Source organism: Malaclemys terrapin, chromosome 7 (assembly GCF_027887155.1).
Source record: "Malaclemys terrapin pileata isolate rMalTer1 chromosome 7, rMalTer1.hap1, whole genome shotgun sequence".
Taxonomy (NCBI): domain Eukaryota; kingdom Metazoa; phylum Chordata; order Testudines; family Emydidae; genus Malaclemys; species Malaclemys terrapin.
In genome coordinates, this window is record NC_071511.1 from 113,957,764 (window position 1) to 114,029,852 (window position 72,089).

At 42.1% G+C, this 72,089-nt stretch overlaps 1 pseudogene; it reads right to left on the minus strand.

The window, feature by feature from the left end:
• Positions 1–6,175: 6,175 nt before the first annotated feature.
• Positions 6,176–59,490, minus strand: LOC128841001 (coiled-coil domain-containing protein 172-like; annotated as a pseudogene).
• Between the last annotated feature and the right edge of the window lie 12,599 nt (positions 59,491–72,089).

Sequence of the window (72,089 nt, forward strand, 5' to 3'; positions counted from 1 at the left end):
AGAAGACTGGAAAAAAACCCTTATGTTTTGCCAATATTTAAAAAGAGAAAACAGGAAGACTTAGGTAATTATAGGTCTGACAGTCTTGATCCTGGTCAAGATAATGGAGCAGCTGATACAGGCACAATTGATGAAGACTTAAAGGAGTTTAATATAATTCATGCCAATCAACGTGGTTTTATGGAAAACAGATCCTGTCAAACTAACTTGATATCTCTTTTTGATGAGATTACATGTTTGGTTGGTAAAGGTAATAATGTAATATACTGGGACATCTGTAAGGTACCACATGACATTTTGATTAAAAAACCAAAAACCTAGAATGATACAAAATTTACGTGGCATGCACTAAATGGATTAAAAACTAGATAGCTGATAGGTTTCAAAATGAAATTGTAAATGGAGAATCCTCATTGAGAGGGAGTGTGTCTGCTGGGGTTCTGCAGGGATATGTTTTTTGGCCCTACGGTATTTAATATTTATCAATGACCAAGAAAAAAACATAATATCACTGATAAAGTTTGCAGACAACACACAAGTTGGTAAATAATGAAGAGGACAGGTCCCTGATTCAGAGGGATCTGGATCTTTTGATAAGCTGGGCACAAGCAAACAATATGCATTTAATATGGCTAAATGTAAATGTATACCTCTAGAAACAAAGAATATTGGCCATACTTACAGGATTGGGGAGTCTCCTGAGAAGCAGTGTGTCTAAAAAAGATTTTGGGGTTGTGGTGGATAATCAGCTGAAAATGAACTCCCAGACATGACAGTGTGGCCAAAAGGCTAATGTGATCTTTGGATGCACAAACGGGAATCTTGAATAGGAGTAGAGGTTATTTAATGAGACACCAGCAAACCTTTCATGGGTTGTCTATACAACCAACGTATCCCTTGCCTAATGCTACTATAAACTGTACAAGTCTCCAGATGGAGACATTATACTACACCTATTACAGGATAAGTCTATGAGTCAATAGTTCATGGGAAAGCCATAATTGCTTATGAATGTGACAGGTGTCACTGATTTAGTACCCAATAGTTTAGGGATAATATTGTGTATGGCAGCATTTTAGTTATGTACTCTGATTGCTTGTGGGGTCATGTTCAGGACTCTATTCACCTATACTTTTGTTCTCTTGCAATGTCTGGCATGAGGTCCACAGTCTCTTTTATTATTGTATTAATTTGTCTTTGCATCTGTTTGTCTTGATTATACCCTGCGTGCTGCAAGTAGAAGTAATGTATATGCACCCCAATGGCCACAGTAGACATGTGAATTGATGGTTGATGTCAACAATGGAGAAATATCATTGTACTCCACCTCCCACCTAACTCATTGTGAGCTCACCAAACTGCATGGAAACTTTTTAAAAACACCATAACAGAGGCTCAAATTAAATGTATACCCCAAATAATAACAATAACAACAACAATAATAATAATAAAAACAAAGTAAGAGGACCAAAAAGTGCCACCATGGCTAAAGAGAGTAAAAGGGGGCAGCTAGAGGTAAAATGGCATCCCTTAAAAATTGGAATTCAAATCCTAATGAGGAAAATAGAGAGGAGAATAAACTCTGGCACATGAAGTGTAAAAGTACAGGTCAAAAAAGAATTAGAAAAGCAATTAACAAAAAACTCAAACTAATAGCAAAAATAAAATTAAATTAAATTAAGAACAGCAGAAGCAGGAAGCCTGCCAAACAATCAGTGGGGCCACTGGACAATTGAAGGTCTAAAGGAGCACTCAGTGAAAACAAGGCCATTGCAAAGCAGATACATGAATTCTTTGCATCAGTCTTCACTGCAGATGATGTGAGGTAGATTCCCATACCTGAGCCATTCTTTTTAGGTGACAAATCTGTCCCAGATTGAGGTAACAGTAGAGGAGATTTAGGTTCAAATTGATAAATTAAATAGTAATAAGTCAGCAGGACCAGATGGTGTTCACCCAAGAGTTCAAATTCTGAAGGAACTCAAATATGAAATTGCAGAACTACTAACTGTGTGGTATATAACCTATCCTTTAAACCAGCTTCTGTACCAAGTGGATGTCTAAGGGACATCTAAGTGACACCAATTTTTTAAAAAAGGCTCCAGAAATGATCCTGGCTGTTACAGGTTGGTAAGCCTAACTTCAGTACCAGCAAATTATTTGAAACTATGGTAAAGAACAGAATTATCAGATGCATAGATGAACATGATTTGTTGAGGAAGAGTCAACACGGCTTTTGTAAAGGGAAATCATGCCTCACCAATCTATTAGAATTCTTTGAGAGGGTCAACAAACATGGACAAGGGTGAGCAAGCTGATATGATGTACTTGGGCTTTCAGCAGGCCTTTGACAAAGAATCCCTCACAAAAGGCTCTTCAGCAAACTAAGCAGTAATGGGATAAGAGAGATGGTTCTCTCGTAAATCAGAAACTGGTTAAAAGATAGGAAACAAAAAGTAGGAATAAATAGTAAGTTTTCAGAATGTAGAGGGTAAGTAACAGTATCCCCCAGGAATCTGTACTGGGACCAATTTTGTTCAACATATTCATAAATTATCTGGAAAAAGGAGTAAACAGTGAGGAGTTTGCAGATGATACAAAATTACTTAAAACAGTTAAGTCCAAAGCAGGTTGCGAAGAGTTACAAAGGGATCTCACAAAACCAAGTGACTGGGCCAAGAACATGGTGGATAAAATTCAGTGTTGATAAATGCAAACTAATGTACATTGAAAAACATAATCCCAACTATACAAACAAAATGATGGGGGTCTAAATTAACTGTTACCACTCAAGAAAGAGATCCTGGTGTCATTGTGGATAGTTATCTGAAAAATCCTCTCAATGTGCAGCAGCAGTCAAAAAACCTAACAGAATATTAGGAACCATTAGGAAAGGGATAGATAATAAGACAGTAAATATCATAATGCCACTATATAAATCCATAGTATGTGAACACCTTGAATACTGTGTGTAGTCCTGGTTGCTCTATCTCAAAAATGATATATTAGAAATGGAAAAGGCACAGAGAAGGGTAACAAAAATGATTAAGGATATGAAACAGCTTCCATATGAAGAGAGATTAAAAAGACTGGGGCTGTTCTGCTCGGAAAGGAGACAATCAAGTGGGGATATGATAAAGGTCAATAAAATCTTGAATGGTGGGGAGAAGGTGAATAAGAAAGTGTTATTTACCCCTTCACATAACACAAGAAGCAAGGGTCACCCAATGAAATTGATAGGCAGGAGGTTTAAAAACAAGCAAAAGAAAGTGCTTCTTCACACAATACACAGTCCACCTGTGGAAGTTGTTGCTGGGGATGTTGTTAAGGCCAAAAGCATAACTGGATTCAAAAAAGAATGAGAAATTCATGGAGGATAGGTCTATCAGTGGCTATTAGCCAAGATGGTCAGGAATGTAACCCCATGCTCTGGGTGTCCCTAAACCTCTAACTGCCAGATGCTGGGACTGGACACTTGATAATTGTGGATTACTTGATAATTGCCAACTTCTGTTCATTCTCTTTGAAGCATCTGGCATTGGCCACTGTTGGAAGAGAGGATAATGGGCTAGATGGACCATTGGTCCTACCTAGTATGGCCATTCTTATCTTCCAGGGACGGGGTGGTGTTTTCTTCTGCTGTTCTCATCTCAATGAATCCCCATGAAATACAATGCCACAGATATCAACTGTACTCTCTGCTCTCCTACCTCCTGCTTGTCTTCTCTGCACCTTCTCACCAGAGCATCTTAGGGAGAGCTCAGTCTTAGCAGTGCACTTTAGGAAGAGTTCAACAGTCCCCCAGATCTAGCCCTTCCTATATACCCCTCAATTAGAACCACCCGACCTGTGGAGACAGAGAAGATGATCCAGCCCATAGACCTTTAACAGGGGAAGTAGGAGAAAGATGAGCTGTCTTTTCCAATGCTACTTGAGAAGAATGCTAAGATAGTAAAACCTGTAAATATTCATGGTTTGGAACACAGGGTATGTAGGGCCAAGTCCACTACTGATGTGCAACCTGTGTGATTCCATGAATTTCAGTGAGCTTGCAGAGAGTTAACATACAAACTGTACAGTTACCTGCTTGTTGTAACCACCAGGCAAGGTATTAACAAACTTCAATAGAACTTTATTTACAGTGGAAATCTCTTTACCAAGCTGTAGCTGCACACTCTGTAACTCTCACCCTGTCTCTTCAACTCCTCCCCCCTCCTTCCTGTTTCCTGTTCTTTCAGACTCCCAACAGCCAGTGCTCCCAGTTCTAATAATCACATGCCGCATCTAAACACCACACTGCTATGATACCGTGAACTCTTATTATCAACAAACATCAGTAGCAAATTCCTGGAAATTTCCATCAGGGTTCCACTAGGTTCTGAGCAATGCATCGCCATGCACGTTTCAAATGCAGCCTCCTATTAGGTGAACTGACTATGGAGGACTAGAGCTGAGGTGCACTTAACATCTGCATATTGTGATGAATTTATCCTTTAAACTGGAAATTACAGTAACAGCATTGTGCTGTAATTTATCTTGAAATATGTGACGTGCCCTAACTGATTAAATGGTGATGACAGTACGGTGTATTTCAAATACGTGAATGTAGCAGTCTGCAGATGGTCAGCGAAAAGTTATGTCTTAGCTGATATTTATTGTATTATCAGTTTAATTTCAGAAAGACATTACTCCATATACAGTACAGACATAGTGAAGGACAGATCCTGCAGCTCTAACTCACTCAATACCCTCATTACAGTCTATGAAAGTTATGCCTAAGAAAGGAATATAGGATCAGGCCATTAATGAAGTTTTTCAACATGTAAATGTCATGTAGCAGTAAATGGAAAAAACTGCAAATAGTTTATGTAATCTCTCTCATCACATACAGAATCAAAACCATCTCAAATTGGCTTAATCATGGGAAGAATCTTTACAGAAAAATGAATATTTCAAGAAAAATCTACTTTTTTTTCTTTTACAAGAGCAACATTTTAGTGATCTGATTTTTAAAGATTTATTTGAAATACTACTTCCTGTGCATAAAGACGGGCTTTTTTCACTAATGGAAACATCAAACTGTGCTGATAAATCAGAAGAGCTCAGTCTGTCTTTCTGACCATCACAAGCCATGAAGGCCAGGCTTCGCAGTAAGATTTTTCAGGAGGAAAGCCAGCCTTCTGCAGGTCACAAAAAAGAAACGTAACTCTTTGCACCAGAGAGCTTCAAAGCTACTTGAAGAGAGGAGGAAAGTTTTTACAACTGAATTGCTCACATTCCTAGTCATGACTAGTCTTCATTCACTGCCAGGGATCTTATTATGGATCAAAGACTGGAATCTTTCCCATTTCCAGTTGAATACAGAGGAATGGACAAGTCTGAACCGGCTTAAAAAATTATCTTCAGTTACGCAGGACCCACTGCGATTTAGGTGAGGGAGGCTCTCTGTTTAGTTTTGGGGGAAGACATGGAGGGTGATTTCTTTTTTTCTTTTTTTTGTCCTGATGAGTCCCCTTCATTGCCCTGTCGGGTCTCTGGAATGAAACCGTTAGCTCAAGAGATGTCATTAGGCTGCCCACACCCTATTTAACATGTCCCTTGGCTTTGTTTCATTGTACAGTGCAAAATCATGAATGCAGTGTGATATATTTTGGAATATGGTTGATATGAACTTAATCTTCATATAGGCTGTGTTCATTTTCTTATAAAATACTAAAGCCCATTCTTCATAAGGACAGAGTGTTGCTAGAACACACCTACTATATACTGTTTTACATTATTCCAGGAAATACATATAATATCAATGCCTGTAAAATTTAGAAAAGGAAATTAAAGATGTACAAGTTTTAATATGAGGTATCTGATTAAAACTGATGAAATGAAAATGAATGTACAAGAAATAGAAAACATTTTATATTAAATGAAAAAATGTAATAAAAAATTAAACCTATTTGATATCCTGTTTAAAGTTGTGTTGTAGGGTACAGCCCAGCAGATGGCAATAAAGTATTCCTTTTACAAAACCTCCTATTGTGAATGATAGCCAGGATTGCCCACATTTTCTACTCTAGACTAACAAGTATTTATGAACCATAGAAGAATTTAGTGGCTATAAAATCCTGATCTCAAACAAGAACAAGCCTCATTTTCAGTGTGTCTGTTTACTGTATTTACTTTATGATTTATCTGAAACATCTTTATACATTCCATCCTGTTTGGAAGCTTTGGGCCTGTTTACACAAACATTTAGTATTCAGCAAACTGGGGTGTAAATCTATCCTGTACCACCCTGCTACCCACTGACTGTCTGTGTGGACACTGCTGAAGTGCACTACCGATTGTAACAACATTTTAAAATATCATCTTCTAGAATTTTTTCTATTATTTTTTTACATAGATAAAGACTTAGAGGGTTAGGGTTATAACACCCTTTTCCAAGTAAAGTTACTTAGGACTTTAAACACTTCAGACAATGAATTGGAAGAAATGAAGCAGCTCCCATGTAAGTTTTTAAAGGTTTTTAAATAAAATTTGAACGACCCAGCCTACTTTTGAAGCATGAGTGAGTGACAGGTTTGCCCTATAGGTGAAGTTATTGCAACAGTGGAGACTGCTGGTAACTGGTAATCAATTTACAGGAATGGATGAAAAATCGTAACTGAGTGTGGGTTGTAAATATTCCCCTGAACCTGTTTGATATTTTAAAAAAATGAAAATTAATGAAATGTGATGCATTTAATACCTTTTAACAAGAACATAAGTGAAATTTTATTGTTTTTGACAATGTCCACTTTATCGATGAAAATAGCATTGCTAGCTCACGTGTAAAAGTAGGACCCATCATTCCAGTTGAAATCAATGGATGCAAATGTGGTGGTTCAGCATCTCTGAGAATCAGACCCAAGGCATCTCAAGTTAGCAATTCCAAAACTGGGGCACCAAGAATCAGTGGCTACTTTTGACTATTTGGGCCTCAGAACTTTTATTTCTGGGCCAGGTGACCAGTTACCTTTTGATAGCAGAAGATGGTGTTAATCGTAATTGTTTTTCTGTGTATGATATATTGCACATATTGCCACAGAGAAGGCTATTTGCCTTGGCCTTACATCTAAAATAAAAAAGGAATTAGCAATTTAGAAAAAAACAAACAAAAATGCAATGTATAATATCCCATTAACAAGAGGCTGACAAATCCCCAGCTAATGCGATGAGATTTATAGGAATTTGGTTAGCTGACCAGCTGCCATTTGTATTTTAACTGAGAATATGCTAGAGCAGGGGTAGACAACCTTTCAGAAGTGGTGTGCCGAGTTTTCATTTATTCACTGTAATTTAACGTTTCGCGTGCCAGTAATACATTTTAACCTTTCTAGAAGGTCTCTTTCTATAAGTCTATAATATATAACTAAACTATTGTTGTATGTAAATTAAATAAAGTTTCAGAATGTTTAAGAAGCTTCATTGAAAATTAAATTAAAATGCAGAGCCCCCCGGACCAGTGGCCAGGACCTGGGTAGTGTGAATGCCACTGAAAATCAGCTCGCGTGCTGCCTTCGGGGCACTCCACACAGGCCCTGAAAGGGTTAATGTGGACTTGAGATGTCAATTATTTTGTCTGGCTGCACGTGGAGGGAGAACCAGACTTAACTGAACATGAAGCCCACCTGGGTAGGAGCAGGCTCGTTAGTAAAAAGCCAGGAAATTTAGAGCAGAAGGAGGCTTCAGGGGGAGTCTGTGGTCATTCCCTGGGAGCAGAGAGGTAGGGAGGAGAAAATCTACAAGGGAGAATAAGACTTGGAAGAAGGATCAATCCCAGAAGAATTGTGGGGGAAAGAGAGCCTGAGAGCGCTGAGTAGGAAGAAGCCCAGGGAAACAGCAGCAAGGAGCAGGACTGAGCAGAACTTAGCTGCTTGTTATAGGGTCCCTGGGCTAGAACCCAGTGTAGAAGATGGGCTGGATTCCCTTACCAGCCACTGGGAAGTGGCACAGGATTGTTGGAAACACCAGCTGGTCCAGAGGGACTTTGTTACCCTCAATAGTTCTCCCCTTCCAGTGTATGTCTACACTGCAGTTAGACACCTGCAGCTGGCCTGTGCCAGCTGGCTCAGGCTCATGGGGGTTGGGCTGTGGGGTTGTTTAATTTAGTGTAGGTGTTTGGGCACAGGCTGCAGCCGTAGCTCTGGGGCCCTACCATCTCGCAGGGTTCTAGAGCCTGGGCTCCAACCCAAGCCTGAAGGTCTACAGGGCCAGCCGTGGGTTTGTAATTACTGTGTAGACATACCCATAGTGGCCTGGCCAGAGGCCTGAATCAGGAAGAGGGAGCATTCCGAGTTGGTGGGGGGGAGTCACAACGTGAATAATTGACAGAAGGGGGAGGCCAGAGTGGATAAAAGCTGATCTCCAAATGTAGCCATAAGGAGGTGCTACGTGTGGTGAGTGTACCCCTTCACACTTGCCATCAATGATTAGACCTTCTACCTGATCCTGCACTCAATGTAGTCAATTATAAAACTGTATCACCATCCACTTCAATGGGCACAAGATATTGTTGTTGTTGACTCTCTTTTTTGGCTGTGATTTGTTTTGTTTTGTTTAGTCCATTGTCATCTGATGGAAATGGGGATAGTAAATGTCTTTTAAGTGCGTAATCCTACAGTCATTTCTAAGGGAAAACACCCTGAAGTGTTTTGTCTGACTAAAGGCTGTAGAATAGTTGTCTGTATCTCTAATTGTCTTTAGCTGAACTAACAGCAAAATTATTTCTCATGTTAGACCTCGCTGTCAAACTAGGAAATCCTCACTCCAGCTTTTCTTTAGTTAGCCTTGGCACGAAATGCCTGACATGTTCTCCTCAGGTTCATGTAGACAAAAAATCCAACTTTTGCTAATATTTTTAAATGGATAATATTGTTCATATCACTCATTTGAATTTTATACATACACTATTAAAATACTGTTTATATTTAACATCTATTACATGTATACTTTATATGTTTGGGTGGAATAGCTACCCATAAATAATACCATTGGAAAAGAAACACAAAGAAGACTTGTAAATGAACAATTTAAACACATGTATAATGCAGATTGAATATTAATAACAGGTTTTCACCAGATTAGGAGTCAAATCCTAGTCAGTTGATTCTCATGGCTAGGACAAACAATGTCAATGACATTATCTGAATAAACAAGGCAGGAAAATCCTAATCCCAGTATAGAGAAGGCCCAGATTTATGTAATTTTCACTCTCTTCCAATCCCATAGCATGTAAATTACACCAGTTTAGCCATCTTGAGGTTCTCTCACATAACTTGTATCTCCTTATACACCACCTCGGAATTTGACTCAGTTCAGCAAAGATATGAGCACTTGTGTAACTTTAAGTAGGCAACTAGTATTATGGAAGTCACTGGGACTACTTAGTTAAGCTTATGCTTAAGTGCTGTGCTGAATCAAGGCCTAAAAGAACTCCCATGAAAAAAACACTTTAATATTAATTATGAAGTCAACTCTCATCATCAACTTTAACAGCAATAGTTATTGGTAATGGTAATAATTCCTACTTTATATGACTAGTTGGTTTTAGAGTACGCTTTGGGACCAACTTTTCAATCCATACATGGACAAAAATGCTATTAAAGTCAATGAGAATTTGCTGGATTTTTGAACTGCAGAATTAGCTCCTTACAGGGATAAACTCTCTCCCTCCATCTCAGATACAAGGGGGTGGTCAGTTTCCAAAAACTGTAAGAAAATATGCGTTGTGGAGCTTGGATACAGTATTTCACTGGGAACAAATAGATCCACACCCCCCATCTTCCTCCACACCTGTGGAGTACCCTGGGCAATGGACCTGCAGCCTTGAGGCTGAAGTGGCAATCATGGATCATACAGAATTGAGCGGGAGAGGATTCCTTAAATCTAAACCCCAAGGAAATCTTCATCAAATAGCCCAGTTACTTGTACTATGCACTGAGAATAGGATTTAGTCTGTAATGTTAACTGATGAGAATTAAGATAGTGTTGTGTTTTTTTTGTGAGCGGGGGTATAATTAGAAATCATGCTCTAACTAGCAGAGTGGCTTTGTAGTTGCTGCCACTCCATAGAAGTTATTCTGGACTTTGACTTCTGTACTTCTGGGTTATGGTCTGCTTTATGAAGCTTGCACAATTGACCTTTTAAGGTATAAATAACCATATGGCATGGAAATATCTCCTGCTGGCAGCATAGGTGTCTGTCTCAGAGGAGACCCATGCTATTACCTTTCCTGGTAAGAGGAGGAATATGATGAAAGTGGATACACAGGGAAAATGGTACACTCCGAATGGAGTTAGTTGTTATAGACTCTACTGCATCTTGTGTGCCATATTCAGAGATGGTAAAGGAACAGCCTAGGCAGGGATTCCTATTGAATATGGGAATGGGATCACTGCCAAAACAGCAAAAAATATTATTTTTGAAGTAACCAAATGCCCACATTAATAAACAGCAAAAGGAGAAGTTACAAAATCTACTGAGAAACAGAATCTTTGTTTTCCCAACAAGAAATATGAAGGATGATAGCTTAACAACAAAGGCTTACTAAAATGTGTGTAGTTAAAGTACTGCAAAGACTGATTTCTGTGACATTTAAATCAGTCTTCTGTATATTATTTATTTGCCTGAAGACTTTTGTGATAATTTCTGCAAAAAAGAAAGCTACATGCATGTTAATTTGAAATACATGAAACATATCCTCATTGTGAGACTATTCTTTATACAGAACTTAAAAGGGCAATGACATGGTCACAATCTCCACCATATGTCAGCTGACTTGGGCTAGTATGTGGCCAGGAGTATTCACCACTCTCTTTATAGAGGTATGTTAGATATTGTTGCTGTATGTACTCCTTCACAGGAGTCAAAAACAATGTGCCTGTCTTGGGTACAATACCTTTGGGAACTGTTGTCTTTGCACAGCTCCTGCTCCCTTTTCCCCAACACTGCAATTAAACACTTACATATGTAATCTGCAATGTCTGTTTTCCCCAAGGAGGAAAATTCTGATTTCATCACACAATTCAAAACCACCTGCCTTTGCTATGAAACAAAACTTGAATGTGATCAGTGCCCATTTGTTCACATAACATAGTAAAAGAGTGTATGATCACCAAGGATCCTAGTTTTCTGTGATTTTAAAAAAATTCTCCTTTAAGAAACATAAAAATCCACGTTTTTTCTGTGATTAAAATTAAATGTTGAATTTCAGTTTTCCTAGCCACAATATAGGTATCAGTTGAACACAATGTTATTGATACAGTAGAACCCTGTTTGTCTGAGCCTCCATTATCTGGCTCTCCATATTAACCAAACTCGGGCTAACAGCGGAGCCCCGGGATGGCAGGGCTCCCGCCATCAGCCCCAGGGTGTTTAATATGGAGAGCCGGATATTGGAGACTCGGCTAAATGGGGTACTACTGTATATGTTTTTATTTTTTCACAAAATGTAAAAACTAAAGTTTCCCTGTAAAAATGCAAATTCCATGTTTTTCCATGGTAGATGGATGTCTAGGATCCCTGGTGATCACTGCCCAGGATTTTATAAAATTAACACTTTTAATAACAATGTTAAGAGCCTTATATACTTCAGGTTGCAAATTCTTCAATGCCAAAGCTTGGTGATGAATCATACAGAGTGTCCAAATTGATGCTGGTGTCACTTTCTTTAATCGTTCTGCAACGTCCCTGTTCTTTCCAGTCATGGCTGCAGCCCCCTCCCCACACAGCCCAGTTAAGACCTTCATCCACTATGAATTTATCAAGGATCTTGAGTATTTTCTCAGTTGTTGTTCGAGTTGGGCTTTTTTTGCAAAATAAAAATCCAACTATTCTATCTGCTATGACAAATTTCATATAACGCAGAAGCTTAACTATGGTGGCTATGTCTGTGGATTCATCAAGCTTCGGTGTAAAACATTTATGCTTCTTAACTTGTACTTACAACTGGTCCTGGCTGTTTTCTGCAAGATCATCAGTGTGCCAAGGGATAAAATTATTTGACATCGGAATGGTTTTCAATGCCATCGCTGTTCGTTCTCCAATCATAATTCTACATATCTCTGGCTGCTGGAAGAAAAAGGCTCTTGCCAACAGTGTGTGCTTGTTTGCATTTTGCAATTCACATCTAAGGCTTTTTGAGGAAGCTTCTTTAGGCACAATTCTTTTTTTTTTAAACGCTTTCATTCTTCTTGTTTCTGAAAAAGAAAAAATTGTGGCTCTTGTGTACAAATTCCAGGTATTTATTTTCTAAATGTCTCTGTATTTTCTCTGGCCTCAGATTTTCATTTATTAACACTTGAAAACAAATGACACATTGTGACTGTGGACTCTCCACAGTAATATCAAGACACAAAAATCCAAACATAATGTAACTGTCATCGTATTATCTACTTTTCTTCCTTTTTCAGTTTAAATTTATTAAAGTCATCATCATCTTCAGCCAAATATTTGCTACATGTAGGCTTAACACTAGATAAAAATCATTCCATTATAAAGATAAGATGCACTTGAATTATAGAACCATAGGGTTAGAAAGGACCGCAAAGGTCATCTAGTCTAACCGCCTCCCAAAATGCAGGATTTGGTGTGTCTAAACCATCCAAGACAGATGGCTATCCAGCCTCCTTTGAAAATCTCCAGTGAATAAACTTCCACAACCTCCTGAGGAAGTCTGTTCCTTTGTCCTACTGCTCTTACAGTTAGGAAGTTTTTCCTGAGATTTAATCTAAATTTGCTATGCTGTAGATTGAACCCATTGCCTCTTGTCCTGCCCTTTATGGCAAGAGACAACTTTTCTCAATCTATTTTATGGGAGTTTTTCAAGTATCTGAAGACCACTATCTTATCCCACCAAGTCTCCTCTTTTCCACACTAAACATACCCAGTTCCTTCAGCCTTTGCTAATATGGCTTGCATTCCATCTCTTTGATCATCTTTGCTGCTCGCCTCTGGATCCTTTCCAGTTTTTCTTCATCCTTTCTACATATATTGGTGACCAGAGCTGAGGCCTAACCAGCAGCGAGTAGAGTGATACTATCACCTCCGGTGACTTGCATACTATGCCTCTGTTAATGCAACTTAAACTTGCATTTGCTTTTTTTGCAACAGCATCCCACTACTGACTCATGTGAGGTTGTGATCCACCACAACTCCCAGATCCTTCTCAGCAGTGCTGCTACCAAGCTGGTTATCCACCATTCTGGTTTTGTGCCTTTGTTTTAACTTCCCTATGTGTAGCACTTTACATTTGTCTTTGTTGAATTTCATTTTGTTGTCTATAGCACAGTTTGTCAAGATCCCTCTGAATTTTAGCTCTATTCTCCAAAGTATTAGCAACCCCCTCTAGTTTTATGTCATCTGCAAACTTGATCAGTATGCTCTCTCTACCTGCCAGGTCACTAATAAAGATGTTAAACAACACTGGACCCAGAACAGATCCCTGTGGAACCCCATTTGAGACCTTCCTCCAATCTGACATAATTCCAGTAATAGTTACTCTTTGTTTGCGGTTGTTTAACCAATTATGTATTCATTTAATGGTAGTTCCACCGAGCCTGCATTTCTCCAGCTTACTTATCAGAATGTCATATGGGACTCTGTCAAAAGCCTTGCTGAAGTCCACTGCATTTCCCCCTATCCACCAAATCAGTTAGCCTGTCACAGAAGGAAATCAACCTGGTTTGGCATGATTTGTTCTTGGTAAATTCATGCTGGCTGCTAGTGATCCATGCTGGCTGCTGCTTCATCTTCCACGTATTCGCACATTGCATGTTTTATACATTGCTCAGTAACTTCCCAGATATTGAAGTCAGACTGATTGGTCTATAGTTCCCCAGCTCCTCTTTTATCCCTCTTTTAAAGATGGGGCATTACATTAGCCCTTCTCCAGTTTTCTAGGACCTCTGCTATCATCCATGAGTTTGTAAATATTATTGCCAATGGCTCTGAGATTTCTTCAGCTAATTCCTTCAGTACCCTCGGTGAATAGCATCCTGCCCCACTGATTTGAATTCATTCAGATTGGTCAGAAGATCTCTTTACTTATCTCAATCTGCATCCCTTCCTCTTTGTCTATGGTAACTTCACTTGTCGTCCGGTCACGTGTTATTTTTTGTGAGAAGACTGAAGCAAAGTAGGCCTTGAGCAGCTATGCCTTCCTATCATCTTCCGTTAACAGCTCACCTTCTTCATTGAGTAGTGGACCCACACTGTGCTTGGTCTTTCTTTTTTGCCTGGCATATTTTAAGAACCCTTTCTTGTTGTCTCTAACATTTCTTGCCAGCTGTGACTCATTCTTTGCCTTGGCTTTCCTGATTTTGTCCCTATGTACTCATGCTATTCCCATGTATACTTCCTTGGTGACTTGCCCCTCCTTCCTTCCATTTCCTGTATGTATCCCTTTTGGTACTATGTTCCCCATACTTCTTGTATTTATATATAGGCATTGAAGATATTTTGCAGACTGCCTTCTTGCTTTTCTTTTTGTCTTTTTAATGCAGTTGTGATTTCTAGTCCCTTGTCCAGAAATTAGCCCCTTCCCCTGTTCTTTGCCTAGATCCACATCAGACAGATTTTTGTCACCATCCCCCATAGGACCTAGTTTAAAGCTCTCCTTATCAGGTTAGCCAGACAATATCCAAAGATGCTTTTCCCAGTATTTGATAGATGGAGCCCATCCCAGCATGATAATCCTCTTTCCTGGAACATCAGCTTGTTGTCAAAGAAGCTAAAGCCCTCTTGCCGACACCACCTGCATAGCCAAGCATTTACTTCCACGATTCGACTATCCCTGCCCAGGCCCCTCCCTTTAATAGGGAGGAGGAACGAGAACACAACTTGCACTCCAAATTCTTTTATCCTTCTTCCCAGAGCCCACATAGTCTGCAGTGATCTGCTCCAGGTCATTCTTGGCAGTATTGTTGGTGCCCATTTACATAAGCAGGAAGGGGTAGAGGTCCCAGTGCTTGATGAGTCTTGGCAGACTTTCAGTCACATCCTGAATTCTAGCTTCAGGCAAGCAGCACACTTCTCAGGATTCCCAGTCTGGATGGCAGATGGACAGGGCCGGCTCTAGGCACCAGCGTCCCATATGCTTGGGGTGGCACTTTTAAAGGGACGGCATTCCGGCCCTTTGGGGCAGCACTTTTCAAGGGGCAGCACTCCGCCCCCCCCCCTTTTCAAGGCGGCGCCACTCCGGCTCTTTTTTTTGCTTGGGGCGGCAAAAAACCTGGAGCTGGCCCTGCAGATGGATGACTCTGTCCTCCTTAGGAAGAAGTTCCTGGCCGCTACCACCCTTCTCCTCCTCTTGGGAGTTGGTTGGGTTCTCCCTCAGCCCTCTTCCACTATCTGGTAGTGCTGGTGCTGCTGCTGGCACTGGAAGTCTCTTTGCCTACCACTCCAGCAAGAGGCCTTCAGCAGAGACTTCCTGCTGAACGCTTCCCTCAGGAGGAAGTCTCTCTGCTGAAGGCCTCCTGAAGGAGCGGAGGGCACAGAAGCTCCCAGCCTCAGTGGGAGCAGCAGCATAAGCTGCAGAACCATAGATAAGGTACAGGAAATTTTTAAACTCAGTTTAATAGTCTCTTAATTAGAAAATAAAATGGGCATATCTCCTATTCCTCCCCTCCCCTCATAAACACTCATGGCTCCCCCGTGAATCCTTCAAAGCTCCTTTCAAGAGCCAAGGCTCATAGTTTGGGAGGCACTGCTCTAAGAGGTAATATGCACTGCACTGTAATAAAGTGAATGTATAGCTCACAGATCCTTTAGAAGGGAGAAGTGGTACACGTAAAGATCTACGCCTCAGATTCTGATCTTGATTACATTGATTTAAATCAGAGTATCTTCATTGTCTTTGCTCCTAATGTATTACTTTCTGTATTTTCCTCTGTTAGCTTCATATTAAAAGCCTAATTTGTTTAAGAAAAACAAAATCATAGTTTATTTAATATGGGACTAGGCAGACACTGATTGCTTTCAAAGTGAACACTGCTGTTCTTGTCTTCTGGAGTCAGGTGAAATTGATGTGTCTGATAGTCTGGTTGCGGGTCATGAGCTACAAATGATACCATGGCCGTGATTCATGTGAGGAGTCCCAACTCACTTTGTGGCACCAGTACTGAGGGTAAAATAACTGAGACTCAAGCAATAATCTCACTCATATTTGCTTATCTGCCTCTCGGAGCTATTCTGAGAATTAACTAATTGCTATCTGTGAAGTGCTTTGAAACTGTCAAGTGCTAATTAAATAATTATTTATGCTTTTTATTTTAAAAGTTTTAGAAAAACTTTGAAATAGTCAGGTGGAGACATTTACATTTCTCAGCGTTTGGGGGACAGTGGTAAGTCATTCTCATTCAAACGGAGAGGTTAATTTTACATTAATCAATTGATTCTACTTTCAAGTCTTCCTTCTTTCTTCTTTAGAAACTAAGTAATTACAGTATGTGCCAGGAATATTATACTCACAAAACAGGAGATGTCTGTTAGGTTATAGGCTACACAATCAATGCTGTGGAGACGCCTGAGTTAGTGAATAAATGATGAAGTTTCACCAGAAAGAATGCAGAGACAATGGAAATATTCAAAATAATGCTTAACCTGGAAGTAGATTTAGCTTTCTCATTTTAGTAATCAGATCAGAAGGACCTTCATACCAATCTTTTCACTGTCAAATTAGATGGGCAAATCTATGGAAATATATTATCCTGACATAATTCTCAGTCACTTTTAGAAATGGAATAAGGCGTACTTCTCACCAGAACAAGGCATAATAGGACATTTCCCCCTCCCCCAGCATAATGACAACAGTTCTTTAAAAACAAAGAAAAGAAAATACAAAGTTGGGCCACAAGATTCTTGCTCCAATAATGTGGATGAGTATTCAGAGAATTATTAGGTTAACCACTTACTTTCCAAATAAGCCAATATTTATATAAAGCTCTATTATCCCTCTTCACTTATGGCTTCTTCACTCACCTGAATTTGTGTAAGCGCAACACAAAACAATTCAGTTGTTTTATTTTATGCTGACAATCATCAAAAAGCCATCACCAACTCAGTCCCACTGAGCGCCTGATTCTGCAGTCTTTTACTCACATTGAGTGATACCTTACTGAGGATCCAATCTACTGCCCCACTGGAGTAAATGTGAGTTGGATCAGGCCCTAAGAGTATGTCTACACACTACTGCCAGGAGTGAGCCTCCCAGCCCTGGTAGACAAATCAATGCTAGTGGGGCTTGCGCTAGCAAACTAAAAATAGCAGTGTGGACACTGCAGGTTGGGCTGCAGCTTGGGCTCTCATGTTCACCTGTCCCCCTAGGCTTCAGAGCCCAAGCTACAATGTTTACACTGCTAGCTCAAGGCTGTCTACCCGAGCTTGGAGGCTCGCACCCCGCTGCAGTGTAGAGATACCCTAAGTGACTAGCCTCACTGATTTCAGCAAGGCTACTCAAGATGAGTAAGGCTGGCAGAATTGAGTCCTAAGTCAGTAATACTTAACATTGCTGTAGCAGGCATACCAGCACTCTGTTGATTCCTAGCTTTGCTCACGTTTTTTAAATATTAGGTTTACTTAGTATGTTCTAGCACTGCCAATGATGCCTTTTCCGTTAGTCTTGAGTGCTAGAAATGGCAAAGAGATGAAGGCTGAAATTAGTTGGGGTTTGTTTTTTTTTTTTGCATGGTTGATACGCTTTCTTCTTGCAATTCAGTTGTATATGCAGCAGACAATTGGAAAAATAGGTGTCAATTCAATAGAAACTGGTGGTATTGAACTGAAATGCAAAGAAAATGAAGTTACCCGTAAATAGAATTCTCTGAATACTCATCCACATTATTGGAGCAAGGATCTTGTGGCCAAAGCTTGCAGTCTAAGGGCTTGTCTTCACTACCCGCCTGGATTGCCAGGTAGAAATCGATCTCTCGGGGATCAAATTATCGCGTCTCGTTGGGACGCGACAATTGATCCCCGAATCGACGCGTGTATTCCACCAGCCCAGGTAGGAGTAAGCGCCGTCGACGGGGGAGCCGCAGCAGTCGATTTGCCACCGTCCTCACAGCGGGGTAAGTCAGCTCGGATACGTCGAATTCAGCTACGCTATTCGCGTAGCTGAATTTGTGTATCTTAAATTGATCCCCCCCCCCAGTGTAGACCTAGCCTAAGAGTGAGTATTTGTGGACTGTAGCAAAAAACTTTTTGTTCAGAAGTCAGAATGATTATCTGTTTTATTTCTTTTTTTCTAATAAATGGGAGGAAAGAAGGAAATCACTCAGCTACTGTTAAATTTATTGCAATTGCTGCCATTTGCTCTTTTACATTGTTGGAAAAAGTTGAGGCTTCGTTGATGCTAGTAGAATGTTTTCCCCTTCTTTCCTCCTCCCACCCATTGCCTTTTGTTTGCTTTTGACATTCTTTTTATGTCTAATTTACACCAGAAAATTGTTAGCCATTTTATTCCTTATAATGGATTCTATCAGCTTGGAAGATAACAGAGATGCAGTGAATACAGACCATAGGTTTACAAAAAATTTAACTTATGAGACCAGCCTTGACAGTTCTCTAAAAGAGTACCCCAAAATCTGAGAGGAAAATAGCTGAGGAGATCTACCTGGATTTTCTCACTTATTAAACTGTCACACAGGTGACTAATCAGAAAGCAGTAGTATTAATGAAGGATTTAAGATTGGGTTGAAAACTGTCTGAAGGAAAGAGTAAGACAGGGTTCTGGTTCATGGTTTCAAGCCAAAATGGAGATAATGTGGGGAGTCCTACAAGGTTCAATGCTGGAACCAAATTTATTTAGATGATCCTAAAGCTACGGTAATAAGGTGCTTGCTGTTCACAATTTGCTGATGACGCCAAGATAGAGAATGCTGTTGATACAGTTGAAGTCAATAAATTGCAGGATATTATAATTTGACTGGGGTTGAAGGCGAATGAGTCCTAAATGAAATTCAGGATCACAAAATGTAAAGCCATGTCCATAGGTTGAACAAATAAATTAAAAAACACGTGTGATGGAATAGAACTAGAGCAAACAAATTTAAAAAGTGATCTGGGAGTGATAGTAAATCATATGAAGATGAAACACAGGGTTCTATCAACAGTAACAACAGTAAATATAACACTAGGATGCCTAACTATGGGAATTAGATGTAAATCAAAAGAGATAGAAATACCTTACGTAAGATTAAATAGGTTACATGCCTGTCACTTGAGAATCTAAGTGCTGGTTCCATTGTATATAAAGCACTAATTAGGACAGAATATGTGAGCAGTATCCAATTATCTTTAAAAATATATTAAATTCTTAGAAAATGTCTGGAGAATGGTTACAAAATGTAATTTAGGTATGACTAGAATACCTCTGACAAAAATTTTAAGAAATATTAATTAGGGAAAAAGCGTTTGAAAGGTAAATATTCAGTGGTCAGACAAGGATGAAATTCAGTGCTGTTCACAGAGCCTGCAGAAGACCTAAGCACCACTTACATCCCAGGTAATTTGAGTGTCTTAAGTGGGTCTTAAATGACATATTGGCTTTATCCTGGTCCTTAGCATGCTGGTGAATTTGACCATAAGCAAAATAACTTTTTTCATTGCAGGATAATAGTTCAACTCATGGACATCAATTAAGCAGAAGTTTGCAGGATGGGCTTTTCCTTCCAAGGCTTGTTGAGTAATTGACCTTAATGGAGCTATAACAGATTACACCTACCCAGGATTTGGCCCATAGTATTTATAAAGCTCCCAGCCAATGTACTTAAGGCACTGCACAAATAGAAACAATCACAGATTTAAGAATTACATTAATAATCTTGATGTATTTGTACTGTAATTTAATATACCAGTGGTTAAACTCTGGGCTAGGTGAACGAGTTTGTCACATACTAACACAGTATTTAACAAATGTTTAATTTCAGTTAATTTGCTGCCTATGTGAGGGGCCCATTTCTTTCCAATCCCTAAATAACCCTTCGTAACTCCCATTGGGGTCTCTTTTTAAGCAAGGGAGTGGTTAAAGCTACAAGACTCAGACTTCAAAGCTGAAATGTATACGTATCTGGGGACTGATAGCATTTCTGGTTATACCTGCTGAAAGGCAGAGGAAATCATAGATGAACCAATGGTTGTTTCACTCCAAATTTCCTATGTTCTACTTGCATAAAGAAAATTGCTCCCAAGCAAACTTTAGATGTCAACATTTACCTTAGAGCAAATTTTATATCTGAATTATAAACACCAGAAATTGGGGTTCATAATGGAAACCATGATACAACTCTAACTATAATAGTCTTACTGGGCAGTGCTATAAAAAAGTGTTAGGAAATCAATGAGCAGATTTTCATTAAAGAAACCCATTTTGCCTCACGTATTACTCCAGAGCTTGATATTTCCTGCTTATAAAATTTAACATAAAATTTAATTGCAAGTATTTTCTCAAAACCACTAGACTCAGGCCTTAGGCAATCCACTATTAATATGAAGCATTTGTTCAGCTCTAGTGGACATATTTCTTGTATGATTTATGTGAAAGAAGGCATCATTTGCTCCTTCATGGTTTCAGTAATGAGGTTTCTTTTCCTGTAATATGAGGCATAAGAAGCAATACTAGTTCTTTTATAATTAGGCAAGTAAACAAAGCCCCAAAACTATTAAATAATGTAAACTGACTGTGCATTTCGTTTCTGTTTCCAGGCTTCTTAAAGAGTATGGAATTTCAAGCTTCAAAGACACAATGTATCCTCTAAATTCTCTTGTATAATGGACTGGTTTCAATTAGAAACTGCCCCAGCCTTCTCAGAATCACCTTTAATTAAAAATCCTTTTAGCCTGTTTGATGCGTGGCAACACATAGTTCTAAAGTGAAAGTGTAAAACAAGTTAAATAATATTTACCATGATAAATAATTAAATAGAATATAACAGAGGCAAACACCGCACTCAAGAATTCATTAGTACCAGTTAGAGGCCCCCCTCTCCTTAACTCTGAGTTAGGATTTCATGTTTGAGAAACAAGAGGAGCAGAGTATTTGGCACTTGAGAGTTAAATGCAAACTTTAGGTAGCAGATACATACAATGAGTGATTAAATGGGTATCTCATGATTTAAAGGCAACTCCCCTTTGAAAAAGCTCCATTTTACTCTAACTGCTGCCTTGAATATGCATCCAATTCACTGAGACTGTTGATTTTTTTGAGGCTGCTTTGAAGCAGAGAAGGCACTTTGGAGAGAAAGAGAGAGACTTCTGTGCATGAGTTGTAAGTAATTTTTGGGGTAGGAGCAAAGGAAGGCTTTTGTTTTTTTACCTGATGATATATCCAGCAGAATAGTGGTCACTCTATGAGGCATGCAACATACTAGTTGTAATGATCTGTGAGTGACACCAAGAAGTTATTGGAGTGACTACAGTATTGTTTCTAAGCCAGAATATGTCTTTGAAGGCATACTTTACTACCTACCTACCTACCTTGTTAAAAGAAGAACAGGAGTACTTGTGGCACCTTAGAGACTAACAAATTTATTAGAGCATAAGCTTTCGTGGACTACAGCCCACTTCTTCGGATGCCACAAGTACTCCTGTTCTTCTTTTTGCGGATACAGACTAACACGGCTGCTACTCTGAAACCTACCTTGTTAAAGCTCCTATGAAACTGACAGTACTCATGCAGTACTCATTCCTATTGGTATACTGTAGTAGTTCCTTAAAATTTTTCATGTGAAATATTTTTCAACAAAATGTTGATTTCTCATTTTTTTAATAAAAATATTCTTTTTGAAATTTTCAGTCTCAATTTTTGTTAGCTTTTCCCTCTTTTGTTAACTTTTTCCTTTGTTCAGTGGCAAATGGAAAAGGGGGAGAATGTGTGTGCGTGTGGGGGGGGAATAAAAATGAAAGAGGATAAATAAAAATAAAATGAAAATGAAAACCAAAAACTTAAAATCATTTTGAAATTTTTTGGTAATTTTTTTTTGAATAAATTAAAAAGGTTTTCTTTCAAAACCCTTGGAATGAAAATCATTTTGAAATTGTTTGTAGCAATTTTTAGTCACTTTAGACTTTTTGTCATGAAGATGTCTACTTAAAGGTCATCAGGCCAATTTTGCATCAGAGTCATTGAAAGACTCCGGGGAAGCTGACAGGCATGTGAAGCATTCAGCCTAGCATGGTAACAATTTGGGATGACATTCTCGAGAAAATCTTTGAAGCCAGCTGAGTCATGGCTCACTGGAAAGCCAGTTACCAAAATTTCAAATTTTGAAGTTCTTTCCAATTTGCAAGTTTTCAAATGGAACAATTTTTCGCATTACCACCATTTTTTGCATTTTTTTTTTAAATTTTCAAAACTTGAATTTTCATTTTTCTCTCTTTTTTTTTCTTTTTGCCACTGAGTGCAGTGCCAGGAATAGTGTCCAGATTTGTCTTCTCACACTCATTCACTTTCCTTTTTCCACTCTGCGACTCTTCAAAACTTCATCCACTTTGAAAAAGTTACTAAGTGGCAAAGTAAATATTTCATTTTTCCTTTTGCTGCATGTAATTTTCCAAAGTGGAGGACATTTTGGAAAGTTTAGAATGGAAAAAGGATACATTTTTAAAATTTTGTTGAAGAAAAAAAACCCAAACCAAAACCCTAAACTTGTTCATTCTGTTGCCTCCAGTAGCAAAAAAGGGAGAGAAAATGGGAAAAGCAATAACTGAAAATACTGAAAATTATTAGATTTTGAAAAAATTTGAACAAATCTAAAATTCAATTAAAGAAAAAACAATTGTTTAATTTCAATTTGAAATTTCACATAGAAAAAATGAAATATTTAATCAAAGGATATTTTGCCACAAAAAACTTCATTTTTGATGAAACATTGTTTTTCAGTAGGAAAATTTCAATTGAGAAATTTCAACCAATTCTTACTCTGAGGCACATTAGGCCCAGAGTGTTGCCAGTCAGTGAGCTAGATCTTCCAAATACACTCGAGGCATTTCTTGAAGCCTGCAAATTGCTTGTCCACCAGAAGGTGCTGAAGGGTTTTGAATGTTCACAGTAGTTCCTGTGGAGGTTAATTGATGGGCAGAGTGCAGGTGAGGTGATCGAGCTGTATGATAGAAGCAATTTAACGCACATACATGATACACGAATTCAGTTTCTGAAGGCTCAGAAAAAATGTTATTTATTGGAGATAAACAGTAAGCAGACTGTAGCAGCAGCAGCAGCATCTGGCAACAGACCTGCTACCATTGGTGGTGCACAATGAAAAAACTATTGTTGGCAATTCTGGTAGTTGTATCTAATCAACAGGTAGTTGAGTGTCTCCTGCCCCCAATGTGTATTAATGATTTTTGAATTCTGAGTCAGAGGCATTCCTTCGAGGCACGTATCCATGGGTGAGGATCCATGAAAATATTGCATTTGGAGAACACTATTTTGTTTCAGTGTTCCTATATCTCAGAAAAAGCCAAAAGAAATTTTAACTAATGTTCCCTAAATTTATCTTTAAGCATGAGAAATTCCAGCTTTTTTGGGGGGGAGGGGGGACTTGTAAGTGTTGGAAGCTACTATTTAGCTATAACTACATCAGTGCTTTTTATTTAAATTGCGTGTGGCTGGTCCCTATATCTGGGGTATGTTGCGGAGCATTTGCTCATCTACAGCAGCTCCATCAGCTGTTTGAATCACCAATGAGTGGGTTTTTTTCCTAACCGTGTGTGATAATTGGAGGGATTTTGGAGAGATTTTATTAAACCGTAGACATGTTACAGAGAATTTTGCTCAGCTCCAAGATGAGTCACTGTAATTTGAATTACCTTGTTATACTTTTCAGCTGAAATGCAATATACTTTAAGATATATACTTAATTGTAATGAAGATTCTTCCTTTGCCAGCTACTTTTAATATTGATTTTTGACCAGGGCCTAAGTATGTGATACAATAACAGACTTAGAGGGCAGTCTGAGAGCTACATATATCAGGTTTATTGATGCCGTCTGTGTCTCCTTTTTTTTTCTTTCTAATGAGGCACTAAAAACATCTGTATTTTTACCATTTACAGGGTAGTGTGGTTTTACTGTCTGTAAAAGGTAAACAAAAATGTTTTGATTCTTTCATTTTATAGGCAAATCTATGTATGTTATCCATGATTCTTGTCAAAATATCATCCTTTGTACACTAAATATTGTTTCTAAATAGTATTTAGAAACAAAGGCTCTATTCCTACAATGGATTCTGCATAGGCAGCACCCAGTTTTCAAGCATAACCCTATTAGCCCTATCTTGAAGGCCAAAAAAGTGTGGGTTTTTTTCACAATCATGTTAGTTAAATCACATTAGCTTAACATTACTGAAAATCTCTAAGATGTGGACTAGCACATTTGAAGCCAAAAAACACTGCTTCAGAAATGTTAATATCTTAACAGGGCTTTTCAGTCATGTTAAACTCACTTGGCTGAACTAACGTGACTGAAAAACACACTTTCTGGGCATTTGACGTCAGTAGGGTTCCATGCAGGTGCAAGGGCATGCCTGCCTGGGAGTTGTAGGATTCGCTTTAGCAAGACAATGACCTCTTTATTAAATATTTCATTTGAAAATGATGCAGAATCAATAGTCAGAAATTTTTGACTGCCTGTATTTGGGGAAAAAAATAGTCTACCTCCTGTAAAGAGTACAGCTGTGTAAGAATGACACTTAACAGATTTTGTCTGAAGCAACATTTGAAGTCTTCCACAAGGAATATACAAGTTACATTTCAATAATGAACTAAGAAATATAATAGTCATTTAGTTTGTTAATCTTTTTCTAAGCCTTTATAGTAAATTATTTCCAAGACAAGAAGTTTTTAATTAGTATTTTTCTTGTAAACTGAACAATGACAACAAAATGTCAGGCTTTAGTCAGCCCATCAGCTAATGCGGAAGTGCATTTATTTTCTTGCTGAGTCAGCTTTATGTCAGGTGTATTGAAATTATGCTTCCTTCATTCAGTGTTAAGAGTTGTTAATTTAAAATAGCTTATTTATATTGAAGGAAGAGCCAGAGCCATGTTCATTCTTAACATGCAACTATAGAATAGAAAGCAAGTAATCAAGGGTAGCTTAATAATTAGCAACTTAGCCAATAATTCATAACTTGAGCTATAACATCCACTCTTTTTTCTCCTTCCGTATTTCCTCTTAGAGGCCCAAATGCAGAGGTGAGTGGGTGAATCCAAGACAGCGTAAGCTAAAGTAATTTACTCTTTTACACCCTCCTGTTAGTGGCTTTTCTTTCAACACTGCTCTCTTATGGCTCCATATTTATATAGACTGTAAATTAAACCATCTTTGATTCCCTTTCTATCTTAGCTCAGTTGGCCCAATTAAGTTGTAATATGTCAGGGTTGTAAGAAACACACTGATAAAGGTGTATGAGTCTGAGTCTAAGTTGTTGCAACTTACATGCTAAAGAGCCAAGATGAAGGTGTAAGCCAAACTATCTTAAACAACTTTGGACTCACTTAAATGCCACTCTGAATTTGGCCCAAAGTGTGAAATGCTAAAACAGATTTTATGTGACTGTAGTAGGTTTTTTAAAGTATTTCCTAAGTCATAGAAAAGCAAATGTTTACTATTTTAGTAGTAGTAGCACTTTATACATCTTCTAAACACTATGCTGCCAGTAGCTAATTAATATAAACTTATTGCAACATCAAATAAAATCCATGATCAATTAATCAGCAAATCTCATATTTCCTGTTGATTTGATTTCTGTAAGATGCTTCACTGATTAGTAGTCATGACTATTAAATATATTTTATCTTCTATAGTGCCTTCCATCCAAAGTTCTTAGAACACTTTACAAACATTGATTGAACCTCAGAAGACCCCTCACTTGCTTATCATTATTTACAAATGGGGAAACTGAGGTACAGGTTAAATGATTTGCACAATGTCTTTCAGTGAGTCAGTGGCAGATCTGGGGATTGAAAATAATCCTAATTCTTGGTGGTTCCCTACTTTCTACGCAGACAGTCTTTCCAAGAAAACTAATTATGCCAGGTTGAATATTAAGTGATGCCACAGCACTAAATTACTCTCAGAAGTATATTGTTTAGAAGGAAGATGACAACCTCATACATCAGAAAAGCTAATGTATCACCATGGAATTAAAAATGTAAAAGAATGAATTCTAACACATTCCCTTATGGACCAGCAGCTACTATTATTACTTAAATTGTATCTTGTTGTGTACATGTTGTACAAAAGTCTTTTGCCTCTGTACGCAGCTTTCCAAATTAAATAATTCTCATTTGGAAGAAATTTTGGCCAGGCCTCAGCTCTGTATAAAGGGTTGAAAGGGTTAGGAAATAGGGTTGGTGGTTGATTTTCTATGAAAACTGTTTTTCAACAGAAAATTGGGTTTTTAAGAAGCAAAATGTTCCTGGAAACTTTTTTAACTGAAAGAGTATAACTGCAATCTTTCAGTTTTCAGCTGAAAAGTCAAATTTCCATGGAAGATTTTGATGATGACAAATGTTACTTCATTTTCATCATAAATTTCTATGGGGAAAAGAAAACTTCAGATAAGCTCTGCTATGAAGAAGTCCTTTCCTTTGCTTGGTTAAAGAGTTCTTACATCCAAAGACAATTTCACCAAGCTCAGAAAACATTATATTAATATGTCTTCAATATTTTTGTATTGAAAAGTTATGGTTTCTCCTTGAAAGATATTGCAGAATTTATGTTTGTATAGAAGGGGAAATGTCACATTTAGGCAAACTAAGATAGATGTCAATTTCCAGAACTGGGAAGTCCTTTTGTTTGTTTGTTTGTTCCCAGAAAGTTAGTAAAATGGAAGATCAAGTCCTCACATAGAGCAGAGAATGAGTCCATGAGAGAACCAGCCATACGGGGATGCTGATGCACCTTTTATGCACCAGAGGAGTGACTCCAAAGTAGCTTCATTCAAAGACAATCGCACTTGGGGAGGGTGGGCGTGATCAGGGAAAGTAGATCAAATCTAAATGTATGCGAATCCAGTGTCCTCAGACCACTGCACAATTGGTGCAGAGGGACTAGGATCACCATTCCATTCTGTAGGCTGAAACAGCACAGCAGGCAAGGCAGCACCCACCCTCCCTCCCTCCCCTTGAAGTGTGACGATCAGGTGGAGTTTGAACCTGCTGTGAGCATTGTGCTAGTCGCTGCTTTTTAGGGGGGCTGGGAAGGAATTTTTCCCTCACCACCATATTGGCTTCAGTGGAGTGGGGGTTTTTCGCCTTCCCCACAATGGGTGTCAGGGAAGGCCTATTATGGTGAGTAGAAAAGGTGGTAGGCTGTATGTCAGAACTTATTTTGTAAGTGTGGGGTGGATGTCCAGTGCAGGTACTCGATAAGGAAGGCATCCAGTGACCAGATAAATGGCTTGGTAAAGGACTTAAAAAGGAAGTGCTGGTTAAAGGAATGGAACGGGGCAGGGAGTTTGGGGCTCCTATGGTTGGAACAGCAGGGAGCCAATCCCCCACTCTTATAGCCCACCTTACCCCTCCTATGAGTGGGGGATGGATGGTATGGCCCTGGCAAAGGAAGTGCTGGAGGGACCTGGCTGGACAAAGAGGGGAAGCTGGTGGAAGCTCCGCGGGTAATTACAGAATAAACAGGAAGTTACCTGCACTGTACACTTTTATCTGCTGGGTAGTCCGGGACATCTAATAATAAAGTTGCGGCCTGATTAAATCCATATCAAGTGTCTCCTGTCCTCCTTTTTGGTATAGCTGGAGAACAAGGAGCAAAGTCTTTGACTTAACTGGATGTCAAAAGTAAGGGCAACAGGATTTGTTCTGTAACACACACAAATTATTTCTTCAGACTTCAAAGGGAATATTATGCAGAAAAAGTAAAAATTAGGCCCAATGTAGCTACCATGATGTTACAGGAATGGTCCAAAATGGTAAAGGCAAAGTTTAAGTTTGAAAACTAAAGTACACAACTGATGATCATTACCTTAAACATTCAATGTCAGTCTGAGGCTTTTCACTAACTTTGATTTTTTCTGCTTCTAAACATTTTGTAATGTCTTCAGCTTCACGTAGTTGTTCTTCAGTATCTAAAAGTAAAATAACAATGACCTTACTAATATATATAAATCATCTGTATTCACATACAGCCTGCATTTTAGAAGTTCACACATTCTAATTATTGTGGAAACTGCTATGGAGGTGAAAATATTAGATCACAGTACATGAAATTAAAATATTTTACAGTTGTAGTTACCATACAATTGTAATCTTTCAAGCAATTGCAAAATCTGCAGGATGCTTATAGTATCTGTACATTACAATTTTAACTTCATAAGGAACTATTTATGGCATTTCTTTCCTAGTTCAACTACTATTACATATGTATTATTTAAACAATATACATACATTCTGGTTATTTCTATTTTATACCCAAAGCTTTGTAGATTTAATAAAAATAAAAGATTGGCTTTATTATACTATTTTAGCCAAATCTCAGAACTAGTACTTTATCCTCATCCTCCTTGACATGTCAGCTGCCTTTGACGCAGTCAACTGTTGTTTTTTTTCTTGAAATCTTGTCCTCCTTTTCTTTCCATGACTCCTTTCTCTCCTGATTTTCCTCCTACTCTATGCTACTTCAGAGGATCCTCCTCCTCACCCTTTCAGCTTTCAGTGGGGGTGTCACAGGGCTCTGTCCTTGGTCACCTTCTCTTCTCTGTCTACACCTTATTGCACCAACACCTACACACTAATCTCATCTGTAAACACAAATTCAACCATCTCTATGTTGATGACTCTCAGATCTATCTTTTGGCTCCAGGCCTATCTCCCTTTGTCCAAACTAAAATCTTGGCCTGTCTCTCTGACATCTGCTCACAGATGTCTAGTTATCTGCTCAAGATCAACATGTCTAAAACTCAGCTTCTTATCTCCTGACTAGGGTTACCATATTTCAACAATCAAAAAAGAGGACGGGAGGAGCCCCGCCCTAGCCCCGCCCCTGTCCTAGCCCCGCCCCTGCCCCTTCCACTCCCTCCCACTTCCTGCCCCCTCAGAACCCCCAACCCTCCCCCCCCCCGCCTTGTCCCCTGACTGCCCCCTCCTGGGACCCCTGCCCCTAACTGCCCCCCAGGACTCCACCCCCTACCTAAGCCTCCCTGCTCCTTGTCCCCTGACTGCCCCCTCCTGAGACCTTCCCCACATCCTAACTGGCCCCCTAGGACTCTACCCCCTACCTGTCCCCTGACTGCCCCAACCCTTATCCACACCCCCACCCCCAGACAGACCCCTGGGACTCCCACGCCCCATCCAACCACTCCCCACCCCCTGACAGCCCCCCCCAAAACTCCCGACCCATCTAAACCCCTCTGCTCCCTGTCCCCTGACTGCTCCGATCCCTCTCCCCGCTCCTGCCCCCTGACAGCCCCCCCCAGAACTCCCAAACACCCCCTCGCTCCTTGTCCCCTGACTACCCCCCTCCTGGGACCCCTGCTCCTAACTGCCCTCCAGAACCCCACCCCCTACCTAAGCCTCCCTGTGCCTTGTCCCCTAACTGCCCCCTCCTGAGACCCCCCCACCTGTACTCTGACTGCCCAAAACCTTACACCCCCAACCCCAGACAGCCCCCCCCCGAACTCCTGACCCATCCAACCCTGCTCCCTGTCTCTTGACTACCCCCCCCAGAACCTCCCTGCCGCTTCTCTGACCCCCGGCCCCCTTACTGTGCTGCAGAGCAGCGCGCTCGGCAGCGCGGGAGGGGAGCAGGGTCGGAGCTCCAGACTGCCGGAGGCCGAGGCGACGGCCGGCGATCTGTGAATGCAGGGCGGGGGGAGGGAGGGAGAGGAGGGGAGTGGTCTCAAGTTGCAGGGGAGAGGAGAGGGGAAGTGAAGGAAGGGCTCTGGCTGCCGGAGCCCCGTGTGAGTGGCACCATCCGGCTGGCTGCCCTGTAAGCCGCGCACGCTCTGCATGGGGGGCGGGGGAAGTCCGGACATTGACAAATTCCCCCCAGACGCTATTTTTAACTGAAAAAAGCCGGACATGTCCGGGGGAATCCGGACGAATGGTAACCCTACTCCTGACCATTCCTCCAAGTCTTCCTAAAACCTCTTTTCTCAATCACTGTGGACAACACTGCCATCCTGCCTGTCACTCAGACTCATGTCATGGGCATCATCTTTGACTTGGCCCTCTTTGTAGGTCCTCACGTCCAGGCTGACTAAATCTTGCTGATTCTTTCAGATTTTTCTCTGGCCTTGACAAATGTAGTCTTGCCCTGCTCGTCTCCATTCCAAATGCTGCTGCCAAAATCATTTTTCTGTACCGTCACTTTGACCCCATCACTCCTGTCTTTGCCTCCCCCCTCTGGCTCCCCCTTCTCTATTACATGAATCATAAGATGTCTGTCTTCAATTTCAAGGCCCTTTATGGCCTATCTCCACCCTAGTTATCTCTCATTCAGTACTGAGATGTTGACTCCCACCTCCAGTCGGCCCATGATGCCATCACCCACTTGTACAATTTTTAAACGAGCCCTTCATTCCTTATCACATGCAGTTCCTCGCAGTTGGGAGGGGCAAATCTACCATTTGCAAATCTACATCATCTTCCTCGAAAACCCTCCTTAAAACTCAACAAAGATAGCTTGAGCAACAATAGTAGTGAAGCTGCAGCAGCATGGTCGGTGACTGCTCGAGTATGTATGCAGGGTTCTGCAGGCAGGAGTAGCATGTGCAGACACCAATGCTGCTGCTGTTACTCAAGCTAGCTTTGATTTCATATCTGTCTGTATATACTTCAATCACGCTTCCCCATGGCAGAATACAAATACTCTTACGTTGTAAGTTCTTTGGGACAGATGTCATCTCTTTGTTCTGAATTTGCACAGCACTTACCACAGTGGCCTCCTAGTCTATGACTAGCTCTCCTAGGCACTACCGTAGTACAGTAAATAATTATGATGGTGAATGGACTGCAGTGTTAAACAAAATGGGACAAAAGTTGGACCCAGTGAACTCTGCACTATTTGAAGTGTCACACAAATAAACCCATTTATTACTAGATCCTTGTATATAATAATCTAGATGACAGGCTATCAAGAGGTGTTACAATATACATGGATCAGAGCTATATTTCAAACACCAAAGTATTTCAGAGAGAGATTTTCAGTATTATAAAGAGAGAAGAGATGAAAAGGAAGGTGAGGTTGGAGAAAGGAATGATGGAGACAGGAAGCGAAAGGAAATGAGGGAGAGGGTAGATAACTATATTACTATCAATCTATCCATAAATGATAAAAAATAGTCTGGAAGAGAGTGACACTACTGGTTCAAATTTATAAGCATCTTTGTCTTTTATGATTCCTATCCTGCTTCCACAGAAGACAATGGTAACACCTACTGTTCTGACTTCCGTGAGAGCAGGTTCAGACCCCAGATTATCCTGAGTTATCCGATGCGCCTGCTTTATTTTATTGCAGATATGCACCACCAGCACACTGACAAAAAAGTTTACTTCGTCACCTTTTGTTGGTTCTTTCGTAAATCAAGTCACACATATATGTATATATTTCTCATGTCCTCATTCTAAATCAATGCTGTATTATATTTGAAAAGATTAGCAGGATAAACAGCTTATCATTAAAGCTAGATGGACAATGGCTTTTTTTGATTTTCAAGAAAAAGTTTTCAGTCAAACCAAAAATGACATTTTAAAAAATTGTTTGGTGAATCTAAGTTTGAGAATTGTTATAAATGTGTGGGTTTTACCCCAGTGATAAGGGTGCTCACCTGGGATGTGGGAGACCTAGGTTCAATTCTTCCCATTGCCTGATGTGGAGAAGAGATGTTAGTTGAGGTCTCCCACATTTCAGAAGAGTAGTGCACTACTATCACCGGGCTATGGATATTCTAGTATGCGTCTTTTCCAATCACTTCTCTTGAAGCTGTGTTCTACTTTTTTAAAAAATTATCACTGGAGCAGGACTTGGGTATCCCACCCCCCAGGTGAGTCCCTAAATACCAAGCTATACATCTATTCTAACTCTGTTTCCCTGTTCCAGTGACTATCCATTGTCATTCTAAATAACAATTCATATCTTTCATTAAGACCATGAATAGTCATTGGGACAATCTTACTTCTGTGAAAAATATCTGAGGGGAACTATATGTCAATATTTGACAAATATTTGTCAAATCACAAATGATTATCATAATAAGTCATTATCAAACACATTAAATATCTTTTGAGTTTGCTTTGGAGAGTAAATAAATCCTGCTTTAATTCAATCTTCTGCAGCTGGAGTGCATTTAATTGAACATTTTCACATTCCATTGACTCCATTTCTAAGAAGAAATATATTTTAAGTTAAAATGTATTACAGTTTTAATCTTCATGGTATAATCTTAAATACTCTTTAATTACTTCTAACCATCTTTGGATATTCTAGAAGGACATTAGGCTAAAAATACAATTAGACTTATAAAACCTGGTGTACAAGAAATTACATATGGACAACTCTATTAGAATTATCTGTATCTACAAACAGGGAATACAAGGAACAGGTGCATGATGAATTAAGTCTGTCAAGTCAAGCTGTTTGCAGAGAAAAATTTTTTATCCCTCGCCAGCTGGGTGAGTTGGGTTCACCTGAAGAAATGGGAACTGAAATGGTCCAAGTAGCCATTGCCATTGTTACTAGTGTGGTCTGTGGCTAGCATAAAGAATGACTGCCCAGTCAGCAAGGAAAAGGAACAAGAAAGGCCATGGTTAGACCACCTGCTATAATAATATATTCTGTATTTTAGCTCTAAAGGTCATAGGATCTTGTTTCATATAATAACTATAAAGGACAATCCAATGAGGCACCTGTGTATGTAACTCCCATTGAATTTAGGAGGGCTTGTAGGACTCAGAGCTGGTGGTCAATAATCATTGAGGACTTAATTGTGGTCCATTTAATGTGGTAATGCAATGTGCACCACCCTCTGTGTTGGCTATGACCTCCTGGACAGCTGTGCAGGAGTAGATGCAGGTACCACAGAGCTTGTACTTCCCCGCATAGCACAAATGAATGGAAGAGAGTGTACTGGGCAATATAGCCACACCAACACACTGCCCCTTATTCAGGGCAGATAATGATCTCACAATCTAGCTCAGGGGTGGGCAATCTTTTTGGCCTGAGGGCCACATCGTGGTTCTGAAACTGTATGGAGGGCTAGGTAGGGAAGGCTGTGCCTCCCCACACAGCCTGGCCTCTGCCCCCTCCCACTTCCTGCCCCCAACTCCCGACCTATCCAACCCCTCCGCTCCTTGTCCCCTAAATGCCCCCCAGGACCCCACCCTCTATCCAACCCTCCCTGTCCCCTGACTGCCCTGACCCATATCCACACCCAGGCTCCCTGACAGGCCCCCGGGGATCGCCACGCTTATCCAACTGCCCCCTGCTCTCTGTCCCCTGAGTGCCCTCCAGGACCGCCTGCCCCTTATCCATCCCGGCCTACTCCCCTTCCCCTTACCTGCCGCTTAGAGCACCAGGACTGGCAGCTGCATCACCCGTCTGGAGCCAGCCACGCCACCAAGCAGTCTAGAGCACCGGGGCAGGCCGGCGGCCCTCGTAGCCATGCTGCTCGGCAGGAGCTCACAGCCCCGCCACCCAGAGCGCTGGCAACACAGAGAGCTGAGGCTGTGGGGGAGGGGACAGCCAGGGAGGGGCTGGGGGCTAGCCTCCCAGGCCGGGAGCTCAAAAGATGGGCAGGATGGTCCCACGGGCCGGATGTGGCGCACGGGCCGTAGTTTGCCCACCTCTGATCTAGCCCTAAGTGAAATATCCAGCTAGGAAGGCAATCAGTTTAAAAGTATTGCTTTATTCAATTATGTTTTAGTCATTTGTATTCTCTAGCAATCCAAGATAAAATAGTTCAACATAAGACGTACCATTTTTCAAAATATTTGCCTTAGTTTCTAAGTCACATATTTCAGTCTTGGCTTTTTTCCTAATCAAAAGCTCTCTGTTACATGTTAGTCCATACTCATTGTTAAAATCTGTGATTTCTCCTCCTCTTCAAACATTTTCTTCTTTGTATCTGACTAAAAATGTGAAAAAAAAAATAGAGAAAAATAGAATTCTCGTTAAAATAATCGAGCTGAAATACAGTTTTACCCATAACTATGTAAAATCGGTATGTATTCTATTTTGTAACCTGGAAAAACAGGGAAATGGTCTAGATCTCTATCATTACTTCTGTTGCATTAATCTTACTGTTTTGCTCTTGTAACAAAATGAAAGGAGCTTGTTCTATAATAATAGGGCTGTATCATTAGTGTTAGATCCCACATTATGCTATCAAGTTTTAAGCATGTGTTGAAATCAATGGAGAGTTCTGCTTGAAATCAATGGCACAAAATGGCCATTCTCTTTGATTCTTTAAATTGCTCATTAAGGGTGAAATTCACCCCTTTGCAGAAGGTCCAGGACAAGGCCATTGCACTATTTAAGCTCCCAAAATATAGCCTAAGAGAGGTGACCCTGTTAAGTCTGGAATATGGGGTTTCTCAGTGCCTTTTAGAAGCAGGCCCCAAATTTAAAGTACAGTATTTGTTTTTTAAAGAAAAACTTCCATTTATAGAAAAATACATTCATAAAGTCAATGACAAGATTAAATTCCATTCAAAGCTCTTATCTGAGTACTAATTTAAATAAAAAGTGAATTCCCTTGTAAACAAGGGAAGAGATAACCCATGCATCAAATCTGACTGGATACAGTTGATATCAAATTCACATTCCATCAGAGGACAGCAATTTTGCCTTTGCACTAAGTCGCATTAGTATAATTATTTACAGTATTCCTTATTCTGTCCTATATGTAGGAAGGGGAATATGCTAAACACTGCAATAATACTACTAAGTTATAAAGACAACTGAAAAGTTTTTAAAGGTAATCCAGGAGGTAGATTATCTAAAAACATGGATTAAAGTTTGGAGTAAGATTCTGAATTTCTTTGTGTTTTAATTTGTTAGAACCAAAACAAATGTAATCATTCATTTTCATATTTAATTAGTGTCCAATTTTTTTCAAAATATAAATCTGACTGTAGTCATACTGTATTTTGTAAAACCGAACTCTCCTAAATAGTATGCCTGGAAACATACAAAGATTTTGAGAAAAATACTTCTTTGATTCATAAATTCAACTTTATTTTTCTCTAAGATGTCTTCACATTTCTTCAAAAGCTGTAAGTAGAAGAGCTTTTCAGACAGCTGCTGAACCTTCAAAGAAAACAAAAGATTATTGGTGATAAAAATAAGTACACATGATGTATAGGTCTTGCACATAAAGAGTCCTATCCAGAAAAAAAAAAATCTACATAGCTGCTGGACCATGGAAGCTTTTCTCATTAGCTTGCAGTCTAATCACAATTCTTTGCAGTAGTATCCCCTCTTCAGAGGCTAAGCTCAGTGCTGTTCCCAATATAGAGAATGGAGTCCTTAACTCTCATTTTTAGCCAGAAATTTTTTCATCTGGAATGGAGAGAGACTCAACAGAGCATACAATCTTTTAGATAGCTTAATATAGGGGTGAGTTTTTCTCCATCTAACCAGATATCATCAAGTCAGGCATAGATTAACTTCAAAGGGACAAAAATCCAAAGTTATTGTGCTCTTCTCTGAATGTTGGTGGTTAGCCATAGAGAGCTATTTATGTGATGCCTTTTCTACTATAGACGATGAAGTAGGGATTGATGGTCTCATAAATTTTCCCAGTATGACTGCGAGAACTATCAGTCAGGGATGAGTAATGAAGGGACCAAGCTTTGGGCTGAAGACAGTTCTACTATAAAACCCCAAATAAACTAAAAACCTTCCTTCTGCACACATTTGTATTTTCAGATTTAATTTTTTTAAACAGTACTTCAACTGATGAGGTAGGCTGCTCAACTAATTTGTTCATACCACTCAAGGAGAATTCTTCCAGATTTTGCAGCACAACCATGGTTGGAGGTTTAGAACTAAGCAAGCGTAGGGGGGCAGAATGTGATAAGATACAAGAGCAGATAAGCAGGAAGCAACTAAGTAATTGAAGGATATTAAAGGCAAGCACCAGAAGCTTGTATCTGATGTGATGGTGAATGGGACCCAATGAAGGGACTCAAAGAGAGGGCTGAAGATCACTTTCTTTAACCAGTGTTTTGAACTGATGACAAGGGAGCAAAGTGGCTGTCAGGAAGCCCACAGAGGATGAGATTGCAGCAGTCAAGAGGAAATACGGTGCGAGTCTATATGATAGTTTTAGTGGTGTGGATGGCAAGAAAAGGCCAAATATTAGAGATATTATGGAAGAAGAAGTAACAAGATTTGGAAACTGTCTACATATGTGAGTTGAGAGAGGGTACAGTCAAGCTGATATGCCTGAATAACAGAGAGAATGGTGATAGTATCAATAGTAATGAAGCTTGGGCAAAATTAGGAGAATTTGGAAAAGAAAACAATGGGCCAGATTTTCTCCTCACATACCAACCATATTTTAGTGAAAGTGTCAGGGAGCTTGTTCCTCCAATACCAAGAGCTTTCGGATAATATATTGTTACATACTGATTCAAAACAAGTTACTAATATTGTGCTTCTGTATTTATATTACTGAATATAACCAGGCGTATTGTAGTTTCTCCGGCCCCAAAGTGCCTTCATAATCTATTACTTTGCAATAATTTTTTTTAAAGAAATCACTGCGCCATGAAAGGCAAAAATGCTATAAATCAAGTTCTAATTACATGCTACCTGGTTTTACAGAACAGAAAAAAATTAATATTTCCTAGGAGCATTCTCTTGACCACAAGCAGTCTCCATGAAATAGATGTCAAAACATTTTTGAACTCTAAGGCTCGTCTACTTATTCAGGCTTGGATTGGGGGCGGGGGGAAGAAATGTCATACAGTTATTTGGAGGAGGCCTTTAGTGTTATATTATTACTTAGTAGTAGTTTGATTATATTAATTGCAGTAGATATATTGAGAATTTGTAGAATAAGCTAAATTTTAGATATTGAAAAATAATTGACAATGTAAGTAATCTCACTAGTCAATTTATAATCTTTGTATTGAAATATTATTTGATTGAAATAATGTATTTTGTCATTTCCTTTATTGCCTGCATCATTTCCTTTTGATAAATGAATTAATTTCAAACTAAACAAGCAAATAAAATCTACTATTGTACACATTGGTAAGAATATAATTAATTTTTGATGTATGAAAGACATTGGAATCAGTTAGGAATGCAGCTTCACCTTTCTCCACTAGTCAAATACAGCAATTGTTTTACTTTTGAGTCCTCTGATACCTACCGTACAAACCACAAGTATAAACCAGAATGAATCAATAACAAATTAGTGGTATACAAATAAAATTGTGATTCTCATAAATGAATTTTATAAGCAGGACTACAGAGGGTTTGTTACCTAGCAAATATCACACATTCCAACCTTGTATTGATTAAAGACCAGTTCCTATTGTAGATCCATATTGGGTTCTGATCTTTGAAACAGTTATGCACATTAGTTCCATTGAAGTCACTCTGTATCCTATCCCTACCCTCAAGCGTATCTACCACTCCTCCCAGTTTAGTGTCATCTGCAAACTTGAGGGTGCAATCCACGCCATCCTCTGAACATTAATGAAGATATTGAACAAAACCGGCCCCAGGACCAACCCTTGGGACACTCTGCTTGATGCTGGCTGCCAACTAGACATGGAACTATTGATCACTACCCATTAAGCCTGACGATCTAGCCAGCTTTCTGTCCACCTTATAGTCCATTCATCCACCCCATACTTCATTAACTTACTGGCAAGAATACTGTGGGAGGCCGTATCAAAAGTTTTGCTAAAGTCGAGGAATAACATGTCAACTGCTTTCCCCTCATCCACAGAGCCAATTATCTCATCATAGAAGGCAATTAAGTTAGTCAGGCATGACTTGCTTTTGGTGAATCCATGCTGACTGTTCCTGATCACTTTCCTCTCGTTTAAGTGCTTCAAAATTGATTCCTTGAAGACCTGCTCCATGATTTTTCCAGGGACTGAGATAAGGCTGACTGGCCTGTAATTCCCCGGATCCTCCTCCTTCCCTTTTTTAAAGATGGGCACTACATTAGCCTTTTTCCAGTCATCCGGGACCTCCCCCGATCGCCATGAGTTTTCAAAGATAATGGCCAATGGCTCTGCAGTCACATCCGCCAACTCCTTTAGCACCCTCGGATGCAGTGTGTCCGGCCCCGTGGACTTTTGCTCGTCCAGCTTTTCTATATAGTCCTGAACCACCTCTTTCTCCACAGAGGGCTGGTCATCTCCTCCCCATACTGTGCTGCCCAGTGCAGTAGTCAGGGAGCTGACCTTGTTTGTGAAGACAGAGGCAAAAAAAGCATTGAGTACATTAACTTTTCCACATCCTCTGTCACTAGGTTGCCTCCCCCATTCAGTAAGGGGCCCACACTTGCCTTGACCTTCTTGTTGCTAACATACCTGTAGAAACCCTTCTTGTTACTCTGAACATCCCTTGCTTGCTGCAACTCAACGTGTGATTTGGCCTTCCTGATTTCATTCCTGCATTCCTGAGCAATATTTTTATACTCCTCCCTGGTCATTTGTCCAAGCTTCCACTTCTTGTAAGCTTCTTTTTTGTATTTAAGATCAGCAAGGATTTCATTGTTAAGCCAAGCTGGTTGCCTGCCATATTTACTATTCTTTCTATTCTAGTTTTTCTTTCGAGATGGTTTGTTTTTGCTCCCTCAGTAAGACTTCTTTAAAATACAGCCCACTCTCCTGGACTCCTTACCCCTTCATGTTATTCTCCCAGGGGATCCTGCTCATCAGTTCCCTGAGGGAGTCAAAGTCTGCTTTTCTGAAGTCCAGGGTCCATATTCTGCTGCTCTCCTTTCTTCCTTGTGTCAGGATCCTGAACTTCACCATCTCATGGTCACTGCCTCCCAGGTTCTCATCCACTTTTGCTTCCCCTACTAATTCTTCCTGGTTTGTGAGCAGCAGGTCAAGAAGAGCTCTGCCCCTAGTTGGTTCCTACAGCACTTGCACCAGGAAATTGTCGCCTACTTTTCAAAAACTTCCTGGATTGTCTGTTCATTGCTATATTGCTCTCTCAACAGATATCGGGGTGATTGAAGTCCCCCATGAGAACCAGGCCTGTGATCTAGTAACTTCTGTTAGTTGCCTGAAGAAAGCCTCATTCCCCTGGTCTGGTGGTCTATAGCAGACTCCCACCACGACATCACCCTTGTTGCTCACAGTTCTAAACTTAATCCAGAGATGCTCAGGTTTTTCTGTAGTTTCATACTGGAGCTCTAAGCAGTCATACTGCTCTCTTACATACAATGCAACTCCCCCACCTCTTCTGCCCTGCCTGTCCTTCCTGAACAGTTTATATCCATCCATGACAGTACTGCAGTCATGTGAGTTATTCCACCAAGTCTCTGTTATTCCAATCACATCATAGTTCCTTGACTGTGCCAGAACTTCCAGTTCTCCCTGTTTGTTTCCCAGGCTTCTTACATTTGTGTATAGGCACTTCAGATAACTTGCTGATCGTCCTCCTTTCTCAGTATGGGGCAGGAGTCCTCCCTTCTTGTGCTCTCCTGCTCATGCTTCCCCCCGGTATCCCACTTTCCCACTTACCTCAAGGCTTTGGTCTCCTTCCCCTGGTGAACCTAGTTTAAAGCCCTCCTCACTAGGTTAGCCAGCCTGCTTGCAAAGATGCTCTTCCCTCTCTTCATTAGGCAGAGCCCATCTCTGCCTAGCAACCCTTCTTCTTGGAACACCATCCCATGGTCAAAGAATCCAAAGCCTTCTCTCCAACACCACCTGCATAGCCATTTGTTGACTTCCACGATTCAACCGTCTCTACCTTGGCCTTTTCCTTCCACAGGGAGGATGGATGAGAACACCACTTGTGCCTCAAACTCCTTTATCCTTCTTCCCAGAGCCCCATAGTCTGCAGCACCGAAGGCAGCAGCAGCATACAAGGAAGGATGAGAACCAACAACCTGCATTGGCTCCCTGATTTTTTGCTGCAGCACAGGTTAAAGCATGGTCTAATCATATATCCCTCTTCATCCCCTATACTACGGGCTGCAAGGTGGGATGAGTAGGAGTCAGTGCTCCAGCTTTAAACCCATTGGAGGTTCCCCTTCTCTTGGATGATCCCTAGCAGGGGCCGTGTGAGTAGATTCTGCTTTCTTTGTGTTGTCTGAGCAGGGAAAAGGACTAGAACATGGCAGAGAATCTGCCCCAAAGTTTTAATTGCCTTTAGACCTATTTTAATACTGGTGTTCTTCATTTAGCTTTGTCTTAGAAAAGTTAGAAGTACAATTTTAAAATCATTTTCTTCCAAACAAATCCATTGATTGAACTGCCAGTCCAATACTACTGTCAAATACAAATACAGGACTGATTCAGCTTGCATTCATGTCCGTGATTTCCCCCAACTCCCCTCACCCTCATTTTCTTGAATAGAAGCAGGATTGTGCCAATGGTAAATTCTGTGGCAATAAATACAGTCTTGTGGCTGTGAATGGTAATTTCAGGATGCTCTTTATGCCCAACACCCACATGTTTGTTTTTAATGTTTAAAATAGTGCTGCCAAATCAGCAAAATAATGTTTAATCCAAATGATTGGTTAATTCAACTATTGCTACTGCGGTTGTTAAGAGTGAAAAATATTTATACTTCCCGTAACATTTTGTGATTTTACTTTGAAGTAATTGGACCAGATTATTGTGCAGATTTATATCCTGTGTAATCTCAGTGATTTATGTAAGTGTCAGTGAAGAACTTGGCTCATTGTTTTTCCAGACTGAAAGTGTTCAGTATTTCAAAACTGAAGTAAATAAAATGACATCACTACCTAATAAATTGTTAGTTATTGCAGACAAACAAAAATCTACAGTAGATCTCTGAATTTAAGCAAGCAGGTTAATATTAAATAGCACTAGGAAGTGACTTTTTTACCCTCAGACAATGTTAGCTTCACTGGAGAATTTGTTAATAGCCTTTTGCATTTTGTTAGGAATGTAAACAACTTTTCAACAGATGTCCCTTATAAAGGAAGCCAGCTATTAGCATTGTAATATCTCTGTTTGAGTCTCACATCCAAGATTTTGTGTAATTCCATCTGGAAAGTCTTCATTGGATCCCATCCCTAGGGGTTATAAAGTGAAGATTTAAAAAAAAAAAATCTAAGCCTTCTATTGTCTTTTAGTCATAATCATACAGCACCTGCTTTATTTGCTGATTGGTAATTGTGCTGTGTATGTCTGCAATGCTTTTGTAATTTAAAAGATAGCTCGCCTGTCTTCTTTGCTAGACTTTTCCCTTAAAAGTTTTTAAATCTAATCTTCCTAATTAATTTGGATATTTGACAACTGAGGCCTTCCTTTTGAAATATTTATTAGAGGTCTACAATTTTTTGGCATGACTATAGTAACATATGTAATGAAGGAAAAATATGACTAATCTGTCATGTAGTAAAAAACTAGCAAAACAAAAACCACTTTGCTGCAACACTAAACCAAACTTGATTAGTTGTTAGTCTGGAAGACTACAGTTTGGTTTTAGTACAAAGCAGATAGGACTCAGTTGTTTGAGGAAGCTATCAGCTATCCATTTTCACAATGGAGAGAGGTAAACAGTGGGGTCCCCATCCTCTAAAGAGCTGCACTGGGAACTGTGCTGTTCAACATATTTATTAATGCTCTGGAAAAGAGAGTGAACAGTGAAGTGGATGATACCAAGTTATTTAAGATAGTTAAATCCAGAACTGACTGCAAAGAGTTAGAGGTAGCTCTCACAAAACTAGGTGAAAGGGCGACAAAATGGCAGATGAAATTCAACCCTCCCCCCCCCCCACCCTCCTATAATGATGGGTTCTAAATTAGCTGTTACTGCTTAAGAAAGAGATCTTGGAGTCGTCATGGATAGTTCTCTGAAAACTTCAACTCAATGCACACAGCAGCGGTCAAAAAGGCTAAAGAATGTTAGGAACTATTAAGAAAGGGCCAGAAAATATAATGCCACTATATAAATCCATTGTGCGCCCAGACCTTGAATTTTGTGTCCAATTCGGTTGCTCTACCTCAAAAAAATATCGTGGAACTGGAAAAAGTTCATAGAAGGGCAACAAAGATGAGCAAGGGTATGGAACAATTACCATACAAGGACAGACTAAAAAGATGAGGACGATTCATCTTAGAAAAGACTCAGTTAAGGAAGATATGATAGAGTTCTATATACAATCATTAATGTTATGGAAAAAGTGAATGGAGAAGTGGTGTTTACCCTTTCCCATAATACAAAAAACAATGAAATTAATAGGCAGCAGGTTGAATGCAAACAAGAGGAAGTATTTCTTGCACACAACACAATATTAACATGTGGAACACATAGCCATGGGTTGTTGTGAAGGCCAAAGGTATAACTGGTTTCAAAAAAGAACTAGATTAAATTCATGGAGGATAAGTCTATCAAGGGATGTTAGCCAAAATGGTCAGGGATGTAATCTCATACTTGGGGCAGTCTAAACCGCTGACTGCCAGTAGCTGGGAGGGGAAGACCGGGTGGATCTCTAAAGAATTGCCCTGTTTTGTACACTCCCCCTGAAGTTCTGGTACTGTCTGCTGTCAGAGATCGGATACAGGGCTAATGGACCATTGGTGAGACCCCCTATGGCTGTTCTTATCCTCGGGGCTAGAGAAGAAAGCACCCAGAAAGCTGAAGTGTACCATTTTGAAACTTAAGTTCTTTGTAGTTTATGGTAGTCATAAAGAGGTGGATACACCACATATTTTGTTGTTTGTTTTTTATTAGAATAAATTCTGTTAATGTGGGGTCTGACCCTGTAAGATACTGAGAGCCCTTAAATCCCATTTAAATCAATGGGAGTTAAGGATACTCAGCACTTTACAGGATTGGGCCCAGAAAAATGAATGGTAATGAATAGCAAAGCAAATATATTGCTTTCTTGTGAAATCATTACACCTCTCTCTATCTGAAAGTTAAATCACACAGTTTCATATTCTCTCTCTCTCTGTTTTTTTATACCTCAACTTTATTATCTCTGTATTATAAAGTAGGTATACACATTATTTTCATAGAAGTTTTATGTCAATGATTTTTTAATCAGATCATCTAAATTCTTTTATTTTAGTCAATCACGTTTCTATGGATAACTGTTTTTGCAACTAGTTGATGAAATGATTAATAAAACTGCACTTTAAATTTAAAGGCAACTGTTGTGTGTTAAATGCCATTGGGTTTCCCAGAACTGTACAAATAAAAAACAAACAAACAAATTCTGTCCCTTTCCAGAGAGACATCGGGACGAAAGGGCAAATCCTGCATATGTGCACATGATTAACTTTACCTATGTGAGTAGTCTAATTAAAGACATGGCTCGATTATGCTGATTGTGCCAGGTTACAAAGAGTTTGGGTGGGACAATCTGTGCAGAATTATACCATTGCTCTTCAAGGTAATTCCAGCCTCAGTGCACAAGAAGCTTCCCCTTCCCCAGTAACTGACCTGAATCACTGTTATATATTCTTGGTATTTATGCATGTGATCAAATGTAACATCTGGACTGTCTGTACCTCCCCTGGATGAGACTGAACTTTTTGTCTGAGCTGTTTATGACACCTCAGCACTTTTTGGGTAGGGAGGTTAATAAAGTGTATAACCTCCCCAGCTTGACTGTTGTCAATTCTTTGTAGAATTTTTTCACACCCCTGAGCGCAGCAAATTGCAGCGCTGTACAGCTCCAGTGTAGCCAAGGCCTCAGTATGCTCTGGTAGTATTCTACTGCTTGCCGCTTCAGGCCTCTCAGGATTCTCCCTGTGCAAGAATACCCTAATTTTGTGAGGTGGCATGGAGCTGAACTAGAGATGATTAAACAATTCTTCAGAAACAGTATGTGGGCAAGTTTTACTCTGTTTAAAGAGTTTTGGTCATCTTCAGGACCCAAGACTTCCTGGGACCATTCTGCACTTTAAACAATCCTTTAATTGATGACCAAACTCAAAGCATCTCTTATCTAGAACATATAATCTTGTTTGCAAGGACTCTCAGATCTGTCCTGCCACAAACCATGAACCCCCAATCTTAGTATATTAGATCTTGATAAATGTCAAGAGGCTTTCAGACCCCCTTCTCAGCGTTGTTCTGCAGCACACATGAATAGCTATAGTACCAAATGTATTATAGGCTACATTTTTTCTCATCTGTTTTAAATATTTTTTTTCTTATGAAGGCCTTATCTGTATGTTACCCCACTGATGTGCCTTGAAACTGTCCGTAAAAATAAACCTATTTCCAAAGTGTTCAGAGAGCTTTATTTAATCCAATTACTATAATTTGCTGAGGTTAGAGGATCTGCCATTGTTTGAAGCCATGTGTGGCTAGATGGAAAACAGATTAGTGGGAATATACTTACTACTTCTGATTTCACTGCATTTTGGACAATGTCTCCCTCATTTCTTAATCCAGAAAACACAGAAAGTTCTAACTGAACTTCATTACATTTAGTAAAACTTCCAGACAAAACCTATGTTAAAATGGAGTTAGGGTTGAGAGTATATATAAAACCAATGAATTTACCTGGAAATTCTCAAAGATTATTCAGTATAACATATACTCTATTTTCCTTCAAAATTACAGCACTTTAAGTCCTGATTAAATTTTCTGAGAACCTCTGTTTTAAGTGCAAAACCTTTACAATGGCATCTTCCCACTGACCCATCATCACAATCTAAATTAGGTGATTCTCAAAGCCCATGACTATTCTAGGCAGCATGAAGATTCCTTCCCACAAAGCTCAAGTCTGTCTGCATCCATTTAGTCAAACAATGTCCATTTTAACTGCTCACATACAGAACTTTGAAAATGTCATGGAAAAGTTCAAACACAGAAGCAGCCACGGCCTATTATGCTGCCCGATATTGTCTCATTGTTTTCCTGTTCTCCCCAACAGTCTGTCTATATCCATCTGTTGTCACCTCTTGTCTTGTACTTAGATTATGTTTGTGCCAGGGACTGTATTGTTTTGTTTGTACAGTGCCTAGCACAACTGGATCTTGATCATGACTGGGGCTCCTAGGTGATACAATAATATAAATAAAAAAGCAGCACCAAAATCTGTAGGTCAAAACTTTTACCATTCAAATCTGATAGTTGGTGTTTGGAGTCAAATTCAGTCTTTAATCAATTAAACATCATCAGTCTTTCAGAGAATCTAAGGTAATGGTTTATAATTTAGAACGGATGGAGGAAAGTTTTGAAACATTGTCACCTATCAAGTAGCGCATCAAGCAATGGCAGAACAATAAAAACTCAAAAAACCTTAATTGATGGTTAAATACTTCAGCAGTAGATTGAGGGAGAGAAAGAAAGAAACCAGAGAGAAAAATCAAGAATCCTAAACTGCTCAGAATGACATTTTCTAAATCTACCAGTATGTTACTTGGAAAAAAATGTAATGTTCAGGTGGATTTGCTCAGCAGAAGGACAATTCATTCAGACAAAATGCAGCACAAGAGAGCTGCAACTGCTGAGGAATTCCAGTAACACATTTAATGATACCTGATCTTATTACCAACTGACTCAGATTCTTCAGCCTTTATAAAATCAATTTTACAGCAGTTAAAAACATATTGGGTTTTGCCCAGCTCTTGGTTTTTTGCTCCTACCCAAAAAGAAAAGTGTAGAAAGTGATTCTAATTTACCTCAACTTAGCCAAGGAGGTTGTGATTCTCTCTGGTGACGTATGTGCTCTCTTGTAACAGAAAAATCTGCTGTGACATGGTCTAATTCTGTGCCTAGCACAGTGACACTCAGACCTCAGTGGTTCAGGAGCCAAATTAACGATCAGCATTACCCAGAAGAGCCACAGTAGTTTGAATTCAGTGTTTAATTTTCTATTTTTATATATATATGAATTATTCTCATAGCAAAATGACTGACCAAGTATTATTATTTTATCAACTACAATTGGTTAATAACATAGAAAAAGCATTCTGATTGGTTAATAATTAAATCACAGTGTTTTAATGTCATGTGCTGCAAAGAGTCGCAGGAGACACATTAAAGAGCCACTTGCAGTTCGCAAGCCTGAGGGCTTGTCTATACTTACGGCTAAATTGGCACTGCTGCGATAGATGCAGCAGTGTCGATTTAGCAGGTCTGGTGAAAACAAGCTAAGTCAATGGCAGAGCGCCTCCTGCCAACTTCTGTACTCCACCTCCCCGAGAAGCGTAAGGTAAGTCGGCAGGAGAGCATCTCCCATCGACACAGCGTGGTGTAGACACCGCTGTAAGTCAACCTACGTTATGTCAACTTCAGCTACGTAACTTATGTCAACTTACTCAGACTGGGGGCTGATCTACACTAAAGCTGTATCACTGGCCTAGCACATGATGACTATATGGACAACCAGCAGCTAATACTTTGTCACTGGCAGGTGTTAATTGTAGCAGTCTGTACTGTAGCAGTACCAGCAAAGAAGAAGAGTGTTTGTGTATGGCGGGGGAGTGTACTCTACTCCAAATAGATAACGCAAACTCCTAAAATCCCAGAAGACGACCAGCAACACACAGTTTCTAGTCTGTGATTTAAAGATTACTTTGTGGTGCTCCCCAAGTTTGTGAGGCACTTCATCACTACCTGCCCTTAGCCTGAAGAAGCCTTTTCTGTGTTTGCTATGGGTCAGCTCCCTGAAATCAACAGCTTCTGATTGTACAAGCACTAGCTGCCAGGCCTCTGCAGGTATCAATCTCTCTGTGTAGGTGGTGCTAGGCACACACCAATCCTCAAGTCCTTGGAGCATTATTTGTAGTATCTTTCCCCTTATTCTGTGGGTCCCAAAGGAACAGTACACATCAGCATGTAAGTTTCAGCTCAGGATCAGCACTTCGCTTAACATCATAGTATGTAAATATCTTGATAATAAACCTATTCTTGTTTTCACTATAAAAGAGTTGAGATTCAAGTAATAGTGAGTAAGAATATTGGAAACAAATGGTTATATATAAAACAAAATCATAACACACTTTCTGGAGACTAACCTTAACTATCAGGTTAACCTCCTGCCGAAAGAAATTTATCTCACCCCAAATCCTCTGCAGAATTTTCAACCAAGGCTGGCTGAGACTCCACTTTCATGAATGCAAACATGCTGTCCTTTATTTTGTAGGTACAGGATAACAGGGTGTCTTCTTTGCCTTCTAGAAATACCTCCAAAGTTCATTATCTTTACTCATGGACAGGATAACCCCCGTGGCTTGTTTTTTCCTGTGTGCTGTTCCTGTTGACTTCATATCTCTTCAACTTTTACTTCATCTGTAAATGGACATCAATTGTGATAGGTTACAATGCTTAATTTACATCTCAACAGAGAGATATGTTTCTTAACTCCGGTCTGAAGGAACCGGTCTGACACTTGTCAACTTTTGGTGACCTGTTTTCACCTTACATGTTTAAGAACATAATTTTTTAGTATAGATACATGACTCCTTACATAGTATCTGTCTATTTCACAATTATATTCATAACGGGTGTGACACCAGTCATTTGAGACCTCAGATGACATTCTTTGGTGAACCAGAATCAGGAAATTACTGTAACCCCACCACACTCTGTTGTCAATTGGCAGTAAGAAGCTCTTGGGTCACGTATATAAAAATGTTATTTCTGATCCTGGGGCTCAAAACAAAAGTCTTTCTTTTTTATTTTTGGGTGGCTCACTGGGTAACTGAATATTGGCCATCTACTCTCCTCCTGTAGCTGTCACAGGCCATTAATGAAAGCAAAATACACAGCCTCAACTTATTTCTATATTGCTTCTTCAGTTCTCCAGCAGGTGGTCTTAGAAATGGGGCAGCTTATTTCCTCCCCACCTAGATAGCAGTACCAAGCATGTCAGTTTGAGGGCATGCCTTTTCTCACGCAATTTGGGAAGATGGAGTTCTAAGGTCATTCCTGAAGCATGCGTTACTGCATGATAATATATTACTGTTCAGCCTGTTTTCTCCTAAAATGTCTTGTCAGAGAAATTAAATAGCAGATTAATAAATCAGGTCAGATCTACTCTGTATATGTTTCCTCCGGTCCTATCTTGCCACATTCAGATCACTGGTTTTGCAGTGAAAAGATGTCCTAAATTATATATAGAAAATGAGAGATTCTCCAAACCTGCAAGTCCTCAATAAATCCTCAGGTTGTATTTGTTTGGGGCTAACTAATCAGCTACTGATACTAACAGTAATAGTGCTCTGTCAATATTTCTTTTTTCTTCATGATGTTGCCTCCACAGAGTCCCACATGTCGAGCCATGGAAACTTTTAAAGCAATAATTGTCGATTATGTGGTGTATGTAACTTCCTAGAGCCCCATGTCCCATAGATGGACGTTGTGAAACCCCAGTCCTATGCAACTACTGAATTCCTTTGTTTGTCACCTGGAGTAGTAATGGAACAAACCTATCTCTTTCCCCCCATCATATTAGATGCAGAAGTCTCACTATAAGTTGCTTTTTAAAAGTTGCATTAAGTTTAGGCTGAAAAGTTTCTGGTTTGCTATTTTACTTTAATGAATTTTTAAAATACTTTTGCTTAAGATGATGGAATTTAGAAGCTGACTGTCTTTCCCCATGATGTTCTTCAGTTCATATAGGCATGAAAAATTCCCTTTGTGGCTTAGGGGGAGGGAACTCAGCTTTATTATTTATTATGAACAATTACCGTATATACTTGTTCATTAGCCTGTTCGTTTATAAGCCGACCCCCCAAAATGGGTAGGTAAAAATAGCAAAAACTGTATGATCTTTTCATAAGCTGACCCTATATTTCAGGGGTTGGAAAACTTTGGCTCCCAGCCCATTGGAACCGCGGCCATAGGGAGCTGAGGAGCTCCATGCCTGCAGACGCTCCAGGTAAACAAAACTACAATGTATTAGATCAGGGATTGGCAACCTTTGGCACACGGCCCACCAGGGTAAGCACCCTAGCGGTCCGGGCTGTTTTTTTTACCTGCCGCGTCCGCAGGTTCAGCTGATTGCGGCTCCCACTGGCCGCGGTTCGCTTCTCCAGGCTAATGGGGGCGGCAGGAAGCGGTGGAGGCCGAGGGATGTGCTGGCAGCCGCTTCCTGTCAGATCTTGTATCGTCAGAAGGAATGCAAGTCTTTCATAAGTAATGGCAGAGAAAACAAATTATTATATTAATGTCCAATAATTTAGGGGAGAAAACAGGGGACTGTTTTTCAGAGATGTTCCCAATGATTTAAGTTGGTGTACTTAAAATCAGATCCTGGTTCTCTCATTTCCATTAGTAACTAACTAAGTCTAAAATAGGGTTACCATATTTTAAGTGTCCAAAAAGAGGACACTCCACGGGCCTCGGCCCTGCCCCAACTCCGCCCCCTTCCCCGCCCCGTCCCAGCCCCGCCCCTTCCCGCCCCCGTCCCAACTCTGCCCCCTCCCCTGGACGCTTCGCCCCCTGCCCTTCCCCCTCCCCTTCTTCCCTCGAACATTTGATTTGCAGGAAACCTGAAGCAGCAGGCAAGCTGGGGCAGGGGGGCACAAGGAGGCGCGGCCCAGTCCGGCCCCCTCAGCCGAGCGGCTCTGGCCCCGGCGTCTCCCGCCCGGCTTGGCTCGGGCCCTGGGGCGCCGGCCCCCGGCCCCGCACCGCTGGCCCCCAACCCCGGCCCCGAGCACTACTGCCCCCGGCCCAGCACCCCTGGCCAGGCACTGCCCCCGGCCCAGCACCCCTGGCCGGGCACTGCCCCCGGCTCTGGCCCCGGGCCCCGCCGGCTCCGGCCCTGGGCCCCGCCGGCTCCCGGCTCCGGCCCCAGGCCCCCGGCCGAGCACCGCCGGGCCCCGGCCGAGCACCGCCAGTCCCAGCCCCGCACCGCCAGACCCAGCGGCTCTGGCCGAGCACTGCCGGCCCCAGCGGCTCCGGCCCCTGGCCGAGCACCGACGGTCTCTCCCTCCCTATTTTCCCGGACATGTCCGGCTTTTTGGGATTTCCTCAAGGACGGGGATTTGAGGCCCAAAAAGCCGGACATGTCCAGGAAAATCCAGACATATGGTAACCCTGGGAGTCAGAGTCATGGCCCTGCTTCTTCTCCACAGTCACTAGCTGGGCTAGTCAGGCCATTTAAAAGCAGCTTGTGGTTGGCTGTGCCATCAGGAGCTTGGAAGAGTCCAGAGTGTCTCCTGGAGCTTCTACTAGGCTGGTGCATCTCTGTACTACCCTTAATGTAGAGCTGCGGCTTAATGCTACAGCTTAGCCCCATCGTTTTCTCCATAAGTGGGGAATATTTTACTTGCAAAGTATTTGTGTGATTGCGGTGTATGATGGGTAGTTCTGACTTTCACTGAAATGGTGACTTGTTTTTGTGCTGTCTATTCTTATCTCATACATATTGTGTATGTTAAGTGTAATGATGTATTTTAATGCATTAAAACAGCAAGGTAAACTGCATAGAGGTTTTCTGCCTGTACTCCCGGCGTATGTTTAGGGATGTTTTGAGATTTTGTGCAATCTAAACACATTAAAGAGAGAGAATCTTGCAAATGCAACACAGTGGAAAACATTTGTATTTGTCTGTGAGACTCTGTTTGAAAAGATTGTGTCAATATTACAATGTTTATCAGTGCACCTATATATGTACTCCCGTGGCTCCTGCCCCGTCTCTTACAAGGGAAGTGGACTAGGATAAACTTAAACAATGACTTCTTGCTTGAAAAACCCATCTGTTTGCACAGAGCTGAGAAAACAAAGAAAACTACCTATTTAAGAATTATTTTCTATTAATAGCTGTGTGTGAAATCAATCCCAGAGAGAGAGGACTGATAACACAGCAACTATAGTTGATGGGATTTAATTTAGCAAGCTGTAAGTAATTGTGGAATTCCATATTTCACGTTTCCATTGCCACAATATGTAGGCCTGGCGGGAAAAAAAAATTGAGTCAATATTTCACTACTAATGGTTTTTCCAAAGGTGTGTAGGAACATTGATTACATTTATTGGCTCATCTGATGCTGCCAGCAAAGACCCTGCTCTTCTTGGAGGAGGAGTACTCCACTTACGTACCAGTAGTTCAGCCAAATAGTATAAAGGGGTGACAAGAATTGATGGAATACTATATATTTTCATCAGGGTGTGGTGTTATCTTCACTTTTGTTGAATGCAGGCTTTGCATATTCAGAGCCACATTGTATGATGATCTTGTTAGAAATGGGTTTATCTGGGTACTTCCAAACATAGAGGAGCTTGTGTATAGCCACTAATAAGTCTGTTTATGTTAGGGTTACCATATTTAAAAAATAAAAAAAGAGGACACTCCACGGGCCCTAGCCCCACCCTTTTCCCACCCCCCGGCCCCACCCCAACTCCGCCCTTTCCCGGCCCCTTCCCCAAAGTCCCCGCCCTAACTCCCCCTCCTCCCTCCCAGCCTCGCGAAAAGGGCTGCCCGAGTGCTACCGGCCGGCGCTTCCCCAGTGCAGCTGGAGCCCGGGAGGGGAAGTGCCCAGCTGGGGGCGCAGGGTCTGGAGGCTGCCCGGCAAACCATGAAGCCGGTAGCACTCGGGCTTCGGGCAGCCCCTATGCCTCCGGACCCTGCGCCCCCGGCCAGGCACTTCCCCTCCCAGGCTCCAGCTGCTCTGCTCCTCCCCGACTCAGACTTTGGCTCTGTTTAAGAGCCAAGCTGTCCGAGCCAGCGCTACTGGCTTCGGGCAGCCCCCATGCCTCTGGACCCCAGCCGGTGGCCGGGCACTTCTCCTCCCCGACTCCAGCTACTCTGCTCCGGCGGCGCAGGGTCCGGAGGCAAGGGGGGCTGCCCGAAGCCGGTAGCACTGGCTCGGGCAGCTTGGCTCTTAAACAGAGCCAAAGTCTGAGAGGGGAGGAGCAGAAGTCTGAGAGGGGAGGAGCAGAGCAGCCGCAGGAGGGGAAGTGCCCGGAAGGTATTTTTCCCGGACATGTTCGGCTTTTTGGCAATTCCCCCCGGACGGGGGTTTGATTGCCGAAAAGCCAGACATGTCTGGGAAAAACTGGACGTATGGTAACTTTACCCCCGAGCCCCCAACCCATCCAACCCTCCCCCTGCTCTTTGTCCCCTGACTGCCCCAATCCCTCTCCACACCCCTGCCCCCTGACAGGCCCCCGCAGAACCCCTGCCCCATCCAACCCCCCTGCTCCGGCTCTGCCTGCTCCCCTGAGCGCGCAGCCGCTCCACTTCTCCGCGCCCCCCACTCCCCCGGGCTTGCCTCGAATCAACTGTCCGCAGGGCAAGCCTGAGAGGGAGGGGGCGAGAAGCAGAGTGGCGCGGCTGTGCGCTCAAGGCAGCAGGCAGAGGCGAAGCGGAAGTGAGCTGGGGCGGGAAGCAGTTCCCCTGTGCCCCCCCGCCCTCCGGGTTACCTGCTGTGGGCAGCTCTCACCGCACCCCTCTGCCCCAGCTCACCTCCGCTCTGCCACCTCCCCTGAGCACACCGCTTCTCCCCCATCTCTCCCAGGCTTGCCGTGCAAAAGTCTGGGAGGGAGGGGAGTGGAGGGGAAAAGTGGCATGCCCGGGGGAGGTGGCGGGGCCTGGGATTTGGGGAAGGGATTGGAATGGGGGCGGGGAAAGGGTGGAGCTGGGATCGGGGCCGATGCCTATGCCCCACGCAGCGCTGCCGGCGTGCTGAAGCTGCAGGGGAGGGGGGGGAAGCAGGGGAGGAGCTTTTGCTGCTGGAGAGGCCCCAAGTGAGCAGCTCAATTCGGCGCAGCTGCCTTGTCAGCCGCTTTTGGGTCTTTAAATAGCTGTCCGGGGGGAAATCCCGGACATTTTTAGCTTTTTACAAATTCTCCCCGGATGGCTATTTAAAGACCCAAAAGCTGGACATGTCCGGGAAAACCCGGACGTGTGGTAACTCTACATCTGGAGTACTGTGTCCAGTTTTGGGCCCCACACTACAAGAAGGATGTGGAAAAATTGGAAAGAGTCCAGCGGAGGGCAACAAAAATGATGAGGGGGCTGGAGCACATGACTTATGAGGAGAGGCTGAGGGAACTGGGATTGTTTAGTCTGCAGAAGAGAAAAATGAGGGGGGATTTGATAACTGCTTTCAGCTACCTGAAAGGCAGTTCCAAAGAGGATGGATCTAGACTGTTCTCAGTGGTAGCAGATGACAGAACAAGGAGTAATGGTCTCAAGTTGCAGTGGGGGAGATTTAGGTAGCATATTAGGAAAAGCTTTTCACTAGGAGGGTGGTGAAGCACTGGAATGGGTTACCTAGGGAGATGGTGGAATTTCCTTCCTTAGAGGTTTTTAAGGTCAGGCTTGACAAAGCCCTGGCTGGGATGATTTAGTTGGGAATTGGTTCTGCTTTGAGCAGGGGGTTGGACTAGATGACCTCCTGAGGTCCCTTCCAACCCTGATGATTCTATGTAATACGCACATTACAAATGCGAAGCGAGAGACAGTCCTTGCACAAAGAAGCTTGCAATCTAAGTAGAGAAAGGAAGCATTATCATGATTATCCCCCTTTTACAGATGAAGGACTGAAGCACAGAGATTAAGTGACTTGCTCAAGGTCACACAAGAAGGCTTTCACAGAGCCAGGAACTGATCTATCCTAGTCCAGTGCCTTAATCACGACCTCCTGTCGCTAGCAGCAGTAACTACTACAAATGAATCTGGGGAAGTGAGGGAGGAAAAAGCAAAATACAACACAGGAATGCAGTTATAGCCTGTCTGGCTCTGCTGGTTGTGCCCACAAACTCTTAGCAGGGTCCAACAGCTGTACAGGGAGAACCACCTTCTCCCAATACTTGGACCTCCATCGTGGTTTAAAACAACAGCATGTGGTGCAATGGTGCTCCACTCTAGCAGGAACCCCTTGCTGTAAGAGAACATGGGAACTGTGCCACAGGCTCCTCCCGCCCTAGGCAGAGCTAGTTTGGTGTCGGAGAGAGGTGAGGCTGTGACCTCCCCCTTCCTATACTCAGCTGGAGCAGTGCTTGTGCTCATGGGAGTGCAGGGATTGCTGTCGCGCTCTGCTGCTGTGCAGGTGCATGTAGGGGTGGGGAAAACCAAGAGACAGCACAGAAAAGTCTTCAGGGGACTTGTGTGGTTATTTCCTCTCAAAGGCCAGGGAAAAGGTCATTTAGTGGGATTGTAGCCTGTGTTCCCGCCTCATCTCTTAAACCCATTCAGAGCAAGACATATGTCTTAACAGTGGCCATTGGGAGACTCCTTGGAGGCAGAGTGTTTCTGCCTTGTTAATAAGTCCCACCCCAATTCCCACTTCCACTGAAAGTATGTTAAGGAGAAACTTCAGCTTTACTTTGCAAATGGATTGTAAGACATGGAAAACTGTGTGTGGAGAGAAACTTGCCAGTCGTATCTCAGGTCATTATTTGCTTGAGACTACTAAAAATACAGATCTGCATAAGAATCCTCACTGTTGATATTTTAATACTATTACTAAAGCAATACGGATAACATTGCATTTTCAGCTAACAAACACAACAATAAATGTTGAATATCTACCAGTATGCAGATGCACTAGGTTTTTTTTTATTTAAATATTTTGCTTACTCATGATAACACCATAAAGAATGCAAAGTGACGTCTATAGGAACAACACACAGAACAGGCTAAATTCTGCTGTGGCATAAGCAAGCACCACCACTCATTGAAGTTGGTGAAGATACAACCACTTATGCCTGTTTGGCTCAGTGGGTCCAGCTTTGCAAACTTCTTTCCTCTTAAAGAACATACCCTATAAAGTTCCATCTTAGTGAGTAGCCTACCGGTTATTCTTTTGATGCTTCGTATTCTTCTTCCCGCATCTCCTGCAGCATGTGCACCCAGACTATGGCCAATAATATGGATATGAGAAGGGCAGTATTGAAACATTTTCTGAAGAGTTTTTGGAAAAAAAGAAAATAGAACATATGTATTTAAATGTCAAACACAGAAGATGCCTTATTTTCATAGATTTTACAGCCAGAAGGGACCATTGTGATAATTTAGTCTGATCTCCCGCATAACACTGGCCATAGGACTTCCCTGTATTAATTCTTGTTTGAACTACAACATTTTAGAAAAAATCCCATCTCGATTTAAAGATTTCCAGTGATGGAGAATTCATCACAACCTTTGGTTAGTTGGTCCAATGGTTAATTACCCTCATTGTTAAAAGTGGGCACCTTACTTCTAGAATGAATTTGTCTAGCTTCAGGTTCTAACAACTGGATCTTGATATACCTTTGCCTGGTAGACTGAAGAGCCCTCTATCAAAATTCTGTTCCCCCATATAGGTAATTATGTACTGTGATCAAGCCACCCTTTAAGTGTCTCTTTGGTATGCTTGGATGTGATGAAATTCACCCGCCTCTGTGCTGAGTTACTGTACAAGGCCTATTCACCCTAGGTTTCACATGGCCCTAGAGGCTTAAGTGGAGATTAATTGGTGAATACGCTCTGTCTAGGGGTGTATTTGACCCAAGGAGTTAAAACTTTTGTGACACTGAAAGCGACAGTGACTAGTTGCCTGGAGTCTACACCTAACTAGAGGGGGGGAGGGATAGCTCAGTGGTTTGAGCATTGGCCTGCTAAACCCAGGGATGTGAGATCAATCCTTGAGGGGGCCACTTAGGGATCTGGGGCAAAATCAGTACTTGGTCCTGCTAGTGAAGGCAGGGGGCTGGACTTGATGACCTTTCAAGGTCCCTTCCAGTTCTAGGAGATAGGATATCTCCATTATTATTATTATTTTTTTTAACTTGCTTACGCATGTACCAGAATAAGTGCCTCCAGCCATATTTGCTTGTCTTCCTTGAGAGAGGAACTGAAAAAACTTTGGCTACAGTATTTTCAAATGTTTTTACCTTTAAATGAAAGAAACCCAGGCTTTCAATTTACAGTGTTACCCACGTTCCTTATAGCTTTTGCCAATGATTTTAGTAGGTATCTATGCTAAGTTCAAACCAAATATCTCCTAATAATTCCTGTTAGCCATTCATAAAGCCACAATGGTTTGATTTGCATGTGAATTGTTCAGCGGCAAAGTCTTGTTTCAGAGTCCTCACAAATAGTCTTCATGGACAACATATACAATTAGTATTGTATAGGTGTAGGACATCTACACTGGAGATCCAGTCATAATACAGTTGTCTCATATTCAGTTAGGCACAAAGAGAAAATATCTGGCTGTGAATTGTCTCTGCTGTGGATCCTTCAGGTGGTAGCCAATAGCTTGGCCTGGGCTGGGTTACATTTTGTGCCCAAACTCAGGGCTTTGAGCAACGGAAGTAGCTATACAATTGATGGGAGAAAAATGTGTAAACCAAAAAAAAATTTACAGTTGTATAAAGGTCTCAGAGGAAGAAACCAATCAGTGAAGAGAGAAAATGTTAAAAGCCCAAGAACCACGTATGCAGAGATTTCACTATGGTAGTATTTTCATTGTGGAGAAGCATGGGTCGGACAACAAACACTCCACAGTACAGCCATAATTAATGGAGAGAGGGACACACAAATCTCATGAGCAACTGGGGCCTCCTTGTCCAAGGAAATGAGATGAGACTCTGTGGAAGGCAGGTCATTAAGTAACTGGGATCTTGTATAGGAAGAAGACTAGAGGCATAGGAACAAAGCCACCAGACTGGAAATGATAGGGTCTGTCAGGCAACAAGTTTCAAGGGTACTCCCTTGAGATGCTAGTGTTCGCAAAACCTATACTGTGTCAGATGGAGCCTTAGGGTTGCCAACTTTCTAATTGCACAAAACTGAACACCCTAGCCCTACCCCTTCCCTGAGGCTCTGCCCCTGCTCTGTCCTGCCCTGCCCCTGCTCACTACATTCCCCCTCCCTCGGTGGCTCGCTCTCCCCAATCCTCACTCACTTTCACTGGGTGGGGCAGGAGCTTCGGGTGCAGGAGGGGGTGAGGGTGAGGGGTTTGGGGCGCAGGAGGGGGCTCCAGGCTGGGGGTGGGGCCAAGGGATTTGGAATGTGGGATGGGGCTACGGGGTGAGGCAGGGGGTTGGGGTGTGGGAGGGAGTATGGCTCTGGGCTGGGGGTGCAGGCTCTGGGGTGGAGCCGAGGGATGAGGGTTTTGGGTGTAGGAGGGAGGCTCTGGGTTTGGGGGGGGCTCAGGGCTGGGGCAGGGGGTTGGAACTCGGGTTGCGGGCTTACCTCAAGTGGCTCCCAGTCAGTGGTGCAGTGGGGCTAAGGCAGGCCCCCTGCCTGTTCTGACACCACGTTGCACGCACCGTGGAAGTGGCCAGCAGGTCTGGTGCTAGTATGCGGGGGGGGGTAGGAAGCTCTGCATGCTGCTCTTGCTCACAGGCCCCCCAGCTCTTATTGGCCAGTTCCCGCCCAATGGGAGTGCGGATCCTGTACTTGGGGCGGGGGCAGCGTGCGGAACCCCATGGCTCCCCCCTGCCTGGGAGCTGGACCTTCTGGCTGCTTCCAGGGTGTAGTGCAGTGCCAGAACAGGTAGGGACTAGCCTGCCTTAGCACCACAGCATTGCCGACCGGACCTTTAACAGCCTTGTTGGTGGTGCTGACAGGAGCCGCCAGGATCCCATTTTGACTGGGTGTTCCGGTCGAAAACCGGACACCTGGTCACCCTAGATGGAGCCTTAAGTACCTTGGCCAAAACTTTCACACATAGATGTCTAATGTGTGGCATCTAAATCCACATGTATTTAGCTAAATAAATGCCCTGATTCTCAGAGGTACTGAGCATCCACAACTCTATTCAAAGTCCGTGTAGGTGTCAGCACGTTTGTAAATCAGCCACTTTGATTTAGGTGCCTAAGTTTGAAACTCTTTCCTCTTGTGTCAGACAGAGACTGGGGACTGGCAGCAGAGGCAGGACAAGACGATTGTTAACAGGGAAACCCCTGGGATAATTCTGAGGCTCTGTTGTGCCTGGAAGTAACGAAGTCAGAACTAGAGGACTTAGAGTGTTTATATCCTGTAGCCAGACATCAGAACCAGAAGTCCAGCAGTATTAAGTGAGCCTCTGGACTGCTCCCAGCCTCTGTTTGCTTTGGGAATGAATTACTAAATTGAGACTCTAACTCTATCTCAAGCATAAGTATGTATTCCTAACAACTATTTACTAATCACTCTAAGAGTCATGTTGGTGCCTCCCTTGCAGTGAATATACAAATACAGTTGAGAAAGCAAAGAAATATTGCCACCTACTGGTCTTTTAAGTTAATTAGTCACTTCTATCATATTACTGTACTATCTTTCGGACATACTTTTCTGACCACAAGAAAACAAGATCAGAGCACAAAGACACCGGTGACATAAACCCGTTATGCTCATGTGAATCTTAGCTTTAAAAAGTAACTTAAAATTCATAATATATTTTTTTACCATTAAAGTTTTTATGAAATAAGCAATCTCAGCCCCAACAACACAGATGTTGTTCACTGCACTGATGTATATGCCTTTTGCACCATCTGCCCAGTCCACGGCAATGCAGTTCACATCTTCCACTTCCACTAGCAGCTAGTGTGTAAACAGAAAACAAAGAATTTATGAAAGCATACAGTAAAATACTGATTCAACTTAAACCTAAATAAATCCTTAAGTAAATTGAGCATTTGGGTTGCTTGTTGTTTACAAAGGACAGCATTTTACTACAGCAATTACACACACTAATGTGGGTCTTTTCATGAAGCACAATATGATGAAAACTTTGACATTCATACAAACAGGTGTCTGAACTTAAAATATTTTGATTGTGCTCTTTTATTCATTTTTGTCACATAAATACTTATTTCAGATCAGAACTATAAACTGATTTATTGCAGTATACAATTTCTGACTGTTTTGTTTTCTCTTCTGTAAACAGTTTAACGAAACCGTTAATTTTTAAAGCTCTCTCTTCAATTCTGAAAAAAGGCAATTGAGAGTGAGGGGCTCAGAACTGAGTGGGAGGTTTCTGCAATAGCAGGTAAAGCTAAAAGCTTGGTGACTTCCACATTGGAGGCTTACAAAAGTCAGGGATATTGTTCTCTCGAATTTCCCATCCTAACTCAGCATTTACTATAATAAGAGTTTGTTTGCACTGTGCTTCTATGGTCTGTCCTCTTCGCAAAGCAGTATGTCTGTGCTGACCCATGAACAGTGCAGAGAAGGAATCATGCCTTAGAGAGAGGAGTCCGTCCCTCCTTCCTATTTTGCTCCACGGGACCAGTACTTAGATGCTGGTGGATTACTACCAACAGTTCAGCTGCTCTGCTTAGAGGAGCAAAGGCTTCACTTCCTGCTCAGGGGTGGGTGGGGATGGAAGTGCATAGAGTGCCAGTTTACCACTTTATGCCTAGACCAAAGGTTTGGGGAGGAGAAGGGGTTTGTGGGGTTCTTACCCCTCTCATTCCTCTGAGCAGGTACATGGACCACATTGTAGCCTGACGTTTTTTTGTATTCAATGGATGAAGGTAAATTTGGGTCATATTATCCTGTATAACATGAGACAGCGAGAGACACTGTACGGTGATCTCTTATTTTTTTCATTTTAAGGTTAGTATTTTGTATCAAGAGACAGTATAAAACACCCTCTACTGAGAGGGCATTGAAATATTTAGGTTCAGTTCTCTGCTGTGTATTGACTTTTCAAAATATTGTGGGTTGTTTATTTTTCCTAAATGTTTAAGATGATTCCAGTAATTGTGAATAGATCTGGTTGGAAAATATTTTCCTCTAGATAATTTTAAAATTTTCACTGAAAAAGTGACCTTTTTAATTCAGAAATTTTTTTTTTCTGAAAGGTCAAAATGTCCCTTAGAAAACTGATATTTTTCACAAAAAGTCATTTTGTCAAAAGTCCAATTTTCTATTGAAAAACAGTTTTGATGGTAAATTTTTGACCTGCCTTAACTGAGCGTTCTGGGTTTGAATTGTGTGCTAAATCAGGCCAGCATATTGGAATTACTGTAGATTCTAGCCTTCACATGCTTTATTCTTTCAGGAAGATCTACTCAACAGCTATCTAAGCTTTAGATAAAGATTTTTTTAACTTTTAAATTTAAGTTTTCAGTTTTGCAAACAAGCATTGTTGAGTACAAGAAATGTGTGTGTCTGTACACACACGCTCACTGTCTCTTTAGTTTTAAAATTTCTCCTCTCTTCTGAATAGGGAGTAGTAAGTAACAAGACCATCTATTAGCTTCAGCACAGTTAACTAAACCGCAAGGAGCAAAAAAGTCATTAAGGCTATGTCTACATTAGCACTTGTGTCGGTAAAACTTTTGTCGGTCAGGGGTGTGAAAAAAACACACCCCTGACCGACATAAGTGTCAACCACAAAAGTGCTGGTGTGGACTGTGCCATGTTGGCTGGAAAGAGGTCTCTCCTGTTAGCATAGAGTGGCAACACAGGAGACCTTATAATGATGGAGCTGCAGCGGTACAGCTGTGCCGCTGTAAGGTCTGTAGTGGAGACATTGCCAAAGTTTCAATATCTGAATGCTTGGAACAGTGTAGGCTTGGCATGAGACCAAAATAAAACACCATTTCCATTAGAATAAAAATCCAACTTCTCCGGTGAATTTGCTAAGATTCCAAAACTACAAAGACTTCCACATGTGCTTCATTTTACTCTCTCTGAGTAGGCCCATTACTCGCAGTGTGTAAAGTTAAGCAGGCGTGCAAGCCTTCATAATGTCAGGGCCTAAGGTATTACCTACTTCCTGGTTACGCAACGGTTAGGTTGATCCTGATTATAAACGGATTTCCCCTGGAGCCTCGTGCCACAGGCTCTCTCTGCTTTTGCAGATCGGTGTTTGTTGAGGCCCAGACTTTTCTCTTTCTATTTTGCTGAGTAGGAGTCCTACTTTGGGAAGAAGAGTTTCTTTTTCTTGGTATATACGTGCACATAGCATTGCTTTCCATTCATTTGTCCAAAGTAGAATTTACTTCGTTAGACTGATGGACATAAGGAGCCATAATAATTCTGTGTGACTGGGGCTACATTTTCAGGGCTGGCTTGTGTCAGTGGTGATGGCAGAGGGATAGTCTCCTCCAGCTGAGGGGTGACATAGCTGAGTTGATAACGCACTGGCCTGAAACTCAGGTGACTAGGGTTCTATTCCAGGCTCTGCCACCAGTTTGCTGGGTGACCATTGGTAAGTCACTTTGTGTCTATGTGCCTCATTTTCCCCATCTGTTAAATGGGAATAATGACACTGGCTGCCTTTGTAAAGCACTTTGACGTCTATGGATAAAAGGAACTACTGTTTATACTCATTCATAAGCCAAATTTTTTAAGTAAAAAAGGGAAGCACCAGAGAAGGGGGTCGGCTTATGAATGGGTATAGAGAGAGAGAGAGAGGTGGGACACAGCCCCTCCCCTCAACAGAGGGAGCAAGGAGAGGCAGCAGAGCCCAGGGCCGGTGCAACCATTTAGGCAAATTAGGCGGCCGCCTAGTGGTTGGGGGCGCCTAAATGCTTGCTCAGGCGAGGAGGTGGAGTGGAGGGAAGCTGGGGTGGGGGGAGCACAGGGAGGGCCGCCCGCAGTAACGGGGGTGGGGGGCGCGCACAGGGGAACTGCTCCCCACCCCAGATCACCTCCATTCTGCCTCCTCCGCTGAGCACACAGCCCCCGCTCTAAGTCTCCTCCACTCAGCGCCGCAAGCCTGCGAGGGGAGGAGAATTAGAGCAGCGCTGGAATGCTCAGTGGAGGAGGCCGAGGTGAGCTGGGGCGGGCTCCCCAGGCGGGGTTAGCTGCCGCAGACGGGGGGAGGGCTCCCCGGGCGGGGGGGTGGCGGGCTCCTCAGGTGGGAGGCGGGGTTAGCTGGGGGTGGGAGCGCAAGGTAGAAGTTTCGCCTAGGGCGCAAAACTTCCTTGCACCGGCCCTGGCAGAGCCAGAAGGGAAGAAGCGGGGCCAGAGTCTCTCCACTTCTGGCCACGCTGCTCTCCCCCCAGCCTCCGAAGCAGCTGCAGCTCCGGGGCTGGCAGGCTGCAGCCATGCCGCTCGGCCCTGCCCCCCAGAGCAGGCTGTGGCCATGCCGCCCGGCCCGCCAGAGCACGCTGCTGCCATGCCACCTGGCCCAGCCCGCTGGAACATGCTACGGCTGTGCCACCCTGTCTGGCCGCCGGAGCAGGCTGCGGCCGCGCTGCCCAGCCTGCCGGAGCAGCTCCAGCCAGGCCAGAGACATTCTCCCCGGCCCTCCCCAGCTAAGGTGGGAAGGGATGGGATGGGGAGAGTGTGGCGGTCCTGGGCTAGGGGTGGGGTCATGTGGGGGGTAGTCACAGGGGTTACTCCAGCTTCTCCCACCCCCCCCAAAAAAAATTTATCCACCAGTTGCTGTCCCGGCCTGTCAGGGTAAGCAGCTGGCGCGTCGGGACACTTTGTTTACTTACGTTTACCTCCGTGCCTGTGGACACTCAAGGTAAACAAACTATCTCAACCCGCCAGCGGCTTATGCTGATGGCCCTGGAGCCAAAGTTTGCTGACCCCTGAATTATAGGGTCGGCTTATGAATGGGTCATAACAATTTTCCATTTTTACTTATCCATTTTGGGGCGGTCGGCTTATAAACTAACCGACTTATGATCAAGTCTATATGTTATATAAGAGCTAGGTATTAGTATTGTTACCTCCCCCAACCACCCAGGGACGCCACAAGAAGTATAGGTTTTTCTTCCAACACTGGACTATTACAAAACACTATGCACAATCTTAAACCCAGCATTCTCATTTCCTGTGAAAGCCATATGGAATGTACAGTCCAATTCACTCCCACACCCACATTAATTAAAAAGGCGAGGTGATTATTAAAGTTGTTACATTTTGGTTAGCACCCCTTGCACATTAGTAACATCAAGTGGTTGTCAAAATGCAAGCTTAATACTAGTGTTTAAGAAACAGCAATTGAATGTGGCTGCAGTTAAAGTTGGAAATTGTAGGATATTCTCTCATACCAAGCACATCTCTACCACCCAGCCACGTTTTCCGGTGCTCATGAATCCATGAACAATGAAGCGTGTTTTCCTATGTGAGCAGAAATATGAGTCTTTGATAGTTGAGGAATGTATTGCAGAGATCACCTGTTTTGAGCAAAAACAGTAATAATCATCATCCTCTATTTTGTCATCCTCCAACTCTTCTTAGCTAGGAAATAAAAACAAAATATGGTCCAGATCGTCCTTTGTGTAGGAGCAGTGAATGGATGCTATCTTCACTCCTGGAAACCCATGGGTTTCATTGGCTCCTCACAGCTCCCTGCCTCTCTAACCCCAGTCGCAGCATAGCTCCTGCACTGTCCCTGCTGCTCCAAACTACTCCTCTCTGTGTACAAAGAGCTCTTTATACATAGAGCCAACCAGCAAAAGTTAATCACAATGAGCAATACCTCACTGAGTATCCCCCAATGCCAGTCCTCCCAGCTCCTGCCTGCCCCCTTACTGACCTAACTCCTGACTCCCCAATACTGCAGTGCAACTGAAGAGTGGCTTTGGGAAGTCACAGGGGATGGAATCATTGAGGTCACTTCCCTCTCCAAATATGCTGGTACAGCTCCATGCTAGGGGCAGTAGTGGAGGCCCGCTGTACATTCATTTAGTATGGCCCTTTCTTCTGCTGCCAGGATGATCTCTAACCCTCAGTCTAACTTTTTAACTAATGCTGGGTCTCTGCTCTGGGTGAGTGGAGAGAGTGGGACTCTGACGCATTCCAGGGCAATGTCCCTACGAGCTTAGTTTGAGTCATTTCTATTCAATGCAGGTTGAGCTGCTGGGCAATAATACAAGGTACGTGCTACCTGATTTAATGTGTTGGATAGCAGTAATGTTTTGTGTAACCCACTGGTGAGTGTATGCTACATGTCCTCTCATAGCTGTGGCTTTAATAGCTCCTGTCTTTATCTTTTGAGGTGCCCAGTTGGATCCCTGTTGTGTTGGCCAAGATGGTGGCTGTCACATTTACACCGTCGCAGCTTGTGGCATTTTTGATGTTCATGCCTAACACAAAAGGCAAAATGTTCAAAAGCTCCTAAGTCCCATTTTTAGAAGAGTCTTAGGCTCCTAAGTCTCAATGAAAGTCAATGGGACTTAGGCTCCTAAGTGCCTAAGTCATGTTTCTAAGTCACTTAAGTGTTTTTTGAAAATGTGACCTCCTGGGCATGTCTCACTTCCACCCCCAAAGTGATCTAGTTCTGGCTCAGTGGGATGGCACTAGTACTGCCGTGTCCATGGGGCAGCAGCAATAGTGCTGGCTTACTCACGCTGCTCCACTGCCTCCCCCCGTTCTGCAGAGATGAGATGTCCATTCATTCTCCATGCCCGTTCAGTTTTTGGCTTTTGCTGAAATTGCCAACAAGGGCACCAGTTAGGGTGGTGGTTTGTATGATGAAGGCAGCTGTGTTCTGGGGAAATGGACTGAGACCACAGATTTAATAATAATAATAATTAATGGAGATATCCCATCTTCTAGAACTGGAAGGGACCTTGAAAGGTCATCGAGTCCAGCCCCCTGCCTTCACTAGCAGGACCAAGTACTGATTTTGCCCCAGATCCCCAAGTGGCCCCCTCAAGGATTGAATTCACAACCCTGGGTTTAGCAGGCCAACGCTCAAACCACTGAGCTATCCCTCCCCCCAATAGAAATAGAAAAAGGAGGTCGACCGGCCCCAACCCAGTCAGAACCAAAGCCCTCCTGGACCATCTTCAGGGCCTAGACAAAATTTTTGAAGGTGCGCTCGAGGACGGCATACTAGCCACTACCCAGGATCCATTCCCTTTATTTCAGGATCGCCTCTCCCGTTTCCACCGTGCTTGGTCCCTTATAACCTTGGACCGTTGGGTTCTTCGCACGGTGGAGAGGGGATACGCTCTCCAGTTTTCTTCGTTCCCCCCCTCCCACCGTCCCTCCCCGTCCCTCTTCAGGGACCCTTCTCACGATCATCTCCTTACACGGGAGGTTTTTGCGCTCCTTTCTATGGGGGCTATAGAGGAGGTTCCATCAGAGTTAAGGGGCAGGAGGTTTTACTCCTGCTACTTCCTGATCCCCAAGATAGAAGGGGGTCTTCGACCTATTTTAGATTTACACGGACTCAACAAATTCATAATAAAGTTGAAATTCCGCATGGTCTCCTTGGGGACCATTATCCCTTCCCTGGATCCTGGAGACTGGTACGCCGCCCTCGACATGAAGGACGCATATTTTCATATAGCAAATCATGGTGAAATTCCTCAAGGGCTTCTTTTCCGTGGGTCCAGATGATGAAGATGTCCTCAATGTAGCGCAAGTAGAGTAGGGGCGTTAGGGGACGAGAGCTAAGGAAGCGTTGTTCTAAGTCAGCCATAAAAATGTTGGCATATTGTGGGGCCATGCGGGTACCCATAGCAGTGCCGCTGACTTGAAGGTATATATTGTCCCCAAATGTGAAATAGTTGTGGGTGAGGACAAAATCACAAAGTTCAGCCACCAGGTTAGCTGTGACATTATCAGGGATACTGTTCCTGATAGCTTGTAGTCCATGATTTCAATAATTTCCATCCCACCATCAACCTCAGCATAGATCAATCCACACAAGCGGTCCATTTCCTGGACACTACTGTGCTAATAAGCGATGGTCACATAAATACCACCCTATACCGGAAATCTACTGACCGCTACACTTACCTACATGCCTCCAGCTTCCATCCAGGACACACCACACGATCCATTGTCTACAGCCAAGCTCTAAGATATAACCGTATTTGCTCCAATCCCTCGGATAGAGACAAGCACCTACAAGATCTCTATCAAGCATTCTTAAAACTACAATACCCACCTGCTGAAGTGAAAAAACAGATTGACAGAGCCAGACGAGTACCCAGAAGTCACCTCCTACAAGACAGGCCAACAAAGAAAATAACAGAACACCACTAGCTGTCACCTTCAGCCCCCAACTAAAACCTCTCCAGCACATCATCAGAGATCTACAACCTATCCTGAAAGATGATCCTTTACTCTCACAGATCTTGGGAGACAGACCTGTCCTCGCTTACAGACAACCCCCCAACCTAAAGCAAATACTCACCAGCAACCACACATCACTGAACAAAACCACTAACCCAGGAACCTGTCCTTGTAACAAACCCCGATGCCAACTCTGTCCACATATCTATTCAAGTGACATCATCATAGGACCTAATCACAACAGCCATACCATCAGGGGCTCGTTCACCTGCACATCTACCAATGTGATATATGCTATCATGTGCCAGCAATGCCCCTCTGCCATGTACATTGGCCAAACCGGACAGTCTCTACACAAAAGAATTAATGGACACAAATCTGACATCAGGAATCAAAATACTCAAAAACCAGTGGGAGAACACTTTAACCTGTCTGGTCATTCAGTGACAGACCTGCGGGTGGCTATATTACAACAGAAAAACTTCAAAAACAAACTCCAACGAGAGACTGCTGAGCTGGAATTGATATGCAAACTAGACACAATCAACTCCGGATTGAATAAGGACTGGGAATGGCTGAGCCATTACAAACTTTGAATCTATCTCCCCTTGTAAGTATTCTCACACTTATCAAACTGTCTGTACTGGGCTATCTTGATTATCACTTCAGAAGTTTTTTTTCTCCTAATTAATTGGCCTCTCAGAGTTGGTAAGACAACTCCCACCTGTTTATGCTCTCTGTATGTGTGTATCTATATCTCCTCAATATATGTTCCATTCTATATGCATCCGAAGAAGTGGGCTGTAGTCCACGAAAGCTTATGCTCTAATAAATTTGTTTGTCTCTAAGGTGCCACAAGTACTCCTGTTCTTTTTAAAAAACAAAGTGAGAGTCATGTTCCATACCTCTCACTCCCAGCGATGGGCCTGACAGCTTCATTTGTGTGAGGAAACATTGCCACCTAGTGGCTTTTTGGGTAAATTGACCGCCTCTTTCATAGGGCTGCAGCTGTGTGACCCAGATTTAGCAAACACATGCTTAACTTTAATGGGACTCTCAGGCACTTAGAGTAAAGCCTGTATTTTATCTGTTTGTAGGATTGGGGCCTGCGCGAGTTAGCCACGTTTGTGGTTATCAACTGCTGCATTCAGCATTCCCCTGCTTTCTGACTGTGCGGCGTGCCAAGTCTGATCTAAGGACACCATCGGTATTTTCTTAGACCCATCATGTGAAAAAGCTTTAGGGTCTGTAAAGAAAATAAAACCTGATGTAAACTCCACCACATGGACTGTATGTCAGTGGGTCAGCTCCACACAGCCTTGAATGGTGGCTAAATAAGATATTTTTACCTCAGGAAGGTCCACAAAATAGATCAGTTCAGCCCCCACAACACAGATATTGTTTGCTGCTTCAGTTTACAAGGCATTTGAGCCATCTCTCTATCTACAGTAATGCAGTTCACGTCTTCCACTTGAAACGTGAACTGGTGGATATGAAAACAAGAATACGGAAGGAAACCAGCATGAGTTAAAAGTCAGGAGTCAGGTTATTAGAACTAAATTTTTGGAGCAGAATTTTTAAATTTTTGGCACAGACTAGCATATAAAGAGCTTACTGAGAAAACAGAGATGACCATGTTTTGAAGTCAGTACATTTTAGCTAGAAAATACATACCAAATAGTTTAAAAAAGGAAAGCTGAAATTTCAAGTTGAAATGGAATGACTGTGAGATAAAATTTGTATCATACCCTGCATGTATCTGTTATCTAGGGGTAGTCTTACCCATGGTATATCCATGTATAATGAAAGGAGTTTTCCTGTGTGTTCAGAAATTTGAAGCTATGATAGCTGAGGGATTTATAGCTGAAATTTCCTGTATTAAGAAAGAAAAGGAAAAAGAAAAAGATCTGTGTATCCTACCGTGGCATGTATTTTTATGTGGAGGCAGTGTGGCCTGGTGAGTAGAGCATGGGACTGGGACTTGGGAGAGTTGGGGTTCTATTCCCAGCTCTCCCACTGGCCTGCTGGGAGACTTTTGGTTATGTCACTTCCTCTCTCTGTGCCTTAGGCCTGGTCTATGCATAAATAGGGTGACCAGATGTCCCGATTTTACAGGGACAGTCCCGATTTTTGGGGCCTTTTCTTATGTTGGCTCCTATTACTCCCCACCCCCGTCCTGATTTTTCACACTTGCTGTCTGGTCACCCTAATGCATAAAACTCAGCTACATCGTTCAGGGCTGTGAAAAATTGCATTGTGTGTGTGACATAGGTAGGTAGACCTAGCGCCTAGTGTAGATGCAGCTAAGTCAACAGAAAAATTCTTCCATTGACCTAGCTACTGCTTCTGGAGAGAGTGGATTTCCTACAGTAACAGAAAAACACTTTCCATCACTGTAGTGTCTACGCTAGAGCGGCATAGCTGCAGCATGTGTAGTGTAACCATACTCTTAGTTTCCCCTTAGCTTTGAGATCTACTGCCCTATCAGAACTAGGTATTATCAAAGGGAATACCTTCAGGCTGATGGGGGATGGGTGCCTGTTAGTCTCTCGCTTTTTTTTTTTTTTTTTTTTTTAAGGAAAAAATCAGAGGGGAGTGGGGGGGGGGAGAGAACCTGACTTTCTATCCCTATTTCTTTTTTATCTTAAAGACTCTCTAGACAACTGGAAAACTGCCAGTTATCACATCAGAGACCCTGGGTAACATTTGATGAGTTGAGAGGGGAAGCAATATTTTAATAATTTTTTTGTTTAATTGTGGCTTATTAAGACTCATTAAACTCGAATACTTCCATAAGCAATTGGGAAAAAAAGATGACTTGAAGTACTCAACATCCCCATGCCCTCAGCGAGGGGTTGAGAGAAGTCAGAGGATATATCTGAGACCCTCAGCAAATCCTCCAGAGAAGACCAGACCTGGTAATCCTGAAGGGTTTTTAAGGTGACACACAACCAGGAAAAATAAAATTTTAAAAATCCCACTTTTTAGAAACTAACACGCATAAAAAGACTTAAGAGATTTTTATTAATCATAAAAAAAAAGACAAATAAAAAGACACACACCTCACTATTTTTCCATTGCCAGGTAACCATTAAATTACTTGAATTTTTATTTCTCGTTAACACAATTAGGATTGGCTTTCTTTGGTGAGTCATTTTTCTTCTGCCACTAAAGTAGTATCCAGCCCAGCAAATGCATCACATGTACAAACTGTGCTACAGATGGGCCCAAGCCAGAGCCCTCAACTAAACACCTGCAACGTCTTGAGAAGGTCAGATGCGAATTTGGATACAAACTTCACCCAGTGCTGGCTGGTTCTTAAAATAATTGACAGGACTGAGACATTCTCCAGCTCCTTTCTACCCTCTCAATGAAGACGCCTCACTTTCTCCCGCTTCCTTCCAGTGCAGCAAACCTCTTCCAGCTGTCCCCTTCTGCTTCCTCCTGTCTCCTGCTCCATTACTTCCTCTTATCACGCCTGCTTTCCTGTCACTGTAGTTGCCCCTGCTGCCTCCTTCCCTTTCCCACTGCATGTGGCTCCAGAAAGCTGGCCCAGCCACCTCTCACTGCTGCCTCTCTTCGTCTCTCTATCTGAGCAGGCTCTAGAGACACAGCCTGCTCATACTTTCCCTGCCCAGCTGACCCTGCACAGAAGGAGCCAATGTCACCTCCAAAGCCACCACCATTTTAAAAGAAGTTGATTAAAGAGATTTGCTTATCTTTACATCAGGAGAGCTGAGAAGAGCTGAATCAGATTTGAATGGTACATGAGTCCATTTCTAGAGAGAAGAGTTTCAGTTTTCTGTTGGATACTCCTAGTAACCCCACCGAAGTCCACACAGTGATTGCACTGGGAGTAAGACTGGGCCCCAAAGCATTCTGAATTGCTTCAGTGGTGTTCCTAAGAAAAAAAAGAGTAATGGATAGAGCAGACGTCATGGCTCTATCACCCGCACTCGCCACATCTGGGAGGAAATGGGAAGGACCTGAGAATCTCCGCCATGCAGAGTCCACAGCACTGGGATTGCACTGGTTCCTCTTCTCCCCTGTAGGTGGGGCAGGAGTTGCCCTTTATTGCAGACATGTTGACACAGAACAAGCCCACACCTTTTTCTGGTGTTAACAGTGCACTGACTAAACAAGGAGCTCCTAAGAATAGCTGTGTTAGTTGATACATGTTCACCAGTAAACTTGTGACATCCACTGATTCCACTGGTCTACAATTTTTGAGAAGTCATCTGCTTCAGAGATAAAATGTGCTTTTTATTATGTATTTTGATGTGCTGAATTCAAATATGACAATTAAAACAACTGATTGGCTACTGTTTCTAAGATATTTAAGTTTTTACATTTTATATCTATGTATATTGTGTAGATAGAGTTTTAATCATAAATTGTAAACCTAGGTCTTTTCATGTGTTTATGGTTGCTTTACATGATAATATTTCACCTGTCCTGTTTATGTAACACTTTAAAAATCAGCAAAAGGATTATATAAATAAAATTTATTATGAAACAAAAGGCAAAAAACTATTCTGTACATAGTTTAGTCCTATTCAGTGTCTACTTGGCGCTTCTTGGCTTGTCTCTTGTATTCATTAAATGGAGCATCTCTTGTCACCGTCCAGCAATAGTCTGCAAGCATTGATGGGCTCCATTTGCCCTGATAGCGTTTCTCCATTGTTGCAATGTCCTGGTGAAATCGCTCGCCGTGCTCGTCGCTCACTGCTCCGCAGTTCGGTGGAAAAAAACCTAGATGAGAGTGCAAAAAATGTATCTTTAGTGACATGTTGCAACCAAGGCTTTTGTATGCCTTGAGGAGGTTTTCCACCAACAACCTGTAATTGTCTGCCTTGTTGTTTCTGAGAAAATTTATTGCCACTAACTGGAAGGCTTTCCATTACGTCTTTTCCTTGCCACGCAGTGCATGGTCAAATGCATCATCTCGAAGAAGTTCACGAATCTGAGGGCCAACAAAGACACCTTCCTTTATCTTAGCTTCTCTTAACCTTTGAAATTTTCCACAGAGGTACTTGAAAGCTGCTGGTGTTTTGTCAATGGCCTTGACAAAGTTCTTCATCAGACCCAGCTTGATGTGTAAGGGTTGTAACAAAATCTTCCTTGATTCAACAAGTGGTGGATGCTGAACACTTTTGCTCCCAGGCTCCAATGACTGTCAGAGAGGCCAATCTTTCTTGATGTAGTGGGAATCTCTTGCACGACTATCCCATTCACAGAGAAAACAGCAGTACTTTGTGTATCCAGTCTACAGACCAAGCAAGAGAGCAACAACCTTCAAATCGCCACAAAGCTGCCACTGATGTTGGTCATAGTTTATGCACCTCAAAAGTTGTTTCATGTTGTCATAGGTTTCCTTCATATGGACTGCATGACCAACTGGAATTGATGGCAAAACATTGCCATTATGCAGTAAAACAGCTTTAAGACTCGTCTTCGATGAATCAATGAACAGTCTCCATTCATCTGGATCGTGATTGATGTTGAGGGCTGCCATCACACCATCGATGTTGTTGCAGGCTACAAGATCACCTTTTGTGAAGAAGAATGGGACAAGATCCTTTTGACGGTCACGGAACATGGAAACCCTAACATCACCTGCCAGGAGATTCCACTGCTGTAGTCTGGAGCCCAACAGCTCTGCCTTATTCTTGGGTAGTTCCAAATCCCTGACAAGGTCATTCAGTTCACCTTGTGTTATGAGGTGTGGTTCAGAGGAGGAGGATGGGAGAAAATGTGGGTCCTGTGATATTGATGGTTCAGGACCAGAAGTTTCATCCTCTTCCTCTTCCTCGTCTGACTCAAGTGAGAATGATTCTGGTGCATCAGGAACCGGCAGTCCTTCTCCGTGGGGTACTGGGCGTAGAGCTGATGAAATGTTTGGATAATGCACAGTCCACTTTTTCTTCTTTGACACACCTTTCCCAACTGGAGGCACCATGCAGAAGTAACAATTGCTGGTATGATCTGTTGGCTCTCTCCAAATCATTGGCACTGCAAAAGGCATAGATTTCCTTTTCCTGTTCAACCACTGGCGAAGATTTGTTGCACAAGTGTTGCAGCATATGTGTGGGGCCCACCT